At 34.4% G+C, this 72,089-nt stretch overlaps 2 protein-coding genes, 1 long non-coding RNA gene and 1 pseudogene across 3 annotated transcripts; 3 read left to right on the top strand and 1 right to left on the bottom strand.

The window, feature by feature from the left end:
* The first annotated feature begins 29,974 nt into the window (after positions 1-29,974).
* On the top strand, positions 29,975-32,465 carry LOC133289179 (uncharacterized). Its single transcript, XR_009748464.1, has 3 exons — positions 29,975-30,421; positions 31,658-31,737; positions 32,164-32,465. It is a non-coding gene; the product is annotated as an uncharacterized LOC133289179 (long non-coding RNA).
* A 1,254-nt stretch (positions 32,466-33,719) lies between these two features.
* Positions 33,720-42,794, top strand: LOC133289178 (26S proteasome non-ATPase regulatory subunit 13 homolog A-like; annotated as a pseudogene).
* A 2,163-nt stretch (positions 42,795-44,957) lies between these two features.
* On the bottom strand, positions 44,958-54,606 carry LOC133289162 (bZIP transcription factor 16). The gene is made up of 13 exons (XM_061487032.1): positions 54,336-54,606; positions 53,736-53,846; positions 53,593-53,649; positions 53,424-53,498; positions 52,102-52,191; positions 51,945-52,004; positions 51,647-51,816; positions 49,544-49,598; positions 48,803-48,845; positions 48,390-48,676; positions 46,494-46,571; positions 46,276-46,401; positions 44,958-45,354 (listed from the first exon to the last, which is right to left on the bottom strand). Exons 2-13 carry the CDS (start codon positions 53,802-53,804, stop codon positions 45,238-45,240), a joined length of 1,227 nt encoding a protein of 408 aa, XP_061343016.1. The 5' UTR covers positions 53,805-53,846; positions 54,336-54,606; the 3' UTR covers positions 44,958-45,237.
* A 4,350-nt stretch (positions 54,607-58,956) lies between these two features.
* On the top strand, positions 58,957-60,772 carry LOC133289166 (uncharacterized). The gene has a single exon (XM_061487038.1). The coding sequence runs from the start codon at positions 58,957-58,959 to the stop codon at positions 60,568-60,570; it is 1,614 nt and encodes a 537-aa protein (XP_061343022.1). The 3' UTR covers positions 60,571-60,772.
* The last annotated feature ends 11,317 nt before the right edge of the window (positions 60,773-72,089 follow it).

Raw genomic sequence — 72,089 nt, 5'->3', positions numbered from 1 at the left:
GGTTTCATAGGACCTCTTTATTTTTAAATGTAAATTAGATAAGACATTTAATTTACCATATGCCATGCTAATATAGGTTAGGCCAGTGCCAAAATATTTGACACCCAACATATTTAAACCAAAATCTAGTCTAATCATCTAATCCATTCTATTTATACCTGGGATTAATTTATTTACTCTTTGGAATATAATCTCTATTAAAAACATTTTGTCTAATGATTTAAAAATTTAGAGTCATATATAAATTTGTACCAATTTGTATAACATACGTATAAAACGATTTACTATTGTATATGTTCTGCCTGAGGCAGGGAAGTCCAACCGTAGGTCAAGTGATTGATGTTGGATCTAGTGCTTTCTCTCTAGATATCTATGAATTAGGTATCTTAGGGGCAGCGGATCACTACACACTATATGACGGCTTTAGCCAAAAGGGGTGTGTGTGTGATGTTGTGATTGCATAAAATAGGATTAGAGAGAAATCAGTCATAACTGTGGTCTTTTACTCCTATTTATAATGCTTCCCTTTGGGCTTGTACGATTTGGGCTTCTTGTGGATGTGTATATATAAATATAACTAATTTTGCTTCAGTTCTTTTATTATTCAATTTGTATAAAATTATATCAATTTGTCATTGTTCTTCATTTTTGGCGGAGTTATTGTTGTTATTTCTTATTGCTCATTTCTCACTGATTGCCTGATTGGCATTCTCTTATTATTATTATTATTTTTTAGTAGACACATCCTCTTAATTATTTTTTTATCATTTTTAATTTTTCTCATTTTATCAATCTACCAATTAACACGACAGTGAGACGAGTGTGAAAACTTACTCTCATAAATGAATTGATGTAGAAATCCAAATCGGCAGCCACTTGGGAATGCGGAAGGCTTAATAGCCAATGCCTTTAAGCCGGAGAATTCATCGGATAATAAGGATTCACTGGGCAGTTCTGGACAGCGTTTGAGTAATCTCAGAGCCACATCTAGCATATCAAACCGCGCATTTGAAAAGTTAATTTCAACAAAGAAACTTCTACAATTATTATTAGTATGAGAATTGCTTCATAAGATAGCCTCTGAAGGCGAAATTATTAAAAAGATAATCAACCTAATGTTTAAGTTAATCTATTTAATACTGTTACCAAAAAAAAAATCTATTTAATATTAATACTGCGTACTATCTATAAAGTAATAACTTTTTTATAGTCTTTAGCTTAAATTTTCATTTAGTATATTCCTTCTATAAACTCCCTTCAGTATTTTGTGCTTATCTTCTATTTCTAAGTTTTATTTTTCAAAATTATAAATTCGAATATTTTTTATTTATCAAAACAAAAGTATATATAATTATACAGTCATGTGATAAAATACTAATTATAGTGGCGACGGAATTAACTTAAGTTAGGATAAACTTAAATCAATTATTGGTAGTTATCTGACAAGGGAGATCAACGATTTATTATTCTAAACTTGATCATTCTTTTATATATGTAAAGAACTTTGAGATACGTCATCCTTAAAAGCTAGCTCAAAGGGTGAGAGTGTTCAAGTCTTTATAAAGACCACATTAGTTGCACATACAACCAATGTGGGACTATATATCTCAACACGCTCCTCACACTAGAGCCCATTGGGCTTGAAGTGTGGACAATGCAACAGGCTCAGCCTACCCAGTGGGACGGCGAGACTCTGATACCATGTAAAGAACCTTGGGATACACCACCCCAAAAGCTAGCTCAAAGGATGAGAGTGCTCAAGTCCTTATAAACTCCACATTAGTTGCACATACATCCAATGTGGGACTATATATCACAACAATATACTTTTTGATTATATTTATATTTTTCTACCAGTACACAGCTAGTATGAATTATTTAAGCTTCTACGCTCTATTTTTTTTTTTTGGGGTAAAATCTACGCTCTAATTAATTTATACGAATATATACATGCATGAATAACACTTAATTTTGCTGTTTGGCTCTTTTCAGTATACAAAATTTATTCTAGAAAACTAAAAACATAGTTAGTATAGTATAGTAATTATTCTGATAGATAAAATGAATTGATGATTAAGCAGCCATGTAGGTATGTTATATTTTTTTAAACTTGTATTATGCTAGCTAGTATGACTATACGACGTTTTCTAATGCTAAAAATGAATCTTGTAACTTTTTTTACTAGCTAAATGTATCTTATATCTCATGTCTCATTTTAACATAATATGTGAAAAGATCTCAATCATTTTAACATTTTCATTGTGTGAACTTTATCATTAAAATTCTGATGGTTATATATGAATGAATTAATGACTAAGATTTTTCAGATGATATAATAATATTAAAACAAGACATGAGATGATATATTCCATAAAAAATATTTGCTTAAGCCGTAGCCAACCGATGAACCAAAACTATTTTAAGCATATGTTAGGTTTATACTAACCAAATATTTCGGCAGTGATACATCCGTAAAAAAGCCGAACTCGGTTGTGGGAATAATCTTGTCCTACCAACAAATCCGGGGGAGTTTTGAGGTAAAGATAGCGAGTCATTTCTTTGTGTCCGTTAGCAGCTGCCACAAGAACAGGGATTTCACCTTTTTTGTTCTTCATGGCTAGCAGATCCTCGCGGACGCCGCCTTCCTTCTCTACCATGCACTTTGCTATCTCGGTGTTTCCAGTATAACGAGCAGCAAGAGAAAGAGCTGTGTTCTTATGACCGTCTTCCATTTGTAATAAGTTGTCTTTGCCTTCTTTGACTAATTTCTCCACAACATTCACATGTCCAGCAATTACTGCAACATGAAGAACCGTCCTACCTGAATCCGAGGCTGAAACTATGGCATTCGGGTCTCGAGATATGTAAACATGTGCAGCATCCCAATCACCTATCTCCACCTGCCTGTGTAGGTCTTTATGCTTATCAGCCACTACACCTGCCATTTACACTTAAAAACATTAAATTATTTGGAACCAATATAATTATTGGTTTAAGTTATAAGAGCTTCTTTTCTTTAACAAGATGTCTCGAATTTGGGCCCCGTAAATGAAAAAAATAAATTAAAATAGCCTTATAGGATTAAAAAAAGAGCGATAACTCAATAAATTAAAACAGTGGAGAAATCCAAAACATAATTCTTTTGAGGGAAAAAAAATATACATTATAGTGAAAAAGACATCTAGTCGAGTTCTAGTTTCACTTGAATTCCTTTTGTTTAAATTGTAAAATGGAAAAACAAGTAAACAACCCAGAAGGTAAGCTGAATGTCCTAAACTAGTAGAGTTTATCTTCTCTCCGGAGGAGCAGTCGCAACAGTGGTGATCACTACAGTGGGACAGGGTGCCCTGTTTTTACATTTAAATACGTACCTTGCTCAGAGTCTGGCTCAGCTTTTAACTCACTGCCGTATTGCGAGCTCAAGTAATTCCAGGCACCTTTGGCTCTTTCATAATGACTAATCTCAACAAGAATCTCTCGTCCACAGGATAGTTGAATGATATGCAATGCCTTAGCATCATTCGCCCTCCACCGAGCATCATTCGCCCTCCGCCGAGCATCATTCGCCCTCAACCGAGCACTATTCGCCCTCCACCGAGCCTCAATATCAACTTCCTGATTTGAGTCACTCTCGAATACGCCCCAATGACATTGCTCCAGCCGCAGACAGTTTTTCATATCGGTTTGCCAAGCCTCAATATCAACTTCCTGATTTGTTTCACTCTCGACTACGTCCCAAAGACCTTGCTCCAGCAGACAGTTTTTCATATCGGTTTATATTAAATTGAACATAAATATTTCAGGAAAAAAAAAAAACTTATACATGATAGTAAAAAAACATTTATGCTTTGGTAAAGACCCAAAAGAAGTTTAACACTTGTATGCTGTATGTTACACTAGTTTAACAAATACATAGTCGAGTTCAAGTAGTCTCACTTGAATTCTTCTTGTTTTACATATAATAATTGCTAGTTATTCATTTAAGTAACACAGTAACACAGCATCATGTGGTATAATTTTTATTTTTATTTTTATTTTTATTTTTGGAGCATCAAGAGGGCCAAGCCCAGGAAAAAAAGCAAAGAAACTAAGCAGAAGTAGCTAAATCACAGGAAAACATATGTTTAAGATTCAAAGGCATGATCTGATAAATAAAATTCGTTCCTCTTAACTTCACTGCTTCATTTGCCATTCAATCCGCGTAATTGTTGCCCGAGTGCAACTTACTTGAAAATCCCTATGGTATAATTTTTTTTGAGTAGGAAAAGTTAAAAACAAGTAAACAACCTAAAAGGGAAAGGGTCCTTGACCAATTCTTCGCAAGTGTAACATGCATGTCCTAAACTAGTTGAGTTTATCTTCTCTCCAAGAGCAATCCCTACAGAGTAGTGATCACTAGAGGGACGGCGTGCCCTGTATTACATTTAAATAAGGGTGTGTAAAAAAAAAAAAAAAATCAACTGCAAAGTGATTCTAACCGAATTATATCTTTTTAACCGATTTAAGAATAAATTATTTTTTCCAAATTAACTCAAAAACTGAACCATCGCCCGAACCTAAACATTTACCTAAGTTGGTTCGGTTTAGATAAAATCTGGTACTCAACCTTGTGATTCTCATTAATTAATAACGTATAAATAGGTTTACAAGGAAACAGAAAATATTAACAAACTAACAGATGGATCCTATAATCTGATACAACACACGCACAGAAAATATTAACAAACTAACAGATGGATCCTATAATCTGATACAACACACGCGTAACAAACTCTTAGAAGCGAACAAACTAAACAACCGTGTATTAAGCTAAAACAGAATCTGATATATCTTATCTACAACAAACTAAGATCCTAACAATGAGTGATATTCTCCAACACTCCCCCTCAAGTTGGAGCATGCAAGAATGAAATGCCCAACTTGGGAAGAAAGGCCAGAAAATCCGCTTGACCTAGTGCCTTGGTGAACAGATCTGCAAGCTGAGCTTTGGAGCGAACATGAGCAGTAACAACGTTGTTGGAGAGAATGTGATCACGCACAAAGTGACAATCCAGCTCAATGTGTTTAGTGCGTTCATGAAACACCGGATTAGCAGCGATGTGAAGGGCTGCTTGATTATCGCAAAACAACTCCATTGGGCGTGTATGAAGCACACCAAGGGAAGAAAGAAATCCTTTTAGCCAAACCAACTCAGCTACAGCTGCCGCCATAGCCCGATACTCAGCCTCCGCAGAAGAACGGGACACCGTGACTTGTTTCTTCGTCCTCCAAGAAATTGGTGATGTGCCCAGCATGACAAAAAATCCTGTGGTGGACCTGCGAGTAAGAGGACAAGAAGCCCAATCCGAATCACAATAGGCATGCAGCTGAAGATCACAATCAGACTCTAAAAGAAGTCCTTGTCCTGGGTTGCGTTTAATATACTTGAGAACACGCATGGCTGACTCTAAATGAGCTTGTTTCGGTTGTTGCATAAACTGGGATAAAGTATGAACAGCATAACTCAAATCAGGCCGTGTTATCGTTAAATAGATCAATCTGCCAACAATGCGTCGATATCTCTCTGGATCCACAAGAACTGGACTGTCCACAAGTGCCAAACGGTGATTTTGCTCAATTGGTGAATTAGCAGGCTTACTTCCACTGAGTCCGGATTCATGGAGAATATCAAGGGCATACTTTCTTTGGCACAAGAAAATACCTTCCTTACTACGAGCAACCTCAATGCCCAAAAAATATTTCAAATGACCGAGGTCCTTAATTTTGAAACACTGGTTCAAATATTCCTTCACCTCCGTGCAGGCATGAGAATTATTACCTCCCAAAACTATATCATCAACATAAACTAAAAGAACTAAAAATATATCACCTTTCTTCAAAGTAAAGAGGGTGTAGTCTGCATGCGATTGAATAAAACCATAGGCCTTCAGCGAGGTGCTCAATTTGGAAAACCAATTTCGCGGGGATTGCTTTAAGCCATATAAGGATTTACGGAGTTTACAGACTTTGTTAGTCATACCATTACTGAACCCGGGTGGAAATTTCATGTATACCTCTTCACTAAGATCACCGTTTAAGAAAGCGTTATGGACGTCCAACTGATGCAACTCCCAGTTCCTTGCTGCGGCTACGGCAAGAAATGTTCGGACGCTGACCATCTTTGCCACAGGAGCGAATGTTTCTGTGTAATCTTCACCAGCAACTTGGTGATTGCCTGCTATTACCAAACGAGCCTTGTACCTTTCGATCGTCCCATCGGAATTGTATTTTATCTTGAATACCCATTTACTGGGAAGTGCCTTTCGTTGAGGGGGTAAGTCAGTTATACTCCAGGTGTTATTGTCCTCTAAGGCAGTAATCTCCTTGCGCATAGCATCCACCCAGCGAGGATCATGGACAGCTTCTTTATAACTGCTTGGTTCAACTCCTGTATCAAGGGCTGCAGCAAAAGCTCGATGTGGAGGGGAGAATTTAGAAAAACTAAGAAAGTGAGTCATAGGATACCTGGTACAAGAAGAAGACGCAGCATGGGTGTTGGCCGTGGGTAGTTTATGTGTTGCAGCCTTATTGCACTGGTAATCTTGCAGATAAGCAGGTGCTTTAGTAGCTCGACGCTCTCGGTGCTGTAGAGTGGGAAGAGACTCAGTAGCGGTGTTCCCTCTATCCAGGCACGACTGGGATGATCGATGACACTGGTCTTCAGCAGCAACAGGTTCAACGGTGCTCCCCCTATCCTGGCACGTCGGGGAATGTTCCTCAATATCAGCAAGTGGTGTGTCCGTCACACTTTCTGCTGGGGCAAGGTCATCAAGACATGGCAACTGTGAGGGCAAGCATGGTGCAGTCTGGTTGCTACTGTCGTGGTCAACAGGATGTTGAAAAGGAAATTCTTGCTCATAGAACCTGACATCGCGGCTTACAAAATATTCTTTAGTATCAAGATCAAATAACTTCCAACCCTTTTGCCCCATAGGGTACCCAACAAAAATGCACCTACGGGAACGTGAAGCAAACTTATCACTGGGCTTTGGGCGCATAGTAGCATAACATAAACAACCAAAAATGCGCAAATAATCATAGTTTATTTTAACACCAAACAGTATTTCATGAGGGCTCTTCCCATCCAAAACCCGAGTTGGTGTTCTATTAATTAAGTGAACTGCGGTCAAGACACTGTCTTCCCAAAAATGAACAGGTAACGAAGCTTGAAACAATAAGGCTCTTGAAACATTAAGAATGTGCCGATGTTTTCTTTCGACACGGCCATTTTGCTCAGGTGTATAGATGCAAGATGTCTGGTGTTGTATACCCATATTAACAAAAATTTGTTGCAAGGAATGAGATTTAAATTCTGTCCCATTGTCAGATCGGATTGTCTTAACTGTTTTGCCAAAATGTGTTTTTACCATGGAAAGAAATTTAATGATACGGTTACTGGTTTCATTCTTTTCGGCCATCATATAGACCCAAATTGCTCTACTAAAATCATCAACAATAGTCAAAAAATAATGAGAACCAGAAGTAGAAGGTGCTTTATAAGGTCCCCATGTATCACAATGCACAAGATCAAAACACTCGTTACTACGAGAAACGCTTAAAGGAAACATGGATCGAGTGTGCTTCGCACGAAGACAAACATCACATGATTTATTAATGACTCCCTTGCCAGGAAAACGGGAAACACAAGGAATTAAAGAAACTATGTCATAAGAAGGATGACCAAGCCGCTGATGCCACAAGTCAAGGCTATCTGGTGATTGAACAGCAAACGCAGAAACAACTTTAGGCTGAAACACATAAACACCTTGGCGGAGTTCACCCAAACCAATCTCCTTCTTCAGTACCTGGTCCTGCAAAATACATTCTTTCTCAGTAAACATCAGTTTGTAATCACCATGTCGTAACAGTTGCGAGACAGATATGAGATTGCAACACAAATGAGGGACATATAAAACGTGGTGCAATGTGAAGGATTTATTGATCACCACCGTTCCTGTCTTTTCTGCATACGTTATGGATCCATTCGGTAAGCTTACTGCCAAACGTGGGACTGGAGTGACATTGATCAATGCATCTAAGGAACCTGTCATATGCTGGGATGCGCCACTATCAATAAGCCATTGTAAAAAAGTAGCCTTACCAGTTAATTTATCGCTTGGCTGAGGCTGGTCCACAAGTGCAACAAGTTTATTAATGACCTCTGGTGTTAAGGCCGAGTAAGCAGCAATGGCCGAAGGTGCATCAGGTGGCTGAGTGGTGGTTTGAACAGCATGGGCTTGCTCCTGGATAAAACGTCCTCCGAACCTACCTCTTCCACGTCCGCGAGTTCCACCACCTCGAGAAGGAGGATAGCCAAACTTTGCCCAACATCTGGAAGAATCATGATTTGTCTTCCCACAATGTATACACGGGTGTCGGTCAGGAGGTTTATCGAGTGTCATCTGCGGCTTCTGGACATCTGGTCGTGCATTAGAAGTCTGTGTCTGTGCTGCATAACCAACAATATTGCTGCGTTCATCCTGACTGCGGGCAATGGTGCGGTGCGTTTCTTCCTGGGTGACGATAGCATACACCTTATTGACACTTGGTAGTGGTGTAGTGTTCAAAATCTGAGAACGTAAGTTCCCAAATACACCGTCATCCAATCCCATCAGGAATTGATACACTCGAACGTTCTCACTATCAGCACTGATATCCTTGGCATAAAGGCAGTTATCTCCACATGCACATGACCTGTATGTTTTGCTGGCTTCAAGCTCATCCCAGATGGCCCGTAGCTTTGTATAGTACTCGCCTACAGTGCTCCCTTGCTGCCGGATGGTTGCTAGACTGACACGGAGTTGATAGTGTCGAGGAAAATTCTGCACCGCATATCTCTCCTTTAAGTCATCCCAGAGATCCTTCACTTGATCAAAACATTTAATAAATGGCTGAAGCTTTGGATCAATGGTGTTATGGATCCACCCATTGATCATGGAGTTACACATTTCCCAAGCTCTCCAATCTGCTTCATCGTCCTTTTCTGGTTTCTTAACATCTCCAGTTACAAAACCAAGTTTATTCTTGGCTCTAAGTGCGTTTTTCATGAGCTTGGCCCAATTATCATAATTGGCTTCCCCTTGAAGCAACACCGTTGTGAGCATGACACCTGGACTATCCGACCCTGCTAGGTAGAATGGAGAACCAGGATCCGATGGCTTCAAGCGAGTGGTGCCTCCAGTCATGGCAAGCTTTCACACTTTCTAATTTTGCGGAAAAAGGAAAGCTCTGATACCAAGATAAAATCTGGTACTCAACCTTGTGATTCTCATTAATTAATAACGTATAAATAGGTTTACAAGGAAACAGAAAATATTAACAAACTAACAGATGGATCCTATAATCTGATACAACACACGCACAGAAAATATTAACAAACTAACAGATGGATCCTATAATCTGATACAACACACGCGTAACAAACTCTTAGAAGCGAACAAACTAAACAACCGTGTATTAAGCTAAAACAGAATCTGATATATCTTATCTACAACAAACTAAGATCCTAACAATGAGTGATATTCTCCAACAGGTTTGCTATAAAAAACTGAATCAAACCGATTTATACGCACCCCTTAATTAAATACGTACCTTGCCCCAGCAGATAGTTTTTCATAAGAGTTTTCCATACGTCGTAGTTGTCTTTTGTGAGTACTTCTCGAACTATTCCACTGGAAGCAACACTTGTGGTTTCCATTATACTGGCTCACAATCTGAAATATACCAAATTAATGAACCAAACAGATCTTTCTAGCTAGTTTTGTCCCCAGCAATTCGTGGACTGGTGATCTTCCACTCAAAACGTTACAGGGGACAGTTCGAGTGTATGTATTCAGTTTGATCGGTGCAGAAGGAAGGCAGGGAGGAAGTACCAACTAATTACTACCTAACTGGGAAAATTAGGCAACTTTGATATGCAGGTCTCTAGCGAGATAAGAATTTAAAATTGTATGGAGTCCATGGTTACAGCTATACTGCCACAGAGATCAAACCAAACTTAGGCTCCGAGATTAGGAGTAAGAATCAAGTAATCTATTTATAAAGAGTCTTGACGCGCGCATATATATATATATATATATATATAGGGTAATGTTTTCCTCCTTTTACATGACACAAGTAATTTTCCTACACAAACATAAAAGTGGGCCCATCAATTTTTTTACTTTTCTTTTATTTTAAAAATAGTAGACCCCACAATTAATTGTCTCTGTGACATGACCTAAGAATTTTTCTACAACATAATATTAGTTTTTCTCATATATATATATATATATATATATATATATATATATATATATATATATATATATACATGAGGTATTATCCTTTGACACTTGTGTCAAAATTGAAGTTTGACACCTCATCTGAGAGCCGTTAGATCAAAAAAGATCAATGGTATCATATGCTTATAAATAAGAGTCGTTGATCTTTTCCGATCTAACTACTCTCAGATGAGGTGTCAAACTTCAATTTTGACACAGGTGTCAAAGGATCCTACCTCATATATATAAATATATATATTATATATATATATATATATATATATATAGGTAAACATTTCAACAGTCACTTTATATAAGGTTATCTACAACTACCATTTTTAACTATGTTTCCCGGGAGAACATAGTTATAACATTAAAGTTGTTTTTTTTTTCTCTCTATTCAGTTACTTTTCAGAACTTGTTTGTTGACGTGGGGAGAGAAAAAAAAGCAACTTTAATGTTATAACTATGTTCTCCCGGAAGAATATATATAGTTAAGAATAATAGCTGTAGATAACCTTATCTAACGTGGCTGCAAAAATAATTTTTCCATATATATATATAATAAGGAGATGGTTATATTTACAAATTTTTTGTTTACAAACTCTTACCAACTACACTATATACTCCCGAAAATACATAACCTAGTAGTGTACTTCCAGAGTACATAATATACTTTGTAAAAATTTATAAAAATAATTTATAAACAGATCATTTCTCGTATAATAATGTTTATTTTTTTTCTATCATATTCTTAAAATAACTTTCTCTACTTGAAAACGTTTATACGTAACCACCAACAACAACAAAAAATCTCATATGTGAACTCCAAATAAAAGGATTTAAATATTCCGTATTCAGTTTTTGAATTGTTCTGTCTTTTTAATTAAATGTTGACAGCCCGAAAAAAATAACAATTAAAATAGAAATGATTCCCCAATAAATTGTTTTTCTTTTTTGGAAGGAAACGGCATCTTTCTAATGCAGGCTTCGTTGTCTTTCCATGATGGAATTAATAGTCCAGTTGAATCTGATTTAATTAAGTTTCAGCAAATGAAATCCAATGAGCTGTATTTTTAATTTTAATATATGAGTTTTAAAAAAGAAAGAATGAAGCTCCAAGGGTAGCTCAGTTAGCAACTGAGCTTCAAGGATTTGCTTGGGTCAAGGGTTCAAACTCTGTCTCAAGCAAATTCTTGGAAAATCTTTGGGGGTCAGAGGATGTGTCTCTGTCCTCGAAAGGAGATTAGTTTTATCCTTCTTCCGGTAGTGAAGCTTAATGCACCCGTTATTCCATTGAGGGGCTAGTCTACAGCCGTATTCCCAAAAAAAGAGATTTCTCTTACCTTTTTTATCCAGCTGGCATTGGAAATTTTTTTTTTTTTTGGTTTAAAGTAGTTTGTTAGGTTAACTGTGATTTAACTAATATCTTTTTTATATGCCATTCATTACTTCCGTATAAAAAGTAGAGCCGGCAAAATCGGCTCAGTTCGGCGGGGCAGGGTGAGGCGGGTTGAGTTTTTCAACCCATCTCAAAAATGGGGCGGGGCGGAGCGGACTCAATTTTTGGCGGGTTATGGCGGGCAGAGGTGGGTCAGTGTAAAATAGGCTCGGGCTGGCGGGCCAACCCGCCAAACGAGGCGGGACGGGTTGAGTTTTTCAGCTTACTTTCAAAAGTGGAGCGGGGCGGGCTGACTCATTTTTTAACGGGTTGATGGCGGGGCGGGGTGGGCCGATATACCCCAACTTAAATACGTATATTATTTTAGTAAAATTTAGATTTTATATATATATATATATGGGCTTATCGTTTTTCAAGCTGCTTGAGATAATTTTATTTTCGGCTACTTAATCATAACCGTACAAAGATGGATCAACGGTGATAAAAGAAGAGAGAGAAAACGGGAATAATAATCATTCAAAGGTGAATCAATTAATATAAGAAAATAAATAAACAAAACAACGTAGTTTTGGGGTGGCCAAAAATAAACTTATCTCAAGCTGTTTGAGAAATATTTTTCCATATATATATATATATATATGATTTGGGTTTGATAATTTATTTTTTAGCTCTCTCATTTGATTTTATCAACATATTTGTTATGGACTTATTTAACATATGCATGCCTAAAAGGTCTAATAAATAGTGGATATTTGTCAATCGTGCAAGGAGAGAATTGGACCTTGAACAAAGGGGCCCAGGTGAGTCAAACTCTAAGATAAATGCTACAAATAGGAGGTAAATATCACATGTATGGACTGATCTCTCTCTATTATTATTATGCAATCACTGTGCACACACACCACCCCATTGCCTAAATCCTTATAGTTGTGTACGGTAATTCGCTACCTTCAAGGTATCTAATTCATAGATACCTAGAAAGAGCACACGATTCCATATTGATCTACTAGCCTTAGACTAGACATCTATGTCACTTAGATATAACATTGGCGTCGTCTGTGGGGTTCTGAGCATTTCAAATCTCACCAATAACATAACATGCACTACTAGGAGTAGTCATCGACAGCCACCATTGCCAAATGCTAAGCCACGACAAATCCCAGTAATACATAAGGATCTAGCGAGTCAACACGCTCCTGAGAATCAACATGCAGTTGATCATAATGTTGTTCACATTAGTTATGTGCATCAACTCCTGCGGTGAATCAGAATGTTCCATATGCGCAAGGATTGCAGCCACTTGTTACGCAGGTCCCAAACGCAGTACAGATCTCAGCTGAAATTAATCAGGACCAACGTGTTACACATCTGGCTATGGTTGCAGTCCTAAAAAGGATGGAGGAGATGGAGAGACGAAACCAGCTCCAACGAGAAGAGGATGTGCGACGTATCCGGGACATGGAAGCAAGGTTATGGCAGGTCAGGAACCCGGATCCTAAACAGGTTATGACTCATGTCATGAATAATTTGAGGGTATCAAGCCCTCAATGAGGGGTTATGAGAAAAGGAATGACCAGGGAGGAAATGACCTCGCCCAAGGAGATATGTCGGCGAAGGAAGTCGAAGGAGGATATATAATGTGAGTCGCAGTCGGGATGGCAAACTCAAAGGCACGATAAATAGAGAAATCAAGAATGAGCAACTCGGCTTACGAGAAAGAAGAAATAATTTGGAGGCTAGAAATGATATAAATGGCCATTTGCAAGATGAAGGAAGAGGCAACATCCAATGAAATGACATCGAAGTGCATAAAAGAGCTAAAAATACTTGGTCATATGATCAATTCAGGCAACCAAGGAATGACAGCCCCTTCGTTGATGGGATTGTTGATGCACCCTTTCCAGAGAACCTCAACTTATCTGAGCTGCCAAAGTATGATGGAAGTCAGGATCCTCAAGTCTATCTGGATACTTTTGATACAACTATGTATATTAAGGGTGTAAAGGAACCGCTGAGTACACGGCTATTTGCAACATTTCATATAGGGCACCTCAGATGTGGTTCTCTTCTTTGCCGGCAGGATCAATAAGGTCTTTTAAGGAATTTGGTGGGATATTTTTGTTAAACTTTGCTACCAGTAAAAAGTAGCAAAAGTCAGTGTTTTCCTTGGGAAAAATACAACAGCAACCCGGTGAATCCCTCCAGAAATACCTGGCCCGCTTTAAAGAAGCGGTGTTACAAGTCCCAGATTATCAGAAAACGTTCATGTACACCTAGTGGTATCCGGGTTGCAAGGATCATCTAGGCTAGCGAAATCCATTTACAATGACCCGGTTAGAACGTTGATGGAATTAACAGCTCGGTCAAAGAAGTACCTCGAGTTGGAACAAATAGAGATAGAGAATGTTGATTAAAATAGAATCCCTGGTAGAATGGAGAGATCCGAAAATAGGAGGCAAAGTGATTTTCGAGGTAAAAAAACTTGAGGAAAGACCCCTACCAAGAGGAAGAAATGAGAAATACGCTCCACTCAACCTGTCGAGGTCCCAAATATGGAGAGAAGTAGCTTTAACCGAGATGAAAACAATAGAAAGACCTCAGCCTCTGATGAATAAGGGCAGTCTAGACCAGACAAGATATTGTGCATTCCATGATGGCCCAGGTCATACCACCGATGAATGTTGGGACTTAAGGGATGCAATTGAAAAATATATTAGAGATGGAAAATTACGCAGTATCTAATTAAGACACAAGGATGGAGAAACAACATAAAAAGAAAGGGACGTAATTGGAGTCCATCTTGAGAAAAGAAACCAAAAAAGGAAAACAGGGGTAAGAAACCAGATGAATTCGTAGAACCAGAATTTGAATGTAATGTGATCAGTGGAGCTTTAGGAGGGGGAGATACAATAAATGCTCAAAGAAGATATTTGAAGGAGGTGCTTTTAGGTAGAGAGCGACCTAAATTCAAGGAAGACCTCAGCAAATCGGAACCGTCACTTCTATATTTCACAAGAGAAGAGCTGGGGGATGTAATGCGAGGGCATGTTGATGGCCTGGTAATTACTAAAACATTGGTTAATTACCAGGTTAAGAAGATATTTGTAGATAACGGCAATTGCGCTGATATAATCTTATGGGATGCATTCAAGAAAATAAATTTAAATGAAGAAGATCTGAAGCCCTAAAAGACCATCCTGATTGCATTCAACGACCAAAACACCTTTCCCAAAGGGTATATTGACCTCAGACTAACTCTGGGATCGAAGGAGGCATTTAAGTCTAAAAGGGTAAGGTTCATTGTAGCTGACTTTCCTTCGGCTTATAATGTCATTCAGGGAAGGCCATCTATCAATAATTGAGATATGTTGGTATCCACCAAGCATCAGAAGTTGAAGATGGTGAGTAAACAAAATATGATGGTTACCATTGGAGGAGATCAGAAGGAGTCAGGAGAAAGTTATTTCAGGTCTGTTAGGGCCATTGAGGATGGACCTTCCTCCCCAACCTGGATTAGAGAAGGTGATTAAGCAGGAAAAATGAAACAGCAAAAGCAGAAGAGTTTTGTTAACATGGTGGAGCATGACATGAGAGATGGAACTCAGTTGCCTAGACCAGAACTTGATGGGAAACTTGAGGAAATAATGATTGGAGAGCCGGGTCAGATAGCTAAGATAGGGAAGTCGTCAAAATTATCGGGTAACTCACTTTCCCATCATATTCGCAAGAATCATGATTACCGGTAAAATAAATTTTTCCTCCACTAAACGCCCCTTAACTTGACTGTAAAGCAAAGTAATAGGTTTTATTATTTTATGAATTAATTATTATAGGATTTTCAAAATGAGTCAACCTGCTTCTATTAGGCCTTAGTCTGCGCGAGTTATAGCTAAAAAGCACGCACCAAATGAATTATAATAATAAAAGCTCACACGAGCCGAAAATCCTATAGTTAGGGCATAAGCCATCCAAAATTATGATTTCAAAAATTACTTTTTTTTTTTCAGATTGAATACATACATCCAAAGTTATTCTAACAAATAAATATTTTACATTTCATAAAATGTTCTATATAAGATATAAAATTTTCATAATTTAATCTTTTTGATAAAATTATATTTGAGCACTGTACGAGTGAATTTGTAAGTAAAATTTTAATTGTTTTCCCAATAATTTTTAAATAGTTGGTTCTATATTAAATTTATTAAAGTTCTCGCTTTTTATTTTATATTAGAATAATAATATTTATTATCAAGTAATTCTTACCATGAAGATTTTTATTATTCAGTAACATTTTTTTTTTTTTTTATAACAATTCAGTAACATTTTTAGTATGGGTAAATTTTTTAACGATTTGATTTTTTTCAGTAAATTCAATTAATAAAAAGATTTTGTTTATCCCTCTCAACTTTTTTGGAGAAACAAATCAAGTAATGTTTAAATTTTAAAATTTTTTCCATAATTTATTTTTTATTTTACTACATTTGTATACTTTTAACATTTTTAAAAGTATAAAAGGATATTCATAACTATAGAAGCTATTTTGCATTATTATTATAGATTTTAAAAACTTAAGTTAAATTTTTTAATTAATAAATATCTAATTGAAGGCTTAATTAAACTATGAAAAATTAGAAACACTAAAATCCTATTAAATTTTATAAGAAATTTTGAAATTTAATTAAATTATAAATATTTACGAAATAAATTACCTACGTATAAATCCTTAACGATAAATATCGAGCGTTATTATTTATTGTTTTGTTTGAAAAATAGAAACGTTTTGTTATAAAAAAAAAAAATAGAAACGTTTAAATAGAATCTGAGAAGCTTAACAAAAAAAGAAAAAAGAAATAGAATATGAGAATAAAGGATTTGGTGTTTGTCATTTTAAATGACATAAGTTATGTCATTTTAGGAAAGAGATATACACAGAAAAATGAAAATTATGGGAGAGAGAAAGTGGATGATTTTTTTTAATTTAAAGTTTAAATAAATTTTTTTTTCTGTGTCTGTCTCTCTCTTAAAATGACAGAGTGTTATGTCATTTAAAATGACAAATATTTTTCCCGAGAATAAATTATCTAATGTTTAATTTTAACATCAGATTATATTAATGTCAATCATTGAATGGTAGATTAACTGTCAACAATTACTTTGAATATTTTTTCTTTTATAAATTTTGTCAATAAAATTGTAACCACTACTCTGCTATTGAATAGTTGAAATTCATCGCATAATATGATTATATTTATATTAGATATGAGAGGATCGATTTTCGTACCACTTATCTCAGCGTGTAATATTAATTATTAATTATTCTTGAAATTATTAATTAATAATAACTCTTATATTCGTGTGTATATAAGTCCTCTTTAGTTCTGCCACGTTTTTATTAGTTGCCTCAGTATTCATTAAAAGGAAAAAATTAAAGACCAAAACTCACTGTCTACGTTGACCTTAAGTTCTTAACTTCAAAATAAATAGGTGGTTTTATTATTTTACGAATTAGCAGGCAATTCATTCAAAAGTTTGACATCTATCTTGAATTGGAGATAATCGTTATCTTTCTGGGTGCTAACTGGGGATAATGATTCTGGACACATCTGTAAGAGTATTAAACTAAACAAAGATTAACCGAGCAAAGGAAACACGTTTTGCGAAAGTCAAATTTCGCACGTGATATCAACGGAGGAAAGGAAACAGTTTCAAATTTTGTACCCGGTAGCTTAATTAAAAACGCTAATTAGAATTATAATACAGATGAAGGTTGTTGAATCATAATAAGTATATTTGGCTGATTTTTTATGGGAAATCATTATCTTCTTCTACGTGAGATAAGAATTTTTTCCTACACAAATTCGTTTTTCGTGCCAATTAATTTTTCTTTTCTTTTTTAATTTAAAATGTGGGACTCACATTTAACTTATCTCTACTTTTTTTCTCTCCTACTATCTTACAACATAAGAAAATATGCACCCATTTTTTATACATGTATCGTGAATTGTATCCAATCTTAATATACAAAAATATAATAAAAAATAATTTAAAAATATGTTTATTATTTATCATGTCACGTAACGTAAAGTTAGTCTCCAAAATTACATTATTTTGGAAGTTATGGAAATTAATAAAGAGATGGTATTTTTGTTTATTTATTTTTTATATAAATTTTATCAAAATATCCTTCATTAATTTTTCTAACTCCCAAAACGACATAATTTTGGAATGACGTGAACCCTTTAAAAATATATAGTATATCTAATATCATAAAAATTCAAATTCCAAAAAGGATCTAATCTGCAAAATACATAAGTAACTTAAGTGTAAATCAATTATTCTCCTACTCATCAATCATCAATGAAATTCATCATCCTCTTCATTAGTATAGTCATTTGACTCATCTCTCATTTCTTGTTCAACAATCTGAGGTCCTTTTTCCTTATCATCTTGGTAGCAATATCATTTTGTTTATCAAGCCAGTTGATATTATCTTATTCTTATATGATGATGTATTTTTTTTTTTTTGGTATCCATATGATGATGCATTTACTTTTATCGTTCTTGTCAGTTTTAAGATTTCGAGGACCTAAAAAATAAAAATAGACATAACAAAACATATATTTATTTCATTATTTCCTTTATTAATATAAATTTTTCATATTGTTATTTGAATTTAAATTATAAATCAAATCTTTGTTTTCTTTTCCTCATTAACAATAATTTTTGTAGATTTTTTTTGAATTTAAATCATAAATCAAATCTTTATTCTTTTTTATATTAAAAATTAAAAAAATTCATTTATTTTCATATCATTTGATATAAAATACCGTATCGTATTGTAGGATATCGTATCATATGATATAGTATTATATGATTTTCTACAATTCTCTTTCTAATACACTCCTGAATATGTATTGCTGAACTTATGAATTGTATCGTATTGTACGAATTGTATCGTGTATCGTAATATACTAATAATTATGGTAGAGATTATGCTATCACTTCTTATTCATTAATAATTTATTTAATTTCATTTAATTAACTTTCTTCGCAGAAAATTTTTCCCTTGTCATCTTACCTGCCTCTGACGCGATTAGTAGATAACTGATGAACCAATAGAGAAATAAAAAAAAAAATTAAATCTTCCAAAATATGAGCTCAATAATCTTAATTATTTATAAAAAAAAATAAAAGATAAAAATTATGTAAATTAATACTTTTAAGAGCTATAACGCTTATTTTAAAAAAAGTTAGGAGTGCTTACCAAAAAAAAAAGGTTAGGAGAGGTATCACTGTATCAGTTAACTTTTAAAAATATTTGCTATTTTTCCAACTTTAAACAAATTCAACATCATCCTTGTATGGTTGCTCACGTTTCTTCCCTATCTGGTACGGAAGTTTAGTTTTTAAATTGTCTTGTTAGGTTTGTGAGAATTTTAACTGCAACTTTGTTTTTTAAATCATAAGATCCAGGTTTTTCGGATGAGCTCTGTTTAATCGATTAAGGTTGGTCAAACGAAATCCAATGATATCTATTTTAATATACAACTTAAAAAAAATACTAAATCTTCCAAAATACGAGCTTATAATCTTCTTAATTATTTGAAAAATAAAATGCGAAGAGATAAAGCATGTGATGTCGAAGTTTAGTTTTTAACGTCATCCTTCTATGGTTTGCTTATTTTTCTTCCCCATCTGATGTGGAAGTTTAGTTTTTAAATCAGCTTGTCAGGTTTCTGATAATTTTTACCCACAGTATTGTTTTTTAAATCATAAGATCCGGTTATTTTGCATGGAAGTAAAAATAATCGTTCTTTTTGGGTGCTGACAGTAGATAATATTCTGGTCACATCTATGGAATTATTAAACTAAACAGACAAAAATTAATGGAGGAAAGGAAACACGTTTTGCGAAAGACAAATTTTGATCTTCAATTATTGGAGGAAAGGGATCGCGTTTTAGTATTCGTAGGTATCAGCTCCATTAAATATCGAGGAGAATAACAATGCAGATGATGAGGTCAGTTAATTAACATTAAAATTATTACTCGCTACCTTCTAGCGTTCACACGACAAATTTCGTGCACTTGGCAAAATTTAATTTAATGCATTGCTTGTGGAGGCAAGGAATCGCGTCATGTCAACTACGATATGGTTATACGCACATCATTAATTTATCAACTAGTTAGTGCGGACTTATGCGTTCAGCAACTTTATTATTGCCAATGTCATTTCTCGTGGCAGAATATGATTAGATAAATTCAATTATATAGTGCATAAATTTTAAAGTAAAATGATTAGCATATAAATATGATTAATAAAGTATAAAGGATATTGAGATATTCAAGTACGATGAATCTCACATTAATTGATAATGAATTAAATAAAGTGAATATAAGTGAACGGATCCATAAACCTAATACCTTAAGATTTTAGAATATAACATGACGTCGGATCCACTTAATAATAAAAAAGGTTATAAATATAATTCTTTCCTTTAAAATATTCTACAATTATTAAAGGGTTCGCTTTTTCTGCTGTGCAGTAAGTTTAATACGACGTCGTTTTGGGACAAAAATCATGTTGTTTTTGTAATTTTAATTTATTTTAAGGTTATTATAGTCTTTATAATTACAATTTTTTAATATTTCAATCCCAAAACGACATCATTTTGGAAATAAATACAGATAGTTTATCTGCAGTAACTGCAGAAATATTTTTCTGACTATTAAAATATGGGTAAAGGATTTCTCCCGTCACCGGAGATAAAGTTATCTCCAGTGAGCTCAAAACGACGTCGTTTTGGGGCGAAAATCAATGTGTTTTTGTAATTATAATATATTACAGGGTTATATTAGTCTTTGTCATTATAATTTTTTAATCTTATAATCTAAAACGACATCGTTTTGAGCTCACTGGAGATAACTTTATCTCCGGTGACTAGAGAAATACTTTTCCTTGAGCTCACTGGAGATAACTTTATCTCCGGTGACTGGAGAAATATTTTTCCCTTAAAATATACCACGTTTTCCGACCGGAAGTAATTTGTCTATTTGCTTTGAATGCCTCTTTCCATCACTTTCTCCCAATATACTAATTAAATGTGAACACTTGACTAATACCTACCTCGGACGAACGAGGAAGAATCGGTTTAATGGATCCATATATTTACTAGATTTTAAGAAAGATATAAGTACAAATATTTTATATAATCCACTCCCATTCATATCATATCCAATCAATTCTCCTTTTACCATAAATCAATTTACCGATCCATTATCTCGAAGTGAATAATTTGTAATGGTCAGTTTTTATATCACTTAATATTGTGAATAATATTATGAGTTTAAAGTTTCTAAAGTTAGTTTAAATGATTTTATTTAATTCACTAAAATACAAATAAAAAGTGTGTGGGGTACATATATTTTTTTATGTGTATTTTGATGAACATCAGATAAAATTATTTAAAATAACTTTAGAAACTTTAAACCCTAATATTATTTTGTAAACAAGCTATACAGGGAAACGGCACAGCACATTAACACCTGACCTTCTGTTGTTTTAAATTTAATATATGGGATTGTAACAACTGTTTTTCCTTTTTCTTTTTCTTTTTGAAAAACAAAAAAAACTCTTATGTACCAAGAAATTTTATTTTCCAATGTGTATAAAATTGTTAAAACAAACCAAATGATGGTAGGTTGGTTGACGTCAGAAAATTAAGCATGTGGGAGTTAGAGCATGCGTTCAATTCTCCTCAATACTATCTTTGAAGGAGGTTTAAAGCCTTAGTCTCGGGACCCGACCCGAATCAGACAAGTCGTGAAACGATGAACTGATTATAATATCTCAAAAAAAATTGTTACAAAAAGAGAAATAAGTGTTATAGCGCAGGAAACTGGGGAAGCACAGACACGTTCCGTGGAGTAAAAAATGTGTGTCGGACCCCGACACGCGTCCGACACACGGTCAATTTTTTGGGACACGTGGACAACGCTCCGAAACGTGTTTCGACACTCGTTCTGACCTGTGGTCAATGTTTTCCAACACATTTTTTCAGATCCAAATTTTATTTTATTTTATCTTTTTAACTAAATACGAAAAATTAATTTATAATCAAATATTTTTTGTTACGAAATTTGACATGAAAAATTATTTTTGCTTTATGCTTATTTTATGGAATTTGAATATTTGATTGGTTATATGTAGGGTTGGCAAAAATGAATCAACCTATCGGGTTGGCTCGTAATCCGTAAAAAATGAGCCGGATTAGGTTGACAAAAATGAGCTACCTACCCGAGTCAGCTAAGAAAAAAGAGAGCCAACCCACGGTCAAACAGGCTAGCTTGCGGGTTGAGTTTTTTTTATTATTATTATAAAAAAATGCAAAATATAATATACAAAAATAGATAAAACCCACACACGCTATCATCAGCTTTCTTCCTTCTCTAAACCTAAGTCCGTAATCTTCTCACATCGCTGCCATTTTTATATTGTTAGGCTGTGCTGGCTCTGTTTGGTTCAAATATCTAACCCACTTGGTAGCAAGTGGTTCTGATTGTTTCTCAATGTTGGTACAAATTTGTTGTGCAGAAAATTCGAAACTATAACATTTTGCTTTTACGTCTCATTCTGTAACTTTCTATTCTGCTTTTTTTATAAACTATTTCGTAAGACAATTGTATTGTTTAAGCTGGTGGAAGTCGCATAGCTGGTGCATTAATACTACAAGTTCATTTAAATAGGTTGAAAATAAGCCAACTCGCGAGCCATTTTTTAGCCAACCTGTAAGCCAATTTTTAAGCCAACCTGCGAGCCATTTTTTCAAGCCAACCCACGAGCCATATTTTTGAGTCAACCCTAACCTGGCTCGAGTCGGGTTGGGTTGGATTTTCTGGCTCATTTTTTTTCGAGTCAACCCTAACCCGACTCGTTTTTTTCGAGTTGCATGCGGGTTGGGCCGAGTTAACCCGTTTTGCCAACCCTAGTTATATGACTTATTATCGACTGCTATGTGTATTAAATGTAAATTATATTATATATATTAAAAATATTATTTAATATCAAAATGTGTCCTAACGTGTCAAAATCTAACATTTTTTAGAATTATCGTATTGGCATTTTATGTCGTGTCATATCCCGTATCTCATGTCGGTATCGATATCAGCATGCAATCTTTTGAACAACTTAGATACTTGTGAAATACTAGTAGGAAAAGGAAGTTTCTTATGCCTAGCAAAGTGACATATATCTCAAGGCTTCATGTGTACATTTGGTATGAAAGGGAACTGAGAAGCAACATGCTTCAACACATTTTCGGAAACGTGTCCTAAATGAAGATGCCATAACGATGGGTCATCTTTATTACATTGAAATGAATTACTACATTTCTGAAAACTTGGCTTTGAAAGATAGAATCCAGTAGCCATTATGAACGACCCTCCTTGTCGTTCAGCTATACCAATCGTCTTCAAAGTGGTGTTCTGTTTAATTAAATAGGTTGAAGCATGAAAGTTTAGAAAACAATCAGTGCTATCTAGTAGCCTCGTTACAGATACAAGATTGACCTTGAATTCTGGAACATAAAACACGTTCTTTAAAACAAGAGAGGAAAAGATACTGACGTTACCTGAATATGATGAAATGACAGAAAATCCATTTGGCAAATTTATGGATATAGGTATAATCTTGTAAAAAGATGAAAATATGAAACGAAGATGCATAATATGATATGTGGCTCCAGTATCCAAGAACCATTGTGTTGAATTTGTACTTGTAACTTGAGATATTTCATCGTTTGGCATCGTGTGTGCCACGTTGATGACATGTGCAGATGTGGATTGCTGCATATAGTTGAGGAATTCTTCATATTTTTCTTTCGAGGCTGAGATCTGTGAGCCTGTGGCCGTATCACACTCCATAGCAAAATCATATTCTTCGATTTGAACTACATTGCTAACGTTTTGGAAATTCTTGGATCGATAGCCTTAAGGGATGTTTGAAGTAACAAGTGTCAATAGAATGATTCGTTTTCTTGCAATGAGTGCAATATTTGTTACCAGCACTTTGTCCACGTCCACCATTAAATCTTCCTTTTCCTCTGTATAAATAACCACGACCACATGAATTTTCTGAGGCACTTGCAAAGACTTTCATCTCATTGATGTTTCCACTTTGCACATCTACTTGCAGCTGTCTTTCTTGCTGCAGAACCAAAGAGAAGGTCCTATTTATGTTTGGGAGAGGAGACATTAACATTATCTGGGAACGAACCTGAGCAAATTGCTCATTGAGTCCTCTTAGAAACCTTATGACTTGATCTGCATCTCTATGTTCATGCATTCGAGCCAAGCTTCCCCAGGTGGAAGTGGCCTGAGATTGTTGAGTTCATCCCAAAGTGCCGTTAAACTTGTGAAGTAGTTAGACACAGATCTATCGCCTTGGTTTGTTTGATATAAATCCTTTTGCAAATCTGAAATACGAAATGTATCAGATTGAGAAAATCGATCTTGTAAATCACTCCACACATCGTAAGCCTTCTTGATCCAAAGGATGGATTGAACGATGGATTCAACGATGGAACAGTGGAGCCAAGAGAGCACCATCGTGTTGCATCTCTACCAAGCCGCATATCTTGGATCATCTTCCGAAGGAGCAGTGACAGTGCCATTAACAAACACCAATTTATTCTTTGAGATCAAGGCAACCTTCATTATGCGTGACCATGCGTGTCCATTCATCAACAGAGAAACAAGAACTAGTGAAGGTGATTCATTAGGTGGAGATAGTAAGGATCTGAGAGCTGGTTCTACTCTACCATAACTAAGAAAAAGAAATTGATCGAAAACGATGAAGCAGAAAGCGTTTGCGGAAGATAGTAGATGACCCAGAGCGATACCATCTAGGAATTCTTCATTATGAAAAACTAATTGTACAAAGGAGTTCTCACCATATATATCAAGGTGAAGAACTGATGCAAAGCTTACATTCGAACAAATAATAGAGAAGAAAGAACTGAGAGAAAAAATAACTAATTACTCTTAACAGCCAAAACAGATTTCTAACAAATAACAGAAAATGGTTCAGCTCATTTGTCCACGTGTTCCTTCTCTCCGTCCATATGTGCGTTCATTTTGTTCTTGCAATAGCTGTCACCATTGACCACGTCAGCTTCATTAATTGTATTAGCTTCATTATTTGTATTAGGGTATAGTAACACAAATTGCTCATATAAAAAATATCCAGGTGAAGGGAACTTCTCAAGACTTATAGGACTTGAGAAATCAAGCGAAGACTGGTTCAGCTAGTTCCCGTCTCTGGTAAGGGAACATACGTACATGTGATATGGTTCGATTAGAAAATGCACAAACCAATTGAATTACTCACTACTTCATAATTTCTCATGTAATATCATCTTATAACTAGCTCTGATAATATTTGGGTACTAGTAAAAATAAATTAATTAATTCTTGTATTTTCACTCTAGTACGTACTATGATTTTTTTTTAATACTTATACTGCACTAATCTATATTATCTGATTTTCAGGTTTTTTGAAGGAGGAAGAAGATGATGGATGCAAGCAAGCTGACTGAATCCTATGATTATAATCCTATTGTAAGAACTAATTAAGAAGCGAAAGCACTTCCTCTAAGAGAAACCTAGAATTTTTCTTTTAAGCATTGACTTGTTCTGTTGTGAATTTTTTGGGCCTAGTTTTGCTCATGTTTGGAATTTGTTTATGAACAATGAATTGTTGTAATTCGTATGGATAAATTACAATTAGGTACTTGAAAAAAAAAATGTTTGGGTTAATTTGCATATTCTAAGTAATAAAAGCTCCTTTTTTTTTTCTTAATCATCCTCGAACAAGAATCTCTGATCCAAATGATTGTTGAATGATATGTAAAACCTTCGCATTCTCCCTCCTCCAAATCTCATATTTCATCTCTGTTTTTTACATGAATTTCACAACGCCACAACGTCCGTAAACCTCGTCCCAGCAGCAGATAGCTTCTGAGAAGAACACTCCACGCTAGTTGCCATTTCTCAGTACTTCATGAACTAATAAAAAAAGTCTTAATTATACTTGAATTGTAGTACTTGTCATTCAATAGAATTTTTTTAAAAAAATACCCTAAATTTGTAACAGACTTCAAAGGAGAGTTTCTATCAAACAATCATATATTGTTGGTGAAACACGTGATCGCAGGGCATTGCCGAGACTGCTTTGCCTTCATTATCACCAGCACTCACAACGAACTCTTCCATGCAGATAGGACAGTACTCTTCCAAGCAGATGTGATTCTGGAGATGCCATAACGAAGAGACTCAACTTTTATGGCTTCTTGGGGGATATATATTTTGGGGAAAATGTGTATCATTTTAAAGGAAGTAAAGTTGTGTCATTTTAAGTGAGAAAGAGAGATAGATAAAAGAGGAGAGAGAGTGGACAAAAAAATATAAAGGTGCGGGTCTCACCTCTTTGTGAGAGTGAAAAGATATAAGTTGTGTCATTTAAAAGGATAAACACTTTTCCCATATATTATTATGGGTTTTTATAAGAGTTATGTTGTAGGAATAGTGATTGTGTAATGTTATAGAGATTCGTTTTGCGTGCCGTAATTTTTTCTTTTCTTTTTTCTTCAAAAAGTGTGAGCCCCACAACATTGTGTGTAGGAAAGTTTGTTGTGTCATGTTAAATGACAAATGCAAACCCCTATTATTATACAGAACAAGTCTCCAACAAAAAAACATGTTTTTTTATAAACGGACACTTGATAGTCGTCAGCCAAGGATTAAGGAAAGTTTTTCTTATTAAGGAAATATCCTCTCTGAAAACTTAACGGATACTTGATAGTTGTCAGCCAAGGATTAAGGAAAGATTTTCTTTTATGTTTTTTTTTTTAAAAAAAAATTATGCTTTTTTAAAGATCAATACTTGTACCTGGCATTATACTATACTGGCTTACAATCTTTTAGAGTCATGGTTCTTTAAGCAAATTTATAAATCTCATTTCAAGGCATATAATCTTACACTTTTTATGTCTTTAATTATAATCAAAAAGTCTTAAATGTTAGATAAAATTTAAAATTTATAAAAACATTATAATTTATGCTTTAAAATGTAAAATTCTTAATATGTAAATTTCACCTCACGCTTTTATGGTTGTAAAAGTGTAATATAAAGGTTAAATTATTCTATAAGTCTTTATAGTTTTATTACTTTTTTAAAAAAAATAAGTCCCTATTGTTTAAAAAATTTTAATAGGATTAATTCCTATACTAAAAAAAAAATAAGTCTTTACTCGTTTACCAAAATAAAATAAAATAAGTATTTACTCATTAATAACTGTTAAGAGTCCGTTAACATTTTGTTAAATTAAAAGAACTTCATTGAAGACTTGGATAAACTATATGGATCTATTTATTAAAAGAACACATATGCATAAGCCTCTACACTTTAAAGTTTTTTAATATAAGTTGTTATGCTTACAGGTAGTATAAGTGAGTAAAGATTTATTTCAAAAAATTTAGAAGTATTAGTTATGGATTAAAGGCCAATAGCTGTTGTTTAAATAAAATAAAATAACTTATAAATTAAATCAATTCTCAATTTTAGGATTCTAGACATAGTGAAAGGAATCAACTTTAACGCGGCATTTTAATTATAGCTGATGTTCTTTCTTGGATTATAAGGAGTTGGAATGGATGCATGCACGGTTGCTTATTGGCATATATATGGAGACAATGCATCATTATTCGATCAAGTTGCTTATTTTTAAGTATTATTAAATGTATTTTCTTGATTAAGTTTGCGTCGTATTGTTTATTTGTTGTGTTATGAACCTATGCGAGAAGCCATATTTTAGAAGATCTAAATAAAAGATAATCACAAGAGAAAATTAAGATAAATAAAGAAAAGTATCAATTAAAAATACTAATCCTAATATATCAGATATGAATCTAGATATGGATCCGATAAGAACCAAAGAATCTAGAATTTCAGTACCCACAATTATATTCTATAAATAAGGGGTAAATAGCGCATATATGAACACCTTTTTCTCTCTTTATCGTTATATTGTCATTGTGTACGTACTACTGGAAAAGTCATGAATAGCAAGGGAAATTTGCGAGGGAAAACTTCCCTTGCAAACTGCGACGGAATTTGTAAGGGAAAAACAATTGCGAGGGAAAATAGGTAAGATTTTCGTTACTACATTGCCGTCGCAGAATCCCTTGCAGTTCGGTCGCAATTCCCTCGCAATTTGCAAGGGAAATCGAATCCCTCGCAAGAATCATAAGTCTATGACGGAAACAGCGAGGGAAAAAATTGGCGACGGAAGTTCCCTCGCAAAATTTAGGATCTAAAAATTGCAATTGAAAATTCACAATTTCCCTCACAAATTCCCTCGCAAATTGCGAGGGAATATATTCCCTCCCAAATTGCGAGGGAAAGAGAGAATATATTCCCTCTCAAAATTCAAGAATAATATATAAATCAAATTTAAAAGGACAAGGGCATAAATTGGTCGCCGCATCATGCGTATGAGAAAAAATCATTAAATATGTCGCCGCATCCTTTATGGCAGACATTGAGTGCATGTAGTGGCAGTAGTGCCTATGTCAGCTAGTCATAGGAAAGATAAGACTCTGTTGATATTTAAGGTGTGTAAAAATTGTTCAATAGTGAGAAGCAGAAAAAAATGTCTGAAAGATTCCTGTTCCAACCACCCTCGTCGTCATCACTGTACAAATTAAATGAAAAGTGACACATGCTTCCGATCGATGCTACCAAAAAGGGCATTGGTCTTTGTAGTTGGGCTTTAACCACTTAATTAAAAGTCAAGTCCAGCCCAATAAAGAAAGCTAGGGTTCCCAATTCAAGATGTTCAACAACCTTTTGAACGTGCGTGAATAGCATAAACCCTAAACCCTAACTTTGATCAATTTTAGGACTATGGTCCGCACTTTAGCCCCTTGTAAAAAAATTAGTCTTGAGGTCCCTAACTTTGAATGTGTGTAAGTAGCTTTTTGATGATAAGAGAGTATGGAAATCAGTCACGAGTAAAGAAAAGAGGGAGATAACCATTTTAGAAAATACGCTAATTTAAGATAATAAAGAGCAATCTTTGATTATTCTTCGATATCTCCTTCATCTACCATCTGATCGTACTGGGATTTTTTTGACATATTCTTGACTCATTATTATTCATATTTAACGGTGGCTTTTATATTTATTTTTACCTTTGTATGATTATGATTCCTCATATTTAGTGTGAATATGAGAAATCATAACCATACATAGATGAAAATAAATATAACTGTTGGTTCAACATAATCGATCTAATTGATTGGTTTAGGGTCCAACTTGTGACTCCAACCCTCAGAGGAAAGGGGCCAGGGTTGACCCGGGGGTTGGGTGGGGTTTTAAAACTTGCGAGAGAAATTTGGGAGGAAAAAATTCCCTTGCAAACTGCGACGGAATTTGCAAGGAAAAAATAATTGCGAGGGAAAATAGGCGAATTTTTTCCATCCCTAATAGTATATGATTTATAAAATTCGTCCCTAAATCTGTCTCTAATAGGGACGGAAAATAATTCGTCTCAATTAGGGACATAATTTTTCCATCCCTAATAGAGACCGAAAGAACTTGTCCCTAATAGAGACAGATTTGAGGACGGAAAATAATCTATCCTAATTAGGACAGATTTACGAACTTAATTTTGTATTTAAATGTGAATGTTTATAAAATTGTAAAAACATGAACTTTTTTTTGGATTATCTAGATTGTATGGGTGTTAGTATGTGTGCGTGATGAGCTTCCAACTTGCTATGCATTAGAATTCAAATTAAACAATGAATTGATATAAATATAACCAAAAGACACGAGAATTGTGATTAACAGTGTTTTTAAATTGTAGATTGAATTAATTTTTATATTTAAATTCAAATTTTGAATTTTTATATTTGTATTGACAATTTTAGAATAATCAAATATGCTAATATAGAGTTGATTTTATCCTCTCTTTTTTGTAAGGGTTGATTTTATCTTAAAAAAGTAAGTATAAATTGACAAACAGATAGTGCCAAATGCCAATCAATACATTAACTAATGTATTATTAAATTCATAATTAATAGTGTATTATTAGGATAATAATTTGACATTTTACATTTTACTATATTTGACACTAATTATCTTTTATTTCTTTTTATATTTTCTATTCTTTCACACCATTATTTCATTCCCCCCCTTTACTTCCCGCTTTCGTCGTTTCACCTCCCGCCTCCCCCTTTCATCTAAATTTGGTAGCCCTAATACTTCTGAATCTTTTCCTATTGTGCCATAATTTCTCTAAGCAATAGAAGAACTGATAGTATGGATTTTTACATCTCTTTCAAAAACACTGGAATAGTTGTAGGTGGCAAAAGCAAGATTGTCGTGCGAGTGACTGTGAGAGTGTGTTCACCTTGAATTGGGAAGAAGAGAAGAAGCATGAAGATCCATCACATTCCTACCCTCCAAGACGATTATTCCTATTTATAATATTCTAATTTTGCATTTCTCAGTTTCGATTTTGGGCAATATCTGAATCTGGGTTATTTGCAGGATCGTGGACTGAGACTACCAAAGAAGTTGCAACAGTGGACCCCGTTGAACCGGAGAAGGTTCTCGAAGCTGCCAATTCACATGGCCTGAATCTCAAACTCTGGTAATTGGGATTGCCTATAATTTCGCTATCTTGTTTTTTAGGGTTTATGTCGATTGCGTTTGGAGGATACCCTTTGTCTCCTAATGAGATTGACCATTAAAAGATTGGTCCTTGATTATTGCAGTTTCTGGGATTGATTCTTTTTTAAAAAGGAATATTTTCTTTTTTGGCTGTCTGATTTATCCGTATAATTTTATTTTTTAATGGTAATGCAAGAAAATCAGATTAAGATTCTGGTGTTATTATGTATAAATTAAAGAATAGTGAAGGCTCTTTGCGCTTCTTGTTTAAGGAAGCTTTGCGTCACCCCCACCATATGGCTTATTCGGTAGGCTATGATCCTTGTTCCCATTTGAGCAAGCCTTTTTTCCATTACCGCCACCATAGGGTTTATGCCAATGTTTTTGGGGTTGGTACTAGAAGCAATGGGTTCATTCGTAAAAGTTGCAGCTTTGACACTATTGGTAGTTATAGTGGTAATAGTAATGGGATGTCTGTGAGGGCAGAGGCAAGACCCTGTGGCTTTGCATCTCAACATCGCCAACAGATGTTGGCTGATTTGGAGAAAGGGAATTCTGTGATGGAGGATGACCATGATGCTACTGTGATTAAGGTTGATAATGGATCAGTCAATGGAAGTCCTATTAAACCTCTCAATCAATGGACCATGATGCTATATGCCTTTAAATGTGCAAGAACTGCTTTAATGTATGTCTTATCCTTTTCTTTTCTCTTGCAATATGCATTTACTGCACATTCCATGTCTTTACTGCATATTTATTTATGTTACTATGTATTATATGTCAAGACCTTGTTTTTTATGGCAATAGTGATTAATTACCATGACATCTAGTTCTGGTGCTTATACAGTGTTGGTAATGCTTATGAGTGGGTTGTTACTAAGAAATCGGGTCGTTCCCCTGAGGGGGATCTTGTTTCCTTGATTGAGAAAGGACCAAAGCATCAAAGAGGGGTTCATTTGATCGCGATTCAGCAATAACTCTGAATTTGTGTTTTCTTCTTCATTTCGTGTTCACTGGCTATATCATGCACTGGTTGGATGTATTGAGGCCCGACAAGATTAATGAATGGGGTGTGGAAAATTAATGTTTTGCTAGTTAATTCAAACTTATTTTAAACCGTGATAATGTTTGTTTTCTGATGCACATATCTTGTTTAAATGGTATCTTTATTGACAATATAATTTATTGAAACTAAATCTAAATATTGTTGTAGGTTGGAATATCATCTGGAGCTGCAGCATCAACTGCCATTAAGATAGCAAAAAGACCAGAAATTTTGGAAAGCTTATTGTAGTAAGTTGCTTGTATCCTTACAAATTTGGTGAAAGTATTTAGAAATGTCTGTTGAGAACTTGCAATATACTTTATCCAAAAGTAAGTTTCTTTTAGCTTTCATCCAGATTATATACTTTATCAAATAGAAATATTAAATAACAAATCATTTTACTTTATATTTTTAATACTTTTTATTATCAAGTCACGTGTTAGTTTTATGAATTAAGAGTGGAATTTGTTTATTTAATAAAACTAATATAAAATTTTGTATTAAAAACTATTAATTCGTATACTACTAGTATCTTTTATTTTATAATACTCAAATACCTACATTATTATTATTCTTACTATTTAGGTATTTATCTCTATATTTAACGTTAATTTGAGTTTTGTCTTTATAAATTATTTAACACATTAACTTTTATTTATGTGAATTTGGCGCAGTTGGATCTTGTCAGCTAACTCAGCAAGCGGACTTTATGAAGCAGCAAGCAGACATGATGAAACAAATGCAGGAACAACTCCGAATTTTAATGCAGGACAAGGAAGCCAACTGCAACAAGTCGAAAGGACCGGCGCCGGATGATGACCCTGATGATGATGATGATGACTTTGCTAGGACTTTAGAGACATACTAGTTGTTATTTGTATGTTTTACTTCTTTTAGGACTTCAGAGATATATCAGATATTTTTTGTATGTTTTATTTTGTTTAGAACTTTAGATACATTTTAGTTGTAGATTTGATGGTTGTTATTGTTCACTTTTGTTGAAATACTATTTAATTTTAATTTAATTATTTATCCAGTAATTTTTTGGATTTCTGTTGCTCAATTTATGTTCATTTGGAATCCTAGTTGTTTACAGGAAAATTAATAAAAGTTTAATACATTTTTTTATTTTTTTTATTTTAATTACAGAATTTGTGGCGGAAATTTTCAAAATTCCCTTGCAAAATTCATAGCCTTTTGCGAGGGAAAATCAAAATGTTCTCTTGCAAAATTCGTAGGATTTTGCGAGGGAAAATCAAAATGTTCCCTTGCAAATTTTGCAAGGGAAATTTAATATTCTCCTCGCAAACGGAAAAACACTGTAGATAGGTCTGTTGTTTGCGAGGGAAATTTACTTTTTTGCAAGGGAATTTTTCCGTAGCAATTTGCGAGGGAATTGTCATATGACAAATTTTCCTTGCAAATTTATTTGCGACGAGGGTTTTAGCAAGGGACGGTGTTCCCTCACAAATTCCGTCGCAGACAGTTTTTGCAAGGGAATTTTTCCCTTGTTGATTGTGAATTTTTTTATCAGCGTCGTTACTGATGATACACTATATTGTCAATGTGTATTTTGATCAACGTAGTTACTCCTCATACACAGCAATCTGCTACACTAATCCATAGACGTTGAATCGCCATTGTTGAGATATATAGTCCCACATTGGTTGTATGTGCAACTAACGTGGAGTTTATAAGGCTTTGAACACTCTCACCTTTTGAGCTAGCTTTTGGGGTGGTGTATCCCAAGCATAGTATCAGAGTCTCGGTGTACCGGGTTCGAACCTCGTCGCCCCCCACTTTCTCTCGTGGAATTTCTTAGCACAGGTAGGCTGGGCCTGTTGTATCATCCACTCTTCAAGCCCAATGGACTCTTGTGTGAGGGGGCGTGTTGAGATATATATAGTCCCACATTGGTTGTATGAGCAACTAATGTGAAATTTATAAGGGTGCACCCTTCTCACAGTCACCGCCCCCTACTTTAAAATGGAATTAAAATAAAAAGCGTAAACCAAAAATTGAGCCCATAAAAAGGTAAACCAAAATTTGGGCCCAATGGGCTGTCGTGTGAAGGGACGTGTTGAGATATATAATCCAGCACAATGGGCTGTTGTGTGAAGGGGCGTGTTGAGATATATAGTCTAACATTGATTGTATGTGCCAACTAATATGTGGCCTTTATAAGGTGTCGTTCATTGAGCTAGCAGCTTTTGCGTGGATGTATCTAGCCATGGCTGCTCTGCAATACTTGGACGCTGTGCAGGGCGCACCCTGAGTTTTCTGATTGGTGCAATTTGCTTGCCGATCTGGACCAGAAGAAGCTATGGCACCAGCTCATTCTCAAGCTCGAGCAGTTCGTAGCTCTTGCTGTTTTCCACGTTTCACTTTCATTTTCTTCTCCCCCTCCAACTCTTTTTTTACTACTCACTCTTTTCCCTGCCAATTGCTGCAAAACTAAACTAAACTCTTTTGTGTGCTCGTTTTGTTTCTTTGTTTGTGAGGATTAGTGTTTTTTATTTGGCCGTTGCTATGAACTTAACTTGCAAGTTGAGATGCTGTGTCCGAGAGCTAATAATAATGCTGTTTTCTTTCTTATAAATTTTCAGGCTGGCGATGCTCTGATACAGTTATGTCACAATTTCATAACAGACTTTGAGACCAAAATCAACCTTCTCAAGCTTGCACGCTTTGCTGTTATCTTTTCTCGGCAATATTCTGAGAAAGAAGCCGCCATGTCTTATCTTGAAGGGGTCATTGAGAAACTGCAAGCCACTAGAGAGCAGCGCACAGAAGAACCTATTATTTATATTAAGATGCAAATAGCCATATTCAAGCTTGAGCAAGGTGACCAGAAAGAATCCAAGAAACTACTCGAAGATGGAAAAAGTACCCTTGACAGTATGACAGATATTGATCCATCTGTCTATGCTAGCTGTTACTGGGTATCATCTCAGTATCATAAATCCCGCCAGGAATTTGCTGAGTTCTACAAAAGTGCTCTTCTCTATTTGGCATACACCTCAGTGGAGTCACTTTCAGATTCATTCAAGCTGGTATGTCATCAGTACCGTCTTAAATGTTTTTTGTTTTGTTGATTGATTTCTTTTTTGTTGTCTCAATGTTATGGCTATTTGCTTGCACTTTCCTCTGGTATCAGTTGCTCTTGACTCATACTATGATTTATATGGTTGCAAACGGAGATTAGAAGAGAATTTGGAAGTTGTTTCATGTTGTGACCTTTTTATCTTTTTCCTCAATCTTTTGATTCTTTTCATTTTGGCTCATCTGCCACCGACCCCATTTAGTTTGGGATAAAGGTGTTGTTGATGTTGATTTTGATGTATATCATCATTACACTATGAAGATCTTTATGTTGTCCTTAGTAAAGTTAACATGGAGAAGTTTGAAGATATGTTGATGCTCCTATTTTTGGTAAATGGTCATTAAAATCTGGGTTTTATGAACTCATTTAATTCCACTTCCTTTTTAACGAGAGGTTGAAGGAGTTCGTGGTAGCTTATCTGATCTATGCTTTGTTTTCTATTTATCTGCAAATGTTATAATCTGAGAACGCACTATTTTTTTGTGACTTGTTAGGATTTGGCATTTGATTTGTCCCTTTCTGCTCTGCTGGGGGATAACATCTACAACTTTGGAGAGTTACTTGCCCATCCTATAGTATGTATCTAGATCAAAATTTTTGGAATGCCTATCTTTTAAATTTCTTTACTTCATTCATCTATCTTTTTGAGTTACTATGTTGGTTGACATAATCTATAATATCTTCCAACAGATTAAGAGTCTTCTGGGGACAAAGGTGGAATGGCTTTACTATATTTTGCAGGCATTCAATTCTGGAGATTTAGTTCGATACCAAGAATTATGTCGGGAGCATAATGATGCATTAAGGGCACAACCAGCACTAGTTCAAAATGAACGGAGGTTATTGGAAAAGATCAACATTCTCTGTCTGATGGAGATTATATTCAGGTATATATGCATTAATTAGATCATCATAATTTTCACATGTAGAGATGAATTTAATAACTGCTTGTTTCATTCCGAACTCAAACTGATTGTGGGTAGTTGCATTCGGCCTTCAGAAGATCGAAGTATCCCCTTGAGTGTAATTGCAGAGCGTACAAAACTTTCCATAGAGGATGTGGAGCATCTCCTTATGAGGAGCCTATCTGTAAGTTCTAGGAAAAACATATTAAGAAGTTTGTGTGATTTTCAACCATCTAAACTAATACACTTTCAACCTATGCATTTGGGTAAATGTTAAAACTCTCTTCAAACTTTTATTTTTAGAGTTATTAGTGATTCACCCGCATCTCATTAGTTAATTAGTTTATATTATTTTATAGTAAGGGTTTATCATTAATGACAGTTAATCATGATTTCTAGGCTAGCATTATTGTAGTATGTATTTCTCTAAAACATTGGGCCTTTTGTGTTTTACTTTCATTCATCCTTAATGGGCTGATGACTACTATTATTTGTTTGGCCCTATTATCTCTTTGCTTGACACATCAGCTTCGCTTACCTTTGTGAGGTCTTTTAAGCAACTAATTGGATACGGTGCCGTTTACCAATTGTGAAGGTTTATTAACCCTTTGGTAACTTAGCTTATGCGTGTGTGGCATTTTTACACTGATACACTGATATTCATTTCTCCCTCTCTTGTTCGTATCTTCTTGAAAGTTCTTCGATTAGGGTTTGTGAGAGAGAGAGTTTTGGGAAAATCTGGCTTGTAGAATGAGTATCTTTACATGCTGTTTTGGAGATCCTTGTTCAGCTCAACAAGGGGATTCTTTTGATCGGTGCACAATCCTGATTGATACTCAAACGGTGGAGAGGCAAATCTGCAAGGAGGATCGGTGAAGCTCACGGTTGTCAGCTTGGAGATCCAGTGAGAGGAACTACGATTCCTCTACTGTCTTGTGAAGATTGGTGACGTCTATTCCATTTTTCTTTGGGTTTTGATAATTGGTTACCGATCTGTTAAGCTTGATGTTTTTCTGTTCAAGTTTGTTTGCTCTTGTTGTTCTGCTCTGTATATGGTTTTTTCTTCATTTGATTAGTTCTCTTTATCGTTGTATCTGTAAGTAATAACTCTATACCTGTGATTCTTGCTCTCTGAATAAAGTGTGATATCAGAGGGCGTTTAACCCTCTTTAGGCCCCAGGACGTAGGAAACTCACTAACCCTGAGTTTCTGAACCTGTAAAATACTGGTGTCCTGATTCTTTATGCTTTCTTTATTCTTTCTTGTTATGTTTCTTGCGTTACTGTTTGTGAAACGGATTTCCCAAATTACAACAAGTGGTATCAGAGCTTCGGTTCCATTTCTCTTTCTGTTATTTTCTTTGGTCTGTCGTATTTTTCCCCCCCTCTCCCATTCGGTTTGCTTGCTCAGCTGTGGAGGTTCGGCAAGATGGGCATCACTAAGCTGGAGGTGGAGAAGTTTGATGGGAGAAGTGATTTTAATATGTGGAAAATTAAGATGAAAGCTGTGTTGGTTCAGCAAAAATGTGAGGATGCAATAGGACCTGCAAAGGACCTACCTGAAAACTTGACACCAAAGGAAAGAAAGGACCTTCTATCTTTAGCTCATAGTCTTATAGTAATCAATATCTCTGATAGTGTACTGCGTAGGGTTAGCAAGATCACTGACCCTCATGAGCTCTGGCTAAAGTTAGAGAGTCTGTATCAAACCAAGTCAGCCCCCAACAAAATGTTCTTGAAGGAAAGATTTTTCTCCTTCAAGATGGATCCTAGTAAGTGTCTAGAGGATAACCTTGATGAGTTTAATAGGTTAACTCTACAGCTGGAGAATGCAGGGGCTGTTGTCTCTGAAGAGGATCAAATTCTGATCCTCTTGAATTCTCTTCCTGACCCCTATAGAGGGGTTAAGGATGCCATAAAATATAGTAAGGGAGATATGACCATTGATGAGATTACTGAGGCCTTGAGGGCTAGAGAAGTTGAGATGATTTCTCACAAAAGGCCCACTGCTGAAGGCCTCTATGTTAAAGGAAAGGGGAATAAAAAGGGGAAGTCTAACAGTAAGAAGAAGGGGAACAACAATTCTGTTCCCCAAGGTAATCAAAGTGTCCAGGGAAACCAAGATAAGAGTAAAAGCCAATCACAAGGCAAGCTTGTGTGCTGGCACTGTCATAAAGAGGGCCACCTGAAAAGGAATTGCCCTGAAAACCCAAGGAGTGTCCCCAAACAGCAAGGTAAAACTGAGTATGCAAATGTACTCACTGACTTTAACAGTGTTGAAGCACTGGTTTTGTCTGATAAAACCTTTGAAGCTGAATGGGTGATGGATTCTGGGTGTACATACCATATGACACCCAGAAAAGAGTGGCTTAGTGGGCTGGAGTCTCAAAGGGGTGGCAAAGTCTTAATGGGGAATGACCAAGTGTGTGAAATAAATGGTGTGGGGTCTGTCATGTTCAAGATGAGTGATGAGAGCTGTAAAATTTTAAAAGAAGTTAGATTTGTTCCTGCATTAAGGAGAAACTTGATCTCCTTAGGGATGCTTGACTCTAGTGGTCTTGAGTTTAGAAGTAAGTAAGGATTGCTTGATATTGTCAAGGGATCACAAGTCCTCATGAGAGGAAAACTTGTGAATGGCCTCTATATATTAGAAGGCCAAGCTGTCACACAAGAAGCCTGTGTGGCAGCTGCAAAAGCTGATGAATCCATTCTTTGGCATAGGAGACTTGGACACATCAGCAACCAGGGGCTGTCTGAGCTGTATAAGCAAGGTATTATTAGCTCAAAAGGGGTAACTTGTGTGGAGTTTTGTGAAAACTGTATTTTGGGAAAAACTCACAAGCTCCCCTTTGCTGCAGCTAGCAATACCTCTAAGACAGTGCTTGAGTATGTCCATTCAGACCTGTGGGGATCTCCTAATATCCCCAGTTCTTTATCTGGATGTCACTATTTCATTTCAATAGTTGACTCATATTCCAGAAGGGTCTGGACCTACTTCCTAAAACATAAGGATCAAGCTTTTATTAGTTTTAAGGATTGGAAAATCCTGGTTGAGAATAAAACTGGAAAAAGGGTTAAAGTTCTTAGGACTGATAATGGCTTAGAGTTTTGTAACAATCAGTTTGCTGATTTTTGCAAAGAGCATGGGATCCAAAGGCATAGGACCTGTGCTGAGACACCCCAGCAAAATGGGGTGGCTGAGAGGATGAATAGGACAATTTTGAATAAGGTGAGGTGCATGCTTGCTGAATCTGGTCTTGGCAAGGTATTTTGGGCAGAGGCTGTTGCTACAGCCACCTATGTTATAAATAGGTGCCCTTCCTCTACCATAGACTTTAAGACTCCAATGGAACTTTGGTCCAATAAACCACCAAATCTAAATCACCTGAAGCATTTTGGGTGTCTTGCCTATATGCACATTAGGCAAGATAAATTGAGTCCTAGAGCCTTAAAGTCTGTCTTTATAGGGTATCCCCTTGTGTAAAAGGTTACAAGCTCTGGCTTGTAGCTGAAAGGAAGTGTGTGGTCAGTAGGGATGTCATTTTCAAAGAAAATATTTTTTATAAGGACATAACTAGTGAGTCCAGTTCTTCCCAACCATCTGAAACTTTGCAGTTTCAGGTGGAGCTAGCTGACATATTTGTGCAGCATGCTGATAGGGAAGAATTGATAGAACAGCCTGCTGTTCCTGGTCAGCCAGAGCTGGAAACTGGTCCCCTTGATGTAGGTGGACAGGTTGAAGAGGGCAATGGTGGTCTTGATGACTACTTGCTGTCACGAGACAGAGTTAGGAGGAATATTAGACCTCCAAGTAGGTTTGCACATGCTGATGTGGTTGCATATGCCTTACAAGTTGGGGATGTGCTTGAATTAGATGAACCTGCTACTTTTAAAGAGGCTATGAGGCTGGAATCCAAGGGTAGTTGGGTAAAAGCCATGGATGAGGAAATTGACTCTTTAAAGAGAAACCAGACCTGGGTTTTGGTGGAGAGACCAAAGAAAAAGAGAGTAATTGGCTGTAAATGGATTTTTAAAAGAAAACTAGAAATACCAGGAGTGGAACCAGCTAGGTTCAAGGCTCGGGTAGTGGCTAAAGGCTACTCCCAGGTTGAAGGTATTGACTACAATGAGATTTTCTCACCTGTGGTCAAGCATGTATCAATAAGATTGATACTATCTGCTGTTGCTATCTATGATTTAGAGCTGGAGCAGCTTGATGTCAAGACTGCCTTCCTCCATGGCAATATTGATGAGCAAATCTATATGGAACAACCTGAAGGCTTTGTAAAGAGGGGGACAGAAAACATGGTGTGCCTGCTGAAGAGATCCTTATATGGTCTCAAACAGGCACCCAGACAATGGTATAAACGTTTTGATGATTTTGTTTTATCAAAAGGTTTTGTTAGAAGTAATTTTGATCACTGTGTTTATTTTAAAAATTTACATGATGACTGTTACATTTATCTATTGATATATGTGGATGATATGTTGATTGCTTCTAGAAATTTAAGTGAAATAAATTCTGTTAAGAATATGCTGAAAAGGGAATCTGAAATGAAATTTCTTGGACCAGCCAAGAGGATTCTTGGCATGGAAATTACAAGGACAAGGGAAGATAGACATCTATCTCTATCCCAGTCTGAGTATGTTAAAAAGGTTCTAAGAATCTTTGAGATGCATCAGTCCAAGCCTGTTAGCACTCCATTAGGTGCTCATTTTAGGCTGAAAGCTGTTTCAGGAGAATTATCTCCTGAAGAGTCACAATTTATGTCATCTGTTCCCTATTCTAATGCTGTTGGCTGTTTAATGTATGCTATGATTGACACAAGGCCAGATATAGCATAATAAGCAGGTTTATGAGTAAACCTTGCAAAGAGCACTGGAGTGCAGTTAAATGGTTACTTAGATACTTAAATGGATCTATTAATTGCTGTTTAAATTTTTCTGCACTTGATTCCAATGATTTTAATATTGTTGGATATTGTGATTCTGATTATGCTGCTGATCTTGATAAACGTAGATCACTAACTGGTTTTGTGTTTACTGTGGGAGGTAATGTGGTGAGCTGGAAATGCAATCTCCAGCACATAGTTGCATTGTCAACAACAGAAGCTGAATATGTGGCATTGACTGAAGCTGTCAAGGAAGCCATATGGTTAAAAGGTATAGTGTGTGAGTTGGGTTTAGGTAAGAACCCACCAAAGGTAAATTGTGACTCACAAAGTGCTATCCATCTTTCTAAAAATTCTGCATTTCATGAAAGAACAAAACATATAGATGTTAGGCTTCATTTTATTAGGGAGATAATAGCTAGTGAACAAGTATCTGCTGAAAAGATTTCTGGCATTATTAACCCTGCTGACATTTTTACGAAACCTGTACCTGTTAGCAAATTTAGAGATGCTCTAGGTTTGCTAAAAATTGATTCACCATGATCATGCATTGCATATGGGCCTATGGGTTAAATGCCTATACCAAATCTGGTATCTTTATACTTGTTCTGTTATATATTTAGAAAAATAGGTGGAGTTTTGTAGTATGTATTTCTCTAAAACATTGGGCCTTTTGTGTTTTACTTCCATTCATCCTTAATGGGCTGATGACTACTATTATTTGTTTGGCCCTATTATCTCTTTACTTGACACATCAGCTTCGCTTACCTTTGTGAGGTCTTTTAAGCAACTAATTGGATACGGTGTCGTTTACCAATTGTGAAGGTTTATTAACCCTTTGGTAACTTAGCTGATGCGTGTGTGGCATTTTTACACTGATACACTGATATTCATTTCTCTCTCTCTTGTTCGTATCTTCTTGAAAGTTCTTCGATTAGGGTTTGTGAGAGAGAGTTTTGGAAAAATCTGGCTTGTAGAGTGAGTATCTTTACATGCTGTTTTGGAGATCCTTGTTCAGCTCAACAAGGGGATTCTTTTGATCGGTGCACAATCCTGATTGATACTCAAACGGTGGAGAGGCAAATCTACAAGGAGGATCGGTGAAGCTCACGGTTGTCAGCTTGGAGATCCAGTGAGAGGAACTACGATTCCTCTACTGTCTTGTGAAGATTGGTGACGTCTATTCCATTTTTCTTTGGGTTTTGATAATTGGTTACCGATCTGTTAAGCTTGATGTTTTTCTGTTCAAGTTTGTTTGCTCTTGTTGTTCTGCTCTGTATATGGTTTTTTCTTCATTTGATTAGTTCTCTTTATCGTTGTATCTGTAAGTAATAACTCTATACCTGTGATTCTTGCTCTCTAAATAAAGTGTGATATCAGAGGGCGTTTAACCCTCTTTAGGCCCCAGGACGTAGGAAACTCACTAACCCTGAGTTTCTGAACCTGTAAAATACTGGTGTCCTGATTCTTTATGTTTTCTTTATTCTTTCTTGTTATGTTTCTTGCGTTACTGTTTGTGGAACGGATTTCCCAAATTACAACAATTATGTTTGGGGATGTGATGTAAAGTGTAAACTATATTCTAACTGACGCTTCTAAAAATTATTGAGCTTCTGAGTTGTTGACATGTCACGTCCTCACTTAAAGATTAGTTGATTCTGTTTTTGAGTTCTAGTTGCAACACACGACATTCAAGTAGCACTTGGCTGGTCTGGAAAAAAGTATTATGCTCCTTTACTGATAATGTTTATAAATAAGTACTTATAAGCAAACATCATTCTTCTTACAGTATATGCTTGTTTTTCAAAGAATTTTTAGTTGTCCACCGTTTTTATGAGAAAAGTAATTGGAGATATCTTTTTGATTGAATTTATGCATTTGGGAGATTATTATTATTTCTTTTTGTTTGTTTGTAAAATTGTATGGCGGTTTAGCTACTTAAATTTAATTTTAAAAGCTTATATATGGAAAAAATTTATTGCAGGTTCATCTAATGGAGGGTATAATTGATCAAGATGAGGGAACAGTGCATGTTTCCTGGGTGCAGCTAAGAGTTCTGGGTATTCAACAGATCAAATCCTTACGGGATCGACTAGACAGTTGGACAGGAAAAGTACACACTGCGTTGTTGTCCATCGAGGCAGAAACACCTGATCTAATTGGATCATGATTTTTCTTTATTTGTTTTCTGCCTCTTGTAACAAATTCTTTTAAAGGGAACACATCCTATGGAGACACAAGATGAAGAGACTTCTAAGTCACATGGGCAATATAGTCAACTTTATATGCTTCATTTGGCTATTCCTGCTGTTTTTGAATGACTGCTGGAAAGAGCAGCCTCATGTACTTCAGTTGTTTTTAAGCTTTAGAGTGATGATAAACTTTGTATTTGGAATCTTTCTTAGATACGGCTATTTTTACTCACTTCAGAAGTTCGTTTCATTTCATTGTGCCAAGCAATTGTTTTTTTTTGCCTTATCTTTTATGTGCTTCAATTTGGGTGCTAATGAACTTGCCATGGTATGAATCTTCTGTCTGTTATACTCTGTTGTTGTCTCGATTCTCTCGACGACGTACCAAAGGGCATTGCAGAACTGAGGTGCGTGTCCGAATTTGCAGAATTAATGCGTCGTTCTTCATAAATGGGTTTATTTGCACTGCTCACCCGAATATTTCATAGCATTAGGGATATTCTGGAGAAAATATTGAGTGGACAGCGACCACCGAACTCCGGGTTCCTTTCATTAAAAAAAAAATAGGACTTCCAATCAAATCTTACAATCAAAATTAGAGAAGGTTATATTAATAATTTTTTCCGTTTAAAAATTCTTACAAGTCAAATCTTAATCGTTAATTTATGTTAATTTAATCGTTATAATTTATTGGATTATATTTATTTATTAATTATTAATTCTTAAAATTATTATTTTTAGATAATCATGTATAAACTACGGTTAGCAAAATCATAAATTTGTCCAATTAATACATTGATTTTTGTGCTTACTTTTTCTTATTTTTTTTTTAAAAAAAAACATGTGGGCCCATTGGTTGTTTCGTGTCTAACAGAAAAAATTTATGATTTCATGTAACATAACCCTCGTTTTCCCCGTCATGTATTCACCTTTGTTAGTTACATGTTTGTGTTAAATTCCTTTTTAAGACCTTGTTCATAACACCATATTGTTGCCATGCAACTTTTATATATCTGTTCATTATTATTGTTATTATTATTATTATCTATCAATTCATTAATCATTCGTCTTATGTGATTTAAGCGGTGTAAGATTACATAGGCAATAAAACTCTTCTTAAATTGAAACAATCTCTTATCAGTTAATCAACTTACATGCATGATGATAATATAGTTAATGTTACCAAGTTTTAACACAATTACATTTACGGACCTTCAATTCAAAACTTAAATTGAAAGAATCTCTTATGAGTTGATCCATTTCCATGATAGTAATATAGTTAATGTTATTAATAAATAATAGGTGGATATTGTCAATAGTTAAAATTGAATAAGTATTATCTTAATATGGTGTATGTTACCAAGAAATTGTCTTTTCTCTATCATGGTTTTCTAGCAAATTTCTTTCCAAAATTAATGAACTTCAGTATTTTTCCCCCCGTCGATAATGTTGGTGTTCTTGACGCATTTATTGATTCTTTTCTTTCTTTTTTTGACACTTCTTAATATTATCACGTGTTACGTATTTTCACGAGCCGAAAATTTTACATGTGTCAATTAATAAAAAAATTTAATCCAAATGATAGGACTCTTAAATTATTAGTAATTTAAACATAAATTTTTTAAGATAATTTTTTTATGAATTTTATCTTTAGATTTTTTTTATTCCGTTAATATATGTATTTGATATTTATCCCGAATTCTTCCTAATCACTCTATTAGATAAACTTGTCTATATTTTTTCTAAAAAAAAAAAAAAAAAACTGTATGCAAATATAATAATTACAATAACTTTTTTACCAATTCAAAATATAAACGAATTATTTTTTATTTAAAATTTATGCTATAAACCATAATTCACCTTATCCCAACTTCAAGAAATGAATTAGAAAAAGCAATTAGGGTTGACACATTTAACGGAACCTTCTGCATATTCAAACTAAGGCTTTGGTTCGATTGTAGGATTTTTTTCTTTAGGTAGGCGAAGTGTTATTTCACCGTAAATTCTAATTGAAGTTAATGGGATTTATTGGTCTTGCAAGGGAGGTGCATTCCCCTAATCTGATTTTTTTTTTCATTGATATTAAAAAAATGAAAGAAAAAAAAATGAAAAAACAGATGGAAGGCTAAACTACAGTTTGATCCCACAGAACAATTTAATGACTCAATTGAAACTCACGAAAACGAACCAAGGATCAGCAAACCACAACCAAAATGACTTAAATGAGGCATTATGGCATTAGAACCATGTAAAACAAGACTAGGTTTCACCAGGATAAGAGGCTTCTTATGAAGCAGAGAATTCAGAGAGATTTCTTCTTTCCTTTATTTTTCTGATGAATTATTTGCACAGGAAATCATATAATGGACAACACCCAAATTCATTAACTATATTGCTTAATGCGAACACTAACTTTTGAAGCTGCAGATAAGGTATGACACATAATTCACACACTACATACAATCCAGGTTGTTTTTGAATGGGAAAAAAAATGCCAAATTAGGAATGAGGGATCATGTAACATTTAACAGATCTTAAGACTATAAATGGTCAGCTTTAATACAATTTAAACTACAAGCTATCCAAAACAAGATTGGCTCTTGCTAATAAGTTAGGTTATATCTTCCTGAAATGCGGCATGCACTGGTAACTATATCCTAATGAGCACCCTGCACAGCCTCTGTCTCATCACTCTGTTGAGTGTCATTACCCACATGCTGATCATTCCTGCCAGACTTAACATCATCGTTCCCAGGTAGTTCCCCAAGTCTCTCCTGTAGATTATATTGTACATTAGTCAGACAGCATGGCCAGCTTCACAAAAATCATTTCAGATACTAAGAAGAAATTGTAGAAGACTACTGTAGAATGATGAGTTAAAACAGTCATATTAGTCCATCTAGGCTACTAGGCTTATCTACTTTGTTTGCTGAATCAACATTCAAATGTGTAACCTATGTTTGCAAGCAGGTATCGAACAGAACACAGAACTGGCAAGACTGCTTATCAATTTGAAAACGAGATCATAACCAAATATCAAAAGCATATATTATATGTTTAAATGGGAGATAAGGAGGAGAGGAGGAGAAAAGTTGCCCAAACCCTTATGAGGGTGGAGAGGAGGAAATATTCCCCCTCAAACCCCAAGAGTTCTTCCCTATCAATTTTGGAAATAATGAGGGGAAAGTGTTTATTTTAAATTATATAATAAAATTACTCCCCATTAAATCCCGACTAGCGAGGGAGGGGTAAGGATAATCCTTATATGCAGCCTTACCCTTACATATTTGTAAAAAGACTATTTTTCGAATTTGAACTCGTGGCTATTCAATCACAAAAATGCAACATTACTATAACTCCAGACCCGCTCTCTAGTACCTCCTATTTTATTTTGGAAATTTTTCCCGCAGTTCATCGATTAATTGACTAATTAGGTCGAGTCGGGCAAGACCACAAGGGTATCAAAGCTCTTCCTACCAAATTTTTAATACAGCTGCATAACCCTATGCCAGTTGATCCACGTACTTGGTGATTATACCCCCTACTTTAACTCCCAAACAAGGGATTCTCTGAGTTCCCCACCCTCCTTTCTTAATCAATCAAACAAGAGGGAGTAACTCCCCTTCCAACGCCTTTTTTGATTCCTTCCTTTTAAGAACTTCCAATCATAGCAATATAAGATTTTTTAACATCACCTTGAGAGCTGCATTCTCAGAGAGTAGCTGCTCATACTCACTCCTGATACGACTTACTTCTGACCGGAGAGAAGCATTTTCTTCTTTCAAAACATCAGCACGCTGAGCTAGCTCATCACACTCGGCCTGAAAACAGCACGCTCAAACAGGAATTAGACATGTGACAATTATGAACAAGCAACCACAGAAGGAAAAGGCTACAGGTTACTCTCCATCACCTGCTTGCGCAACCTGGACCTGCGAGCAGATTCCCTGTTAGACTGCTTACGCCTTTGTCTTTTAAGCTCTCTTTCATCCTAAAAGTTAACCGCAATTAAAATAAGAGGTGTAAAGAAAGTAATCATGCAACAATAAATCTTTAAAATGAAAACTAAGACAAACGTTAAAAGAAGTACTGCAAGTCACCGAGGCCATTCACAAAATAAAAGAAGCAAGTATTATTTCCCAGGTGAAAGTCTCAAATAAGGCAATGGGTAGTCCAAACCTTAAACACTGGTTACCTATTAATTCTCTATCTGAAAAGGGGATCAGCGAAAATGCTTGGAAAGAAACTTAATGAAAATTAATTCTAATCAGGAACAATATGACATAAACAAACAATGAGGCAGGCATGAGAAAACGGGAAAAAAAAAAAAAAAAAACAACAACTACAACGAAGAATGAAGCTTGAGGAAGAAAATGATAAAATCTTATACTCCTAAACACTCAGGTCAAGATGCCAATCAGGCACAGATGCTACAGTGAAACCTACGCTCCAGGGGGAACAGATCAATTCATCTATGCTCATCAATTACTTAAAATGCTCTACATGCCGATTATGACACTGCAAACACTCAATTGACAACACGTTAAGAAGGTGCCACCTATCCATGTAAAACAGTTTACAACTCCATATCAGCCCAAGGTAAAAACCCAAGCAGACAATTTCTAGCACAAATCAGGAAGCACTAAAAACAATTCATCTAAGGACAAAACAGATACCAAGCAAACAAAATTCTCAAAAACTTATTCTGCATAGATTCCAAAGAGCTCTTCATGAAAGGTCCTATATCTTCATGATCAAAAACCACCGTATAAAATAAAAAACCAACTGTATATATCTCCTTGTTACCTGACTTCTTTCAGCATTAAACTTCTTAACCCAACATGCTAAAAGACAAAATGATTTAGCAAAGGACTTACTAATTCAGTACTAGTACTACCCCCACAAACATGTTTGGAACAATTGCCACAATTTCCAGGGAAGTATTCAGGTAAAGCACACAAGCCTTAATGAGGCGAAGTTTGCATCTACTATCTGTAACAAACTAAGTAATCCAACAAGCTAAACAATAAATTGGCTTTGCTAGAGATTAATAATTAAATACTACAGAACCATGCTTTTAACGAGTACCACAATGATATAAACACTTTCTCTACAAGAATACAACCTTTATGGGGAAAAGTTTGTACCTACCAAAGTCTAAATGGTCAGCGGCAGATTAAGCCCTCAATCAATGCCAATATGTATAACGAATAAATACATTTAGTTAAAACCAAGGGATATCTTAATGTGGAAATTATGAGGCATGTGCTTAATTTACTAACACAGGTTCACAGTTTGAAAGGCGATCAGAAAATTGCCAAATATACAGCATAAATGTTGGTTACAAGCACAAATGGATAGCCGAAATACATGCCAAGACTTAAAATTCAATATTTACTCAGAATAACTATTATATATGTCGCTGTAATTGCAAGCAGTGTTGCCATATGCCCATATCAAGCTTAATATTGATTACCACATATGGCCAGTCACGAACTTTAAATTCTCCAACTATTTTTTCATCCTACAACTTAGGATCCTATTCCATTGCACAAATTTATCTCCTTTTAGTCTTTTCAGTAAATAGTGATCATTTCGAAGATGTAGTTTAAGTCTACAAACCTCCAGCATGCCCTCTCATCATGTGTCACAGGCAAAGAACAAATGTTATGAACTTCAAAATTAGGGCATCAATTATGTATATTCAAAAAGGTAAACCAATTAATTTTTTCTACATGATCTGGTTCGTTGAACAGCCATGCTCTGTTACCAAGGCAATAGACATCATTATTCTGTTGTCAAAATTAACCTGTAGCCAAAGTTGTGACTGAACACTATCCCGCGATCCAGCAGTAACCATCCCTCCAGCAACTGCAGTAGATGGAACCTTTCCACGCAGTGCAGGGATGTTGGATGAAGTTGGTGTGCCCCAATAATCCATTCCTATATTTAAGTTTGTTGTGGGACCAGGAACAGCTCCAGGAGCACCACTGGCAGACATAGGTATGACAGACATAGTTTGATTAACCACAGTATGAGGTGTATTAAGTCCCCCATTTTGAGTATGCACCGAACTGCCATTCTGAGATGGTTCATCTGTTATTCAATAGAAAAAAGGTACATTTCAGCTGTACCCACACATACATTATGGGTTTACATATAGCACTAAATAATAGAAAGTTAGAAATTAAATTTAAACAGCAGAAGGTAACCATGTCAAACCTTCAAAAGAATCCTGCCTGCCCCCTGATTTCAATTGAGAGTCCTATAAAATACAGAGAAATAAATACCTATGATAATTGCCTAGCCATTGAAGAGCACAAAACAAAAATAATTTATTTAGGGCATCATCCAGAAAATTTAGTCAATTGAGCATCCAAAAAACATGAGCAGCATGAGCTATGCAAGTCATTTACTGCACCCAACTTCTGGTGCTTAAACACATTTAGGAAATAACAACATTGAACATCCATTAGTGCTTTATGCTGTTTTGTGACAAAAAAATTTACAAAGCCTCATAATACTTTATGCTGTTTTATAACAAACTTTTAATAAGCTACACAAACTCTCCTCATTTTCTCAGACTTTCAATACAATGCTTTTTGATTTCCTTGTTTTTAAAGACGCAAACAAAAAATTTCAGAAGTCATTGAATGCTTATGCCACCATAACATTATCCATACTAGGTAAATAACAGTTCTTATTCTGAAGAATGTGATAATTAAATGCTGCTGTCAGGATAGTAATCCTACAGGAATTATATTTCGGCAGTATAGAAAGAGTAACTCCAGTGTCTCCAGTTTTAGCCCTTACATTACTCCAAACTTTGCTAAATAAACATATTCTTTTCACCTCTTTTTACATATCTTATACTCCTTAAAATTTATAAATACTGCAAAGATAAGTGTTCATGGACAAATATGGACAATATAGTAGCAAATTGACAACTGTCACTGAACTTACATTCTGAGAATTTGCATCACTTCCTTCACTAGTACCTTCACTTGCACTCTCACCACTGCAAATCCAAGATTTCCCATCAGCACTATGCAATCACAAATGGTAAGCTAACATAATCAACAGGCTCAGAAAAATAAACCATTGACAAACATAATATTATATTTTCTGTTGTTGACAGGACAATGCAGCCACAAGATTGGTCAAAAAACACCAAATCGAGTAACTCTGTGGGTCCATAGGCATTAGAAGATAAATATTAAATGCAACTTTTGTATTCTAGAAGTTAAAATATACAAAAAAATGGTCCAACGAAATTCTAAAATAAAGCTTTCAAACTTAAAACTGCAATAAATCAAATAAAAAATTTAAAAGCAGGACGCCAATGAAGGAAACACCAACTTCACGGAGTTCTAGTTTCTTTAATCCCAACTAGACAGTACATCATATTTTGGAATCCCTAGGTCATTTACTATAGCAGTTCAGATAATACTAGGCTCTGAAAGGCTGCAACTACATCACACATCATGCTAAGCCTAAAGGGGTTGCTTCGTTCAAACAAAACCATACAATTTTCTAGCTTTATTTCCATGATCTGGAATAACAGAAAAGCAAGACTACAGAGTTGATCAATTTAAAAGTTCAGTCTTTATCACACAATAGGGATATGGATGTTAATGTTACCAATAATACTAAGACAGCAAAAAGGATAGAAGTTCACATTCACTCCTCCAGTTCTAAGGCCAAGAATTTGCTCTTGTACATGTCACACTATGATGAGCTCTATTTGGTACATATAACTTAGACCTTCAAATAAGTATTAGATCATTCCACATGTAGAGAAACAATAACTATGATGGTGACATATCATGGCAAAATGCTATTCCATGTCAACAAGTTGGCAATTAGCAGGACATTTGGGAGCGAAGTGTGCCTCTCTTTGGCCATGCTGAATACTTTGATTCATTGTTATCAAAATTGCGTTTTATATCATAGGATCGTTCGATCCTGTGATTTTTTACCCCAAAAACGATTCAATTCGGAATAGGATCAATATGAAGTGGGATCAAAGGGGAAAATCATAAAATCGGTGGGCACGTATGCGATAAAAAAAAAAAAATTCCAGTTACCAAACCCGTGATCCAGAATAAATTAAAAGGTTAAAAAACTAATTTCGTTAGAGTAGAAACCCTATTTCGGCGATTTCCCTTTCGTCTATGATGACCTTCTGTGATTTTCCTTTCTTCTGCGACCTTCGACCGTTGTCTGCAACGTGACCTTCTCCTACATTCTGTGACCGCTGATTCTGTGCCTGGTTTTGCATCTTCTACGACCTTCAATTGGGTTCTTCTACAGTTCTAGCGTTTGGCTTCAATCTACTGGTAGTGTTTTTTTCCATATTAGATTTTTATTTGAAGGATAAAGTAGGTTTTCTCCTTTTATTTTATTTTTCTTTCTTCCACCGTTTGGTATCCGTGTACTTGGTTCACCCTATTATTTTTTTATTTTTTTCATAGTCAGCCACGTGGTGTCAAAAATGCCCAATGCCTATGACTAAAAATGTCCCTATAATATTTTGACTAAAAATGTCCCTATAATATTTTGACTAAAATTGCCCCTAAAAGTGTGAAAACTCCCTTGTTAGTGTAAGGAATTGTTTGCCATATGCTATTACATTTTAAAATGCCCATAACTAAAAGATCTACTTGCTAAACAAGCCCCAATTAATATTTTGAATTTTCAAGTATAACAACAAGCCAATTTTAAATGGAAAAAAATTCAAATTTAATATTTGTTTATGTATCAATGTAAATATGCAATTTGTATTCTTGGATACATTTAGAGTTTTTATATGCATAAATATTACTTTTAAAGGTAATGTAAATATTATTTTATATGTATAAATATTATTAAATATGTATAAATATTATTTTTTTTATAATTAAAACTAAAACAGTAAGATCTTACGATTCGTGTCAATCTCACAATTTATGATCTTGCTACCCCCTTCCGATCTAAGGTAAGGTCTCGATCTTGAGAACCTTGCTTTGATTCAAATAAGAGGAGAAATAATTCAATAAGGAGATTGATCAACACTCCAGATATTACCTCTTTGAATGAATTCCATTAGCAGATGTCCCTTGTGTTTTACCATGTTCATTATTTTTCCCTGTAATCATATTCAAACTACCCAAACTTCCTTTTGATCGTTTGATTGGCAATTTTTCCTTCACCTCAGGAGGCTTACCATCAGCTTCCATGCTGCCAGGAGTATTTCCCTGCATGTAAACTCATAGGTTACTTTTTCATTACTTGGATAAGTAAAAGTCCTGCACAGAAGAGGGAAAAGACAGCAACAAAGAAAGAAAGAGAATGAGCACAAAAATGCAGAAAGGGAAAAACTCACTGAAGCCTCAGCAATCCCGTTTGGAGAAGGCATGGCAAAAGGACTAAAAGGATAAGATCCCTGTATAAGTTTGAGATAATTGGCAAACAGTCGCTTGTGAAATAGTGATTCAATAACAATATGATAACTTCAAGAAAGCATAGTTTACAAAGAATACCGGAGGCATTGATGGATGAGCATATATGCCACCATGGGGATACATTGCAACATAGGGATGTGGTGGAGTACCATAGGGAGGAATAATATGCTGTAAATAGAAACTTAATCAATGAACCAGAGGAAACATGAGGTAGAATTCAAACCAGACATTTCCTAGGGTTAGTGGAGTTACGCATAGAGTAGTTGCAGTAACAGTAGAGCACTATAGAAAGAACAACAAATGATAACCAAAGAAAAAAATTCGTTAACCATGACCAAAATCTTGAAAATTCATGTTGCAGAGGTAAGAATAGTTCTTTAATGCCCCTAACTAGGAAGTTCAAGCCTACCCTTGCTTAAGACATGTAACAAATTAGGGTCATTACTAATCATAACATACACATATTGGTGAAGCATTATTTCTAAAGAGATACTACCCCTAACGATTAGATAACAAAGTGTCAAATTACTATATATTAACCAAACAGTAACTTTTCATGCTATAAACCCCCATTGCTTTGATTCCATCTTTATGACTATCACCATCAATCGAGACTACAAATACAATCATCATCATCATCATCCACTAACCAGCCCACCATCACCAGTGCCACTGCCAAATCTTAGTTGATATCCCGCAACCATCATGCTGACCCCCATCACCACCATCGTCAAAGCTTAACTACTTAAGTTGCCATTGATGCCCAACCCAAACACATGCCACCACTAAAGAGATAGTGAATTTACTAAAGTTGAAACAGTTTCATAATCACTTTCACTCTGCACACTCATTCCATACAATCCTGAAACAGTCTGCATGACACACATATAGTCAATTTGTGAAAAAGATTATTCACAACCCCTAATTCCTAGCAATTAACATAGTAATATAGGGGTTATACTAATGCTTGTTTGAATATAATACAAAGAATGGTAAACTGGGGATCTGGCTGAGCAGGCAAACAAATAGTAATAAAAATCCTCACCCATGAATATAATCAGGCTCAAATACAAAATACACTTGCTAGCTGCAATCAAATCAAGGAAAATTTCTTTTTATTGGTGTACTTTCCAATTTTATTTACTGATAACAGTTTAAATATCCACAAAATATCTCATAATATCACTATTGTATGTAGAATATTTTATATTATGTTAGATGATATCTTAAGAGTGGTTTCCATATTTCATTATATTGCATGATTTGTTTCCTTATTTAATTAGGATCCGAAAACTAATATTAATTATCAACATTAATAAGCAATAATACAAGGTTAATTTATAATATTCTACACTATCATGCGCATAAGATTGGGCATTCATAATGTAAGTGACAACTACCTGGACACCCCACATATAAGGGTGAGCTTGGGGACTTGATGCCAAGAACCCATGTGGAGGCATAGGAGAGTATGCCTATAAAATGAGGGAGCTGGGTGAATCAAAATCTAATCTTGACAGTAAAATAAAATGATATGCCAATGCCAATAAAGACTTTTTCATTGAAAACCTGAAAGCTGGACCAATCAGGATTAATTGTTCCAGTGTTGGTGGTTGAAGACTGTTCCTGGAAAAACAACAAATGTTGCTGGCATTACACAAAAAGTAACACTAACTGTCAACATAGATAAAACAAAAGAAACCTAGTTAGACCTGTGATGTAGGTGGCGGCGTCTTTGACTCCTTCTCTTTTGGGGCTTTGTCCATTTCACTGCTGCCCATACTTTTATAACCGTATCTTACAGAAATATACACTAAACCATTCTGCACCATAAACATAACTTACGTTACAAGACAGCTTAAGAGACACCATTCTCCTTCAAAGCTCACAACCAAATTCCACCACTGTAAAGTTAAGCATGTCAGACAAAACGCTTCAAGCAGATGCTTCTATGTTGAATTACTCTACAAAGTTACAATCTTTATATGGCATGTATGGGTTGTACCAACAGGAATGAGCCAATATTAGTCCTTTTCCCCTCCCAATCAATGCAAAATCATCCAAAAATCCAATTTTTGATGTTGCCCTATGTTATCTCCAAACCCAACATGGCACCTATAAGTCCTGTTCACCCCTATAATAACTCTTCCTACATTAATCTCTACCAAAATTGACAAAGCAAAAATAACAGAGCTCAGAAAACAAAGATGAAACCAAGGAAAACAAATTGAAATTCGTACATCTCAACAAGCTAGCAATATGAATAATTCAATTTGATTAATGGCAAATAAAGCTGAGAATTTTCAAATTACCGCTCAGAGAGAGACTGGGGATCCTCCACAGCTGGAGCAGAAGCAAAATCAAAACCTGATCTGCGGACGATGACGAAAACAAACAAAAGGCGCAACAACTAAATTCTTGGGGAGAAAATGGCAAGAAGAATGGAATTCCTGCTGCTCGGGGAATTTATTTGGGAAAATATAGCAAAAATTTGATGTTGATTTTATTTAGGATTGGATGAGAAGGGAACAAGGAATTGGGGACAGATACAAAATTAGGGCTTGTTTGGTTAAGGTTAATGTTTTGTTTGGCTTTGGGTGTTCACGGAGAGGAACCCATGGGTCGTCGTATACTGTCGCTGTCCAGTGAGATTTTCGTGCCCATTTGGCACAGTCAGTGAAATCCCCCATTTACCCCCTCTGCCCACAGTTTTTTTATTTCCTTTTTTAAATTATTTTGCATCATATTTTTCGTCTTTTAATTCATTATTGGCAATTGCCATATTCGGTCCCAAAAATAAAAAAATTATGTATCCATCGCCTCTGAATTAATTCATCCTTGTAGCATAAGTAATTACCCGATCATTAATGCAATTGAGATATTGGATTATTGGATTATTAGTTCAATCAGTAAATCACATATTCAATTGTATGATTTGATAAGTATATGTAAATCTATAATTTATATTAAAAAATTATAAATATATTCAAATATTTATAAAAAATAATATTAATTTCAAATATTTTAATATGAAAAATAATAAATTACATATTATTATTTAACAAAGTAATGTTATTAAAACCGGCCCGGTCATTGACCCGGTCGAGCTACCGGGTCACTGGTTCAACCAGTGGGTCACTGGTTCAACCGCATGACCCGGTAATTATATGCAATTTTATAATTTATTTTAAAAAATTATAAACATACTCAAATATCTAAAAAATGATAAAAATTTCAAATATTTTAATACAAAAAATAATAAATCACATATTATTATCAAATAAAAAATCAAACAAAAATATAACGATCGTGATACGGGGATTTAGGTTCATAAAACGACATCTCTAATTATAAATTAATTCAAAATTTTATGCATAGTACATAATTGAGATAATATTAGTGTTGTAGGTACATAACTTACGTAAGTCAATAAGCAAAAAAATATTCAAATATGACTATTATGAATTTTTTTTAAAAAAAACAAATTTGAAATTTTTTTTTTGGGACCGAGCTGGGTTACCGGTTAACCGACCATGTCACCGGTTTTTATGAAAATTAGCCGGGTCGGACCGGGTCTGATGCATGGCCGATCCGTTGCTTCAACTGGTCCGGTTATATGACCGGTTTACCGGTTCCCGGGTCGGTCCGGTTTTAATAACTATGTAACAAAAGCTCAAACAAACATATAATGCTTGAGATACTGGTGCTTTGTATATGACATCTCTAGCTATAAGTTAAATTGAAATTTGTTACATAGTGCATAACCAAAATAATATTAATGTTTTAGATACTTAACCTATTTAAGTCAATAAATAACAAATCACTCAAATAATTCAAAAAAAACAAATCATTTGTAAATTTTAAAAAATGATATCTTTTATATATATTTTTTGGATTTTTTTTTTGTGAACTAGGTGGGGTTACTAATTGAACCGATTTGGTCATCAATTTTCTCAAAAACTAGTCGAGTCTCACCGTGCCTATTATTTGACCGATCCAAGATGAAAATCGGACTCATCGTGTGACTACTTTATCGATTGTTTGGTCCACCTGACCAGACCGGTTTGGTTTGTTCAACACTGAGCATAAGTATACATTTATCTTTTTCTTATGCCTTTATTACTTATTAAATAAATATAAATCTCTATGCAGGTAATCAGATAATTAAGTCAATACTATGCATAAACTTTTTTTCTTTAGTTGCCTTCTTGTATAGCTTTATTTGTAAAACAAAATTCAGTTTGTGTTTAGAAATTTATGATTAGCGAAATAACATAGTGGAATAAATTGGATTCTCTCTAAATTTTTATTAAATCAATTAAGAAAAATAATATACTTGTTAAAAATTGTAAAATCAATGGACACAACTATAAATAATTATAACATGGAAAACCCCTAATATATATTAAAAAAAAAGTTACGGATTATAGTCCATGAAAAATTCATACCATGTTTATAATATTCATAAAAAGGTTCAATTTTAACTCAATCGGGCTCAATTTGTACCCAATTCATTTTAACTAACTCTCAAGTGAAATAGGTTGATCATGAGTAGATGTGTAAATAGGTTGGGATTTGATTTAAATATATCATATTTATGTAAAATATGTTAGGTCTTACTTGGTCTGTTAAACTTGTGTTGGCTCAGATTATAAGTGCAGTTTGACTTATATTTAAAAAAAAAAAATTGACTTAGACCTGTTAGCCTGTTTAAACTTATTAGGCATTCAATAGTTAAAATAATATTACTTTATTATTCAAAATCATTAAAATAATTATTTTATTTAAAATAAATAATATAATATAAGTCGATTTGTAGACTTATATATCCGACACGTAAAAGAAAGTCTGGGTCTGTTTGATTGTGTTTTGGTTTTTTTGTTCTTAAAGCTGTTATGTAAAATAGTTATGGAAACAATTGTTTTCTATATATTTTTTTTTTTTGAAAATTAAAAATCAAAACAGAAAACAAAACAACTCATACATGTTCTCTAAATTTGATTTTAAAAACAAAAAAACAGTTATAGTTTTCAAAACATTTTTTACAAAACAGGTCTTACCAAACGAGTTTTTTAGTTTTTTGTTCTGAAAACTAAAAACCTGTTTTGCAAAACAGAAATCAAACAGAGCCTCTATAACTTGTTTTCTAAATAAGTTATTTTAAAAGCATGAGTCTTTTCTATTTGATAATATGTAATAGGCCGAGTCTGACTTTATATAAGTTGGACTGTAGGTTTTGTTGGATTGTCTGTCCCATTTACACCTTACATAGTCCAACTTATTTTATCACATTTAAGTGTGAGATTGCTTAAAAATACCTAACAAGTGTCTTTAGATTTGAAAATATAAATCCACAACTCGATATATTCTTTATATATGGAAGTTATGGGTTTACAAGGACCATAAATATAAGGGTTTTATTTCTTTTATGTTCCATAAGAGAATTTTTATTTTTTACATATAGAATAAATGATGGGACTCACTTTATTTAAAAAAAAAAAAAACAGAACACGAAAATCAAAATGAAAGTAAAAGAGAAAAATTATTTCATATTATATAAGAGAAATAAAACCCTAAACATAATACACTAAATCAAAATACTTTGTTTTCTCAAAAGAGTGGACTTGTTTCTCTTTTTCCATAACCAATGCATTAAAGTGTGGCAATGATCCGTAACTCTCTCTTCTCGTTTCTTTATTCAAAATATTTACTCTAGGCCGCATCCATGATACTATTACCACAAGGACTAAATTAGACAAAGACATCTGAAACATCTCTCCCGAGCTAGAAAAAACATTGTTGTAAACTTTTATTCGGCTCGGCCGGATCGACTTGAAATTCGGTGAATCAATTATCGTATCGATTCAGGTCAAACATTGAACTAATTATGTATCGGATCCGCTCAAACCTGGTGACTCAATTAGGTTATACATTTTTATACAAAAACCAAAATTATTTCATCTTGTTAGAAAAAATGTAGAACTCATTTTAATTTTTTTTTTTGTAATTTTATTTGCTAGTATACTCTTCTACAATGACCTCAAATTTCAGCTTCCAATATCGAAGCAATTTGCGAAACAATAAATCAAGAGAACGTGACATATGTCATTTTAATGTAAATGAATTTAAAAAATATGAATTCAATGTCACTGAGAAGTGTGCTTATGGGGATTATGAGATGCAATTTAAATTGACATAGTAATAGCCTACATTTTAATTTATTTATGTTTCATGAACTTGTAAAAGTGTGATTGGATAATTTTTGAACTTAATTAATGAATATTGTTTAACTCATTTTAGATATGGAGAATATAATAAAATTTATATATTCATATTCATATATATATTTTATATATTTATATATCCGGATCAACTAGTCCAACCAATGACTTACCTATCCGACCAATAACTTAATGATTCAATACCCCAATCGAATCGATGCCTAAGTCGGATTTAAGAACAGCAAAAAAGACTATGCAACCACAATATCGTATATCGTCATCCAATTTAATCCCTATTGCGGCCAATGACTTATAATTCCTTGATAAGAATTTAAATGATCAGTCAAAAAACATCATCTTAAATCTTAATATCTCGCGGTCATCAATTGTTCTATTGGAAATTTTTTACTAACTCCAATCTTTCGATCGTACAATCATCGGAGCTTACTTCATTATTATCTTCAACTCACTCGTTCAAGTAGAATACTGAATATACAGGTCAAAACAAAAACGGATTAGGTCCAATAATAACATAGGGTCAGGTCACAAACACATTTATAAATGAATAATAACCCGAATTCAATAAAAGAATTTTCAATTTTTTAATTCGGCCCATTGGACCATTTAGTTATGGGTCTGGCCCAGAACGCTGGATATCCATTTTTCCCCGAATCCAAAAACCCACCTCTCTGCAACTCATTGTCATCTTCCAATGGCAACAACAGAGGGAGAACGAGAAGGAGAAAAAGGAGAATCTCTGCGCCTCGAGGGTTTGGCAGAGGCGAAGTTCCAAAGCTCCAAGAATGAGAAACCAGTTCTGAAATACGCGAAGCGAGCAAAGCGCATTGAACGTGACCTCGACGGCGTCTCGGAGGAGAGGAACACTTTCTGGACGGCGTGCTCAACTTGCAGGCTCTTGCACCAGTTCGAGAGGAAGTACCTGGGTCATAAACTGGTTTGTCCTAGTTGCAATAAGAGTTTTAAGGCTGTAGAAGCGGTTCAGAATGATGGGTCGCAGAAAGAGGAAAAGAGGGTTAGGGGAAGGAGTGAGAGGTTGGAATTGAAAGAGAAGGTGTGTGTGGGTGTGGAAGGGAATGGGAGTGAGACGTTGGGGAGCTTTGTGTTGAGGAAGAAAATGGGTGGGGTTGAGAAATCGAGTGGCGTGAAAGGGAAAGTGGGTGGTGAAAAAGGTGGGAACTTTACAAGGAGGAGCAATGAAGTGGGAAAAGGGGGTTTGGAGAAGGAAGGAGATGGTGGAAGATTGAGGAAGAGAATGCGTACGGTTGGTGAAGTGTTGGAGAGGTCAAAACCCAAGGGGATTAAAACCGGGGAGGAAATGATGACATTAGCTGAATTTCAATCTGAAGTGAAGAGAAAGGCTCAGCAAAAGAATGTTAAGATGAAGGAAAAGGAAGAGGACAGAACAGAGAAGAGGAGCAGGCAAGGAGAGAGACTCCGGGGATTGAAAAATAATAAGGGTTTAGAGGTTGGGAAAGTGAGGATCTTGAAGAAGAGTGTGAAGCTAGCAATCAAGGAAAAGCATGAGGCTTCTGTGAAAAGAAAGGGATTGAGTCTTGAGAAGCATAGGGATTCTAGTGGAGGGGAATTGGATATTATGGCAGTTGTGGATTCGGATTTTTATGATTTTGACAAAGATAGAACTGAGAGAAGCTTTAAGAAAGGCCAAGTGTGGGCTGTGTATGATGATGATGATGGAATGCCTAGGCACTATGCCTTGATTGATGAAGCCATTTCAGCAAATCCTTTTGAAGTGAGAATAAGTTGGTTAGATCTACAGAACAATGGGGATGAAAAGATAATTAGTAGGGAGCAAATGGGGTTTCACATACCTTGTGGGAGATTTAAAGTTGCCAGGAAGGCTTCCATAAATTCAGTAAATATCTTTTCTCATGTTGTAGATTGTGACCGGGCAGCAAGTGAAGTTTACAAAATTTATCCCAAGAAAGGCTCAGTATGGGCACTTTATGGTGAGGCAACTCTTGATGCAGATGGAAGAAAAGTTGCAGTTGAGGGCAAGAGATATTATGACATTGTTGTATTTTTGACAAGTTACAGTGAGATGAATGGTCTGAGCATGGCATATCTTGAGAAGGTTGATGGTTACAAGACAGTATTTAAGAGACAAGAGATGGGAAGTCATGCTATTAGATTTCTTGGAAAGGACGACATCTGGTTAGTTTCTCATCAGATTCCTGCACGGAAGTTTTCTTGTAATGAGACTCCTGAACCGTTAAAAGACTGTTGGGAACTTGATCCTGCTTCACTTCCTTCAGATTTACTCACAATTGGTGGCATAGATAACTGAGGTTAGGAAACCTTTTTGATGATGAGACTCTGAATTTTTAAAGACTATTTGGAACTTGATTTTTGATCATACTTCAGTTCCTTCATATATACTTACTTTTGGATGGGTTAAATTAATGATCATAGGAAACTTTTGTCCAACAGAAAAAATGATCTTAGAAATCAAACTGATTTGTATAGCTTGACTTTGTTAAATATGGAGATTAAGGAGATGTACATGAATTATTATATTCTGCTTGATTAACTGTGCATATTTATCTATTTGTATAACTCTATAATCTAGTAACAGTTGTTATGGTGAAGCCATGCTATTGCTTTATTCAGTCTCCACTGATTGGGTGACAGTGATAAAAAGTATGAACATATTAGTACCTGTCATGGAAGTCCTCTGTGAGGACAATACGGCAGACTATTCAGATTTTAGTTCACTTCAAAGAACATGTTCACTAAAAACAGAATCGGATTCTGTGAACTGCTTTCCTACAATGTTCTGTTCTATAATCAAACTTATTGTCAACAGATCAATCAAATATATAAGTGGAAATTTAGTCATTGCTTTAACTTGTTGACTTACAGTGTAAAAGCAGTTTTTTATGGTTCATTAACTTTCTTTATGAGATTTGCTCTTTTGTAATTAATCTAAACTCTCTTTTTTGTCTCTATTTATCATCAGTGAGATGCCTAAAACTTTTAAAAGGTGATGGGAGCATGTGAAACTTAATTATATTTTAGAAACTTGATCACATTAAAATTTATTCAAATCATGGTTGAGTGAGCTTTTTGAAATGCTTAAGAAAATACGCATAAGGGTCCATGATCGACCTATTCATGTTGATTTTATATTCTGTTTCTTCTTCAAGACACAACTGGTTTTCTTGATTTACTCCTGTCATCTTTTAGCTCCCTGACTTAGAGGAAAGAATGCTTAATGCTAGTTAAATTTACCAGTTGATATTGCTGCTACTTCCAGCATGGGTGTAATCAAACACAATTTCTCTAGAACACTTTCTCTGTTCAACTCTATACATCCTTGGTGCTATATATAATGTATTTGTGTCAATTCCTGCAGTTGTGGCTAGACTTGATCCAATTGATTAGCTTGAAAAATAAAAGAAGGCTTAGCTGAAAGATCCTATTTGATATATGACCTGTTTTTGGATTGGAAGCATTTAGTTACAGTTGAGTTAGACTAGCTTAAAATGATGTATTTCTATATACCATTTTACAGTTTTGTTAATTGCAAAAATCTAGTTCTTTGTTCATACCTAATGGCTGAAGTTTGCAGTGGCCGTTGTATGTATAATTTATTTCAGTTAATATCTTTTTCCACTTTGAGGTACTAAAACCTGAGTCTGATCTACTTGAACTGCCATTCTCTTGATTTTGTTAAATTGAATTATGACTTACCAGACATTACTTAAGGTATCTAAGAACATCTCTTCACAAGATGATTGCTTGTGTGCATCGAAATCTCTGTTCCTGGATCACTTTTTACAGTTTACACATGATTGCTGTATTTGGTTTTCACACGCAATCAAATTATAGACATTACCTTCATTACCTACGTATATTACCTATTTACTTAGAGGTGTTACATGCCTGGGGTAGCTACAAATTCGTACTTGTAAATTTGGTATTACAAAATCTAGTTCAACGGTTATAGCTTCCACTTGTTTGCCCAAAAGGAAGTGTTGTTTAATCTTTGTATTGTATCTTCTGGGTTCTCAAAGTCAACACAACAGTTCTTAAAAAAAAATTGTTGTTTCTGCATACTTTTTTTTTTGTAGTAATATGTTTCTGCATACTCTGATAATGAGTACTGTAGCTTTTACTCTCTCAACCGTATTTATGATTAATGTTTCATCTGGAGCTATTGCGAATGTGTACTGTAAGTCTGAAAAGTAATTTTGCAATTCACTGTATTCTATTACGTGTTTATGGTCAAGGATAACAAACTGGTAGCAAATAAGTACGATTGGAATTCTATGTACAGCAATGTAAATTTTGTCACCCAAGGAGTCCATACAAACCGACTGACTTGTCATGTTTCTTGAATAAATTGGTTGTGTTTTATCATGCGTCTCTGTAAAATGTTGATCATTTGCTTGCAGATTACTGATTTTTACCGCAATTGCTTGTTGCCTTAAATTTCGAAACTCAGGTCCAGTAAGCCAAAAAGCCTATTATTTTCTTTTTTTAGTACATAAAAGCCTATTATTATGTTAGATTTGCGGTAATATTCACAATTGGTTCTTCAATTGTAAGCTCATATACAACGTTTAGAACAGTGTTTGCAGATTAGGAGTGGAGTGCACTGAAACACAGTAGTATTGGATTGAAAGCAAGTTTTTCATAGGATGGTAGCTTAAGTTTAAAAGATCTTTGAAAGAGCAATACCTCGTCATCTGTATTGCTAGGCTACCTTTGAACTTTGAGGACCAATTTTATAATTATTCCGTGTCATCAGGGTATGTGGTTTTGGCTGTTGATATGCATATTTAGGAAATGTTACACACACATTTCATTTTTCACGTTTCTCAAACACCCCCTCATCATCACCATCCATTTTTTCTTCTCTTCATCCGCAACAACATTGGTGTTGTTGATGAGGGGTATGTGAGAAATACTATCCAACCTTTCCTTGTTACTTTGGACATAACATGTCCCTGCATGCGTGGTCCGATTCCTTTGCTTATAAATAGGTAAAAAAAGAGACCAATTGAAGTTTTATTTCAATAGGAGTTTGTACATAATTGGATGCTGACTTATTCGTATTTTGAAATTCCTTAGGCATTTGTCCTTCTTTCAATTTTGCTATATACATATAGACGCAGTAAAAGGGGACATATGGGATTCTTTTTCTAGGATAAAACAACAAATGAAGCGAGAGATAACTAGAAAAAAATAGGTTTAGGATTTCGAGACCAGAACAATGTTGAAAATGTTAGTGGGTGGTGTTATAGTATGAAAGATGAACAGATAAGTCCGTTATAATATGCGATCATTAAGTTGGGAAGAATTGTGATTAATTTTCATAAAACTTGGTTATTATTCATTATAACTTGAGTTTCACACTCTTGCATAATTGCATGCTATAGTTGCCTGTTATATCCGGTTTAATCCGATTCAAGCACTAATATACCCATATTGGGGGTGAGTCTCCCAACATTATAATGTTTACATTCTGAAGACTTCAAGACCTCTAATTAACATAAATAAATTGTGGTTATTTGAGTGCATTAAAAAGTGGAAAAAGCGAAAAATCTATAATATATCACTTCAGATTTTTTTATAAGAAGGTTAAAAAGGGAAACGCGACTTATTAACACTTCATTTCAAACATTTTTGCTCCTTTATCATGAAATTGAGTTGAGAGTAATCTTTTACTCTAACTTTTTTTTTTTTTTTTTTAAAGTTCATATTGCCAGTTATTATTCCTCTTACTTTATCACATTTTCATTTTTCTGTCATTCAAACAAACATTAAAGACAACGAAAAAGGTATAAAAAGAATTGAAATTTGAAACTTTTAAAGATAGAGATTTGATTTAAAGGAAGAAGTAAATAGTTATGATCCGTAATGAGAAAAATTAACAATTAAAATTATGGTTAAACATATAATAAATTATGAAATTATCAAGATTCACATCCTTAATTTTTGGATAGACAATTATAATTCTTTATTTAAAGGAATCAAATGAAACCAAATTAATAAAATTCTCTATAGCCTGAATGTTCTTAAGCTCGGATTAATTGCCAAGATAAAGCGGGTTTTCAAATTTCGCAGTGTCAAGACCCACACATACACAAAAATTTGAGTTGCTTATGTTATCTGCTTAAATCCAGAAAAAATTCTCCAGCTCTCTAGTGGTACCCCAAAAAATCCGATAAACTATAGGTATCAGTTTTCGCCCGTGATCGGATAATTATAGTTCATTACTAAATAATGATGACCTCACTTTTTCATAAAAAAGAATCGAATCATACTCTTAACAATATGTTCAAGCTATTGTACATCTTTTAAGACATTTAATTATAATAAACTTTAACGTAATTAATGTTGTAATATGTCCCGACTTAGTTGGTATGGGAATGGGACTGCTGACTAATTGTCCCAACAAAAAGATAAGGTTAGATTAGTGGTTCACAAGCTAACTGTTCAAGCTTGACTATCTAAATTTCTCCAATTTTAAGTGTCATTGAATTGATGTGCATGTTACCATCCTTCCCTTAACAATTTCATCTTCTCAAATTATGCCAAATTGATATTTGATTTGGCTGATATTCTATTTATCTTGTAAAACTTTCTTATTTTCTTTTAGGTTCTTTTGTAATTAGTTTGTGCATTCTTATTTTGCAACTTTCTTTGTTTTGGTTAATGATTGCATGAGTTGTTTTCCAATTGACTTCACTGTCTGATTATTTCGCACTCTAGCTTTTGTAAGGAGGAAGCTTTGCTCATACAAGCTGTCATGCTTCCATATTCAATCGAATATGTTATGACAAACGAATTGTTAATTGTAATATTAATCTTAATGTTTGCAAATGATTGTTGTTGAGGAATTATTCGTCCACATCTATATAGGCTTGTCATAAAAGTTAGTTAAAGTGGGTCCCTTTGTAGCTTCTGCCAAGGATAATATACCCATCCCATATGGAGGAGTTGGTTGTGAATGAAATCTGCTTGGAATCCATTTGGTTTTTTTTCTCAACAACTACAAAAATAAGAGTTCTCCTTTGCTCCATGGTCCTGCAAAAGCAGTACATAATGCACATAAAAATAGAAATAATGACGTGTATTCCTAATCATTTGCTGCAAGTTCAATTCAATTCATTTTACTTTCAAAGTGTGATTCTTATAATCGAATCTGTTTCAGTTTAAGAGTCAAATAACTTTTACAATTTTAAGGATTTAATTTGTGAGAATACACTTGTAAAAATGACATATTCATTAATTCTACATTCAAAAAATATAAAACAACCTCCTTTTTTTTTTAATTCCAGTCCATTTCCACTATAACCACGCTATACTGCACTTTTTCTTCACTTGGAATTATTGTTAGCATTAAATAATATCGTAATCTTTGGTGTCTTTTAGTCACGTAATTTAATCCTTAGTAGTTAGTAGGTGGAACGACCTAATTGAGTGCCTAATTTATTTCTTTGGGAGATAACTTCATCCCTACATTGCCTGCCCAAACCAAAGAAACGACCATTTTATACATAGACATTTCCTAACATAATGCTTAATTTCTTAAATCTATGAATTTGCCATAAAAATCTGTCCTTTTCTAAAAGCCTATCTACAACGTTAAGGTTGTTTTAGATGAGAAATTCACCTCTCATGTTTCAATTAAATCTAGAATAATTGGGACACAATTTTAAGGGTTTTGTTGCAATACTAAAAGAATCCATTAAACACATTATGCAAAAAAAATTGAAAATATTAATGATATCCGAAGCTCTAACGGATTCATCTAATTCGATTTGGATTTGAACTTCTTCACCTTTTTTCAGAAGTTGTGACTTTCAAGTCTTAGAAAGCAAATCTACTATCTTGTGAGTGCGCGTGTCAAATTTCTGAAACCTAATTAAATCACTGTTAAAACTATAACTTTTGAATTATGTAAATTATTTTACCCTTTTTTAATATGTCAGGATTGGTACTAACAAGTAACAACCTATTGATTACTAATAGGTATCATAATAACAATAATTACCAATACAGAAAAATAGATACAATATTTATTATTAAAATTGGCACGGCATTGCCGGTCGGAGCGATTGAATCGGGAACCGGACCACTAATTAGTTTGGGTTCAATCAATTGGTCGATCATTATTGCAAGTTACAACGCAGTCAAGAACCAGTAAACCATTCAAAAACTGGACTCAACAGGTGCTAACCTAGTACCCTTTTTTTGGTTGACCCATTTTTGAAAATTGTGATAAAATTTTACCCCGCAATTGCACTTAAAACTTAAGGGAGGGGAATGACATACTAACCACTAAGGGAATGTTTGATACAAGAGAAATACTTTTTAATGAGGTAAAATAATTAGTGGAAAAATGGTGCGAAAGTTTTAATCAGGTGAAACAATTAGTGGGAAAATGGTGCGAAAGTAAATTTATTGGTAAAGTTGAAAAAAAAAATTATTTGATAAGACAAAATACTACCGAAAAAATTAATTGAGTTTTCAAAGTAAATTTGTTCTTTCCTGAGTAAATAGGAATTACCACCTACAGGCTACAATATGGTCATCTAACACAGTGTCTTGGTTGCAACTTTTCACATAAATTATGCTGTCTAGGCAACCAATTTTCCTAACTATTTTTTTTTAATCTTCTATCAAACATTGTCATCTTCAAATCACTATCTGATTTTCCTAGCTATTTAGGACAAAGTCTCCTACCAAGCAACTCCTAAGTCAATTTACTTTGGTTCTTATATTTCTTCTATTTATATATTTATTATACATCTTTACATAAATTCAATTTAAATAGTTCAACCAGTAATGAATTATTCATTGACTTAGTATCCTGACCGAGTCACTGACCGATTCGGGTTTAATAACATCGAATATAATACAATATTAATAAGTAAATAAATTAAATTCTAAAAATTATAAAATATGATGTGATTAAGATACAATATATTAAAATCTAATATTAATATAAAATCATAAATCCTAAATCAGAATAAAAATATTTTTATGCTTCATAAGTTAACTTTAATCACGGTATATATTATAAAATAACATTATCTAATTATTATGATAGTCCATTATATTGAAGTTTAAAATATTTCATGAGTATGGGATAGTAGTACTGTAACTGTTTTGAAGTATTCGAATTTCTTAGTTGGTGTTGCTACTCACGGCAAGTGCACCGATCGTACAAGTAATATAATGATTGAATAAGAGATCGTTTCCACGAGGATTATACTCAAGCACTAATTCACTATCGCAAATTTAGTTGGACAATCAAAGTTGTATTTGGAAACAGAATTTGAGTTGAAAAATTAAAATATTAAAACTAATTGATTGCTAGAATTAAAAGCAAGAAAGTAAAGATTTGAATAAACTGATAAAATAAAAACGTAGCTAGGGTTTCGATTTCCTTCAATCTCTTTATTACGTTTGAATTCCTTCTTAATGTTAATTGTCCTTAGTATCAATCTAATCAATTCTTTCGCATGTAATTAGGCTCAATCCCTTGTTACCCTAAACCTTGACGATCTTAGAAGAACCCTAGTTCCCGGTTATTCCCCAAGAACGTGAGCATTAAGTTTAAGAATCTTAAAAATTACGCAAACTCTATGTCTATCGGTCTATCCCTACAATCATAAAGCGTACGATGAAATTATCAGATAAGGATCACACACCAACATTCCTATTGTCATGCATTTACCTATAAGATTCAAGCCTATATAAAGCATTAAAAACAGATAATTTCATTCATGATATAAAGGAAAATTAACATACGAATTGTTCAACGCATAATAAATCGATTAAATTCAATCTAACCCTAACTACTTAAAGAACTAGCCAGAGATAACAATATTAAGAATGAAAGACAATATAAAAGCTCCCCCAAAACTCCATAGGTGATTGGTGAATCTTCAATATCCTCAGTGCAGACTTGATGTTGATCCGTCTTCGCCGCTCACGAACATGAACCGAGTGTTTCTCCGCGTTCCCTCTGCCTTCAAGCACCAAGAGTTGTTTTTCAATATGAAAAGTTATGTATTCTGACCCTAAATGTGTTATTTATTGGCCAAGAGTTCGTATCCTAGTTGAATAACTCGTATGGGCCTAAGTTGGATTTCTGGGGCGCTTAAGCCCCCTAGAACGGTGCCTGCAGGATTCGCGTTTCGCGCTTAAGCGCGCTCCTCGAGCTGGAATTTTCTTCTTGCAGCGCGCTTAAGCCCTGAGTTGGAGGCTTAAGCGCCCAAGGGCCGAGGCTTTTTGCGTTTTTAGGGAGCTTAAGCTTCAAAATTGGGGCTTAAGCTCCCATAAGCAGAGGCTATTTGCTTGTTTAGGAGGCTTAAGCTTCAAGATGGGGGCTTAAGCCTCCTCTCTCAACAACTTGATAGGATCTTCAAATCTTCCTGTTTTGATCTTCATCTATCATCTCTTCTAGTTGTGATTCCAATCTTCAAATTTGCCTCCTTTTATCTTAAAATCCCTTCAAAATAACAAAGATAATTCATTTAATTAAATTTCAGCTAATGTTCATGATTATCATATTAAAACCCTAGTTTTTAACTTGTTCAACTTTATATTTTTATATTATTTTAGTCTATAAAACAAGATAAACTAAAGGTTTATCAGTTGGTAAGTTGAAAATCATTAGTCTATTTCTTAAAGTAATTTAATAGTTAATGACAGTTAATATACCTAGTTTAGTCTTCCGCATCAATAATCGTGATTTACATTTAATTATTAAATTTTTCTCTTTAATCGGCAATATAAAAATAACTTAATTGCTGATGAGAGTTAATTTTCCTGTGCGCAGAGGGGTACCTTCCCTGATTCTGAATTTAAAAAAAAAATTAAAATATAATTAGTAAAATGATAATTTTGGAAATTGAATTCGATACCTTCCTCGGTTTATTATATATATATATATATATATATATATATATATATATATATATATATATATATATATATATATATAAGAAAAGATCTTACACCAGCCACTGTTACAATAAATTGTGTGTTTTGAAACATGCTATATCAGGAATTAATAGCATTATACCAAACAAAAAAAATTAATGACATATATAAAATATATAATAAATTTATGGATAATTGATGGTAAAGTAGTTGTTATTTAATATATCTCCACTTTTATATTCTAAATAATATTTCAAACTGATTATATCCCTTTATGAGGTAAATATTATACCTTATATATATATATATATATATATATATATATATATATATAAAGGGACAATTGCAATTTTTAAACATGGATAAACATTAAACATTGGTAGAGGAGAAATTTTTTGTGTGCCTGAAAATCATGATGATTCTTAAGAATATGGTGGGAAAATGAATTTATCGGGAATCTTACTAAAAAGCTGTTCGATAGATCAAAATATTACTAGGAATATTAGCTTAAGATTATTAATTTTATGCAATGTTATTAAATCCGACCCGGCCGGAGTACTGGGTCATTGGGTCACTGGTCGGACCGGTGGGTCACTGGTCGGACCAGTTGACCCAGATATATATAGATATATAAATATATATAAATATGAACATGTAAATTCAATTATATTCTCCATATCTAAAATGAATTAAACAAAGTTCATTAAATAAGCTTAAAATAACGAGAAAATCGAACGAAAAACATATTCGACCATCAATTAAAAATAATCCATATAATTCTACTTATCTTAATAAATAAAAATGTATGCTATTTCTATTTCAATTTAAATTGCAACTCAGAATCCCTATAAACATACATCTCAATGACATTGAACTCATATTTTTCAAATTCAACTACATTAAAAACGACATATGTCATTTTTACCAAAAAAAAAATGACATATGTTATAATCTCTTAATTTATTATTTCGCAAATTGCTTCAGTATTAAAAGTTGAAATTGGAGGTCATTGTAGAAAAGTATATTAGCAAATAAAATTACAAAAAAAAAAATTAAAATGAGTTCTACATTTTTTCTGACAAGATGAACAATTTTGTTTATTTGTTTTTTTTTTTAAATGCATGACCCGTCCGGGTCACCGGTTTTGACCGGGTTTGACCGGGTCGATGCATAAGCAGTCCAATGCTTAACCCGAACCGGTCTGATGACCGGGTCGCCGGGTCCCGAGTCGACCCGGTCGGGTCGGGTTTTACAACACTGATTTTATGTTTGGTTGGTTGTCAAATATTAATGAAGATACGAGGTAATTTTACAAAATTATCTTTTATAATTAAGTAAAAGTGAGACAAGCATGGTACGGATTGTGCATATCAGAGACCTGAAGACGTGGGTATGGCTACTTTTCCTAAGAAAAAAAACTAGTTTTTTGTTTAAAATTTCTTCCATAACCATAACCATAACCATAACCATAACGAGAACCCTCTTCCTCTTAAATATGGGGTATCTACCTTAATATTTATAATCTTAAAATCAATGTTTGCAACTTTAATGACGTGTCGCTCTTTCTTTCAATCTTCACTTTGTATTCACACTTAAAATCACTTTGAAATGTTTCCTTTTTTAGTAATTTTAATATTTAGATTTAATAGATTAATTTGAATTTCAAAATAATTTCAATTTCAATTTCAAATTCAAAATAATTCGAATTTCAAATTCACATCATCATTATCATTCATTATCGGCAGACATCTGTATTAATGTCTCACTCGTAATTGTTAATGTTATTGATTGCTAGAAACTTTAAAAATTAAGTTTTAATCAATGTTGTTAAGATCGAGATCTTACCTAAGATCGGAAGAGGATAAAAAGATCGTAAATCATAAAATCGACACGGATCGTAAAATTGTAATTGTATATTTACAATATTTAAATTACATAAATGATCAAATAATTTATCACATAATGATATTATATTAAGCTCTTTTTATTTAAAGTAAAAAATAATTTATCACATAATCCTTAGTTGATAATTTTTTTAATTTTGTGGTTAAGTAAAAGAAAAAAAATACACCCTTATTATTGTAATTTTATTTTCTAAAACACCTGGAAATTGAGACAGTGTTGCGGTCCGTTTGAAACAGTCATTGATTTCGATCTTTGTTTACATTTGTGTATGTGAAAGGAGAGAGAGAAATAAAGTGGTAACCCTAGGGTCAAAATTAGATTTCGAAGAAGACAATCGAATCGAAAGCAGAATAGCTATGGAATCTGCGGCTAGAAGAAGAGGAGGAGGAGACATTTTCGATGCCCTTTACAAGTTCGTTATGCACCGCAACTCCGTTTATGTTACCTTTGTCATCGTCGGCGCTTTCCTCAGAGAACGGGTCTCTCATTTCCCTTTCCCTCCCTCCCGCCAGTGGCGTAGCCACCTTGTCACTTGGTAGTGCCTTGGCACTACCTTAGTGTCAAAATTTTGTTCTTATTATATATAAATATATATATAATTATATGATTAATTATAATTGGCCATGCCTAAAATTATAATTTGGCACTATCTAAATAAATATAATAAAATTGTAATATTTTTATCTTCAATTTTTAATTTTTATCTTTTCCCTCGTTTTTTTAACCACTCATTTGTCATTTTACATTTTTAAACATTTTTTATTTTTAATATTTATACCCACATCTTCTTTTATACAATTCTCTTCCCCCCTCCTTTCTTTTTTTTCTTTCTTTTTTCTCTTTTCCAATCAGCATCCCAAAATATCCTCCCTCCATATTGCCCTAAGTCTAGTTCTTCTTCTCAAAACCAACACCAGTCGCCGCCCAACCAACGGCGGACGTAGGTGGCTGCAAGTGTCTGCACTTGCAGACACAAAAATGAGAGAAAATAAATAA

Source organism: Gastrolobium bilobum, unplaced genomic scaffold (assembly GCF_033153095.1).
Source record: "Gastrolobium bilobum isolate Gb01-03AN ecotype WA unplaced genomic scaffold, APGP_CSIRO_Gbil_v1 utg10696, whole genome shotgun sequence".
In the NCBI taxonomy this organism is placed as follows: Eukaryota; Viridiplantae; Streptophyta; class Magnoliopsida; order Fabales; family Fabaceae; genus Gastrolobium; species Gastrolobium bilobum.
This window is presented reverse-complemented; position numbering and strand designations above follow the sequence as displayed.

Excerpts from the sequence above, each read along its gene's own strand:
- LOC133289162 (XM_061487032.1), bottom strand. The coding sequence starts at position 53,804 with ATGGGCAGCAGTGAAATGGACAAAGCCCCAAAAGAGAAGGAGTCAAAG. Across the intron at positions 53,650-53,735 it reads CGCCGCCACCTACATCACAG|GAACAGTCTTCAACCACCAA; the intron begins GTCTAACTAGGT and ends TTGTTTTTCCAG. Across the intron at positions 46,572-48,389 it reads AGTCACAACTTTGGCTACAG|GATGAAAGAGAGCTTAAAAG; the intron begins GTTAATTTTGAC and ends GTTAACTTTTAG.
- LOC133289166 (XM_061487038.1), top strand. The coding sequence starts at position 58,957 with ATGGCAACAACAGAGGGAGAACGAGAAGGAGAAAAAGGAGAATCTCTG.